The following is a 60948-nucleotide window of genomic DNA, read 5'->3' as shown; positions in this document are numbered from 1 at the left end:
CTTATCGTCTTTTTTAAAAAAGTAATGTTATTGAGCAAGTCAAGGCAATCAGAAATAAGCTGTTCTTCATTGATCTGACCTATAGTACTGTGAGCAGGTAACTTTGGTTCATAGATCATTTAAATTTTCTCTAACGGAACAATTTTTCCTATTAGAAGAAAATAATGTAGTCTTTCAGTATGAGGCTAAGCGATAGACTGCGGTTCGCTCGCTCGCTTATAGAACGCCTCTTTGATTACAAAAGCCCGCCAAGTTCCAAAACAAAGATGGTGAATCAAGACGTCAATGAGAAACACCTTACGGCAGTAGCCACAGTGAACTAGCGATTCCAACGGCAGACGATCAGTTGCCCAACGAAAAAATGGCCGCCTTCCCTATTCGGAGATAGGACTGTAGCCCACAGTGAAAATGGCCATTATACCTCACCGGCTAAACATTCGCGAGGTGCTCGACCCGATTCTAAGATGGCGGAGGGCCGTTGGCGTGAGGTGAGAGTTCCCTGCATCACGTGACAGGCAAGACGGGGGGTGTGTGTATCCCCGTCTTGTGTCCCGGCGGAAGAGTGGAGGGAGTCGTCTGAACGGCAACATCTTACAGCGAAGGGAAAATAAGACGGCGCGACTAGCGCTGGAGAACCGGAGACACGCCAGTCACCACGGATTCATCCGTAGCCAACGCGGCGGCCGGGGCGCAGCCACCTTCGCTGCCGCCGCCGCCGCCGCCCCCATCGAGGATGTCGCGCAGAAAGGTGAGCAAGTGCAAACCGAACCAACCTTTTTATCCTCTCTTTCCTTTTAATCTATTTAAGACCGTCGGGCTGGAAAACCAGTTAAAAACGTAGGCCTTCAAGCCCATGTTTCATCTCGCGATACGATTGGCTAGTCCTGCCTCCCGCCGCAACCTCAATGGCCACCTTCGCCATCAGTCAAGCGCAGTCCCTTCCCTCAACGGTTATTTGTTTCCCTCCACCCGTTCGTTGACTGTTGTAGCCCTCCTCCTTTCGTTCCTAATTGGCTCGCATCTGAACCATCATTGGTTGAACTCCTTATCATTTTCTACTGGCGCGGTTTTCCCCCCCCTCCCCCTCCGGCTCTCCTGTATCCATTCTTGGCTGCGTGCTTTGGGTGTGGATGTTGAGGGTGGCATTGATTGGCTGGGATTCTGAATCGGCATCCGTGAAATCCCACCCCGGTACTATTTCTCAGTTTCTCATTGGGGAAGAGAGTGATACAAAAGTCCAACCCCTGCACTGGTAATACTTGCAGGCGAGGGAACATGGTAGAAATGAATCAAAGCATGGTAGACAAGATTAACTGGGCAGTGGGTTGTTTTTTTGATCATTACAATTATATTTCCATATTTGCTAGAACTCAGTTGAGTGCTCGTAAGTTAAATCTGTTTATAATGGAACTGCATTTTTAACATGCCAAACATTTTTAATGAGCTATAAAACCAGGGTTTTTGTAATAAATTTATTCTTTCTTTTTTACTGAAGAGCATTCAATTAAGAAGGGGTTTTTGGTAGTCATTCATACATGGACGAACGTTATGATACCATAATTTAAGGCTAGCAAATTTACTGTGGCTTAAACTTTTGTAAAAATACTGCTAGCTTTGCCAGGTCTGTGAAGAGTTAATTCATATTTAAAGAGATTTTAGGTATGTGTAGAATCTTCTACCTTTGTAGTGGCCATGTAATATCAAATGAATGAAAAATAATGTACTCTGGTAACTTACTTGTATATATAATTATGTCAAAACTATATTTGGGAGATAACTACTTATAAAAATCATTCAAAAACTCTGATGTAGAACAATTATGGAAGTTTAAAAAAGCAAGTTATTGGATTACCTATTACATCTGCTATAGGTGCATACCTGTAACCCTTTTCCCCCTCTAATATATTCTGATCCTTTCAAAACTCAGCAATAGATACATAGATTCAGCAGGTTTCCTGTAATTATGCTCAGGTATTATAATAAATGCACTGTATAAACATACCTGACTGTTAAATTAACACAGTGCACTGAACCTAATTATGTTGTTTAGTCTTTTATGTTTTGTAGGAACTCAGTCCCTGAGGTTGTAAACCATGAAGTATGGCATTGTGTGATATATAACACTGCTGTTGTTTTTGCTCAGTATACTATGATTAAACTAAGACAGTTTGTGAATATAGGACAGTGTGTCTTGTTGCATCACTACCCTCATCACTGCCCTGGGAATGTTTTATATTATTGCAAAAGAAAAGAATTAGGCCTAGGCCTTTGGAAGAATTGATTACAATACACTCTAAATGGGACTTCCTTTGAAGTACATTGGGATATCCTGCAGCTTGTTTAGAATGTAGCAGCACATGCAGTTTAGACACATTATGGTGCACCCATTCTTGCTATATGGGTTTTCAAGTACAATTCAGAGTACTGATTGATATCTTTAAAGCTCTTGGTGGCATGGGATGGTATGGATCAGATTGCTGGTCTATATCCAGTGGTTTCTGTGTATGTGACAGAATGGGCATACTCTTGGTACCCTCAGAGTATCTTCCTGATGAATCTCAGGAAGCATGCCTTTTCTGTCATGGTGCCTATCAAGTGAAACAGCTTCACATATACTCCTACCACCACAAGGTTTGGACAGCCTCAGCTCTTAGTCTTCTGAAAGGCCATGAAGAGCTGACTTTTCCCCCAGACACTGGCATCAGGATGTTCGTGATGGAAACTTTGCATGGATGTTTGTGATTGGTGATTACAATGATTATATTGAACCTTGACCTGTTTTATTTTCATTTAGTTTTTTAAATACATTATATGGTCTCATAGAGCTTATAATAAACTAAAGTTGTTGTGGGGAAAATAGGAAAGAGGAGGAAGAAGTATTAGGTATGTTAACTCCCTAAGTTAGTTATAAAGTAATAAAGGCAGGATAAAAGAAGTCTTAACAGATAGTAAAATAAATAAATATTTAGAACCATTAATTTTAATAGTTGCCCTTTTCCCATTAATTTCATGTTTTTACTGAGATTTCATTGTAAGAACCTGGGTGACTTTTTTTTTGGAATCATGGGCTTGTTGGTTAAAAAAAAGTACATTGATGTTTCCCTTAATAAGATAGTTTATATGACCTTCCAGTCTAATATAGGAGGAACTAAGTTTTATATATAATGCATATGACAAATTGGCTTAGGACTTTCTTAACGATATATCATTATAGTCTTATATAATTTAATGGATGGTTGAATACAAAGAGGATAAAGAGAAAACTCTGAAATTCACCCAGGCTTTATTCAGAACTAAATGTCTCTTAGGAACATAAGAAATATTTTAAATGGGCTTCCGGTGGCTCCGCGGCGCCGGAGACAGCCTTCCCGGGCTGCCCGCAGCTCAGCTGTGTGATTTTTCGCCCGAAACAGCGCCGATCAGCTGTTCGGGCGAATTTGAAGCCCCCTCCTCGGGAGAAGAGGAGGGGGTGAGCCCCCAGGTGGGGGTTGAGTTCTCCGGGGCCGCCTGAGCTTGGAGCTTGGGCGGCTGAAGGATTGAACTCCCCCGTAGCCTGGGCTGCTCCCAGCTGACTAGCGTCTCTGCTCCGGACTTTATGGAGCAGAGCCAGGCGTCTGCGACCATCCCTGCTTGAAGGAGAGACTATGAAAGGAAAAGAGCAGGCAGAGCAGTACAAGAGGGAAAGATGAAGAGATGAAGAAGATTATTTTATTTTACTCTCAAGCTTGATGGACTTTGCTTAAAACTTAAAGTGAAAGTGCGTCACAATTGTAAGTAAAAGATGGCGGCTAAACCTCCCCCTAGAACTTTTCGGAGTGCTGGAAATTCTCCGGTGCAACAACAATCATTACTGCAGGCGTTGCATTCTCCCGATGTATTGACATTGAAGGATCTTGAAAAACATACCCAGTTAATTCTGGAGTCAATGGGTGCTAAATTTGCACAGATGGAGGAGAAATTGGAGAAATTGGAGCAGAGAATGGAAGAAAGGATGGAACAGAAACTTAGAGAGATGAAGGCAGACATTTTGTCCTCAGTGCATAAAGTTGCTAAATGTGTGGAGGTGCTGGATGACCAAGTGCAAGACTTGACTCAAAAGAATGCTATATTAGAAGCAAAAGTTTTGGAAATTGAAGATTTAAAAGACAAAATGGATAGTGAACAGAGTCTGGCCCAATTTTACCAGATGCAGTTTGCTGTGAGAATTAGAGGCCTAAAAGAGAATATTAAGGAAGATTTAAAGCAGCTGGTTTCTGAGGCTTTTGAGGGGGTATTGAATCATCCAGCATCTGAAATAAAACAAGGCATGGACAAAGTGTTTCGTGTGAATTCGTGGATTGCTAAACAGAGAAAGTTGCCTAGAGATGTGGTGGTTTATTTTGTAAAAAGGGAAATTAGAGATGAAGTTATACAAGCTGCCTATGATACCAAAGTTGTGATTGCTGGTCAAGAAGTTTTGGTTCTAAAAGAAATTCCTCCAAAGATTTTAAAGAGAAGGAAGGATTTTATTTTTCTTGTGCACGAGCTCAAGCAAAGAGATATAAGGTTCAGATGGGAGATCCCAGCTGGGTTGAGCTTCATGTATGATGGCAAAAGGTACTGTTTGGGTAATGTGAAGCAAGCGCATGACTTTTACAACAATGTTTTAAATGTAACCCCATCAACACTTCTGGAAGCTGCAGAGGGATCTGGAGAAGGAGAACATCAAGAGGATGAAGATGGACAGATAGACGAGAAGGGTACAGGAGGAGTTCAAGCTGCAACTCTTTTGGATGATATTAGAGAACAGAGGGTGACGCGTGCTGCCTTAAAACGCTCAAAAAAGACAAAAAAATAAGACCAGCAGAAATCTATGGAACTTCCACAATATACTTATAGACAAGTGGTAGTTGCGTTTTTAAAAGTTTTGGGATGATATGTATGGTAACAGAATCTTTAATTTGGAATTAATGGACAATTTATTACAGAGGAAGAGGAAGAAAGTTTTGTGGGTTAATGCGGGTTAATTTGTGTAAGAACTATCTATTATAGTCTATTTTGGCTAGAGAGGTTAATAGGGATAGGTGTTTGTTATGTGTAAATGAGAATATGTTTAGGTAATAGGGAAATGTGGAAGAACATAGATGGGAATGATGCTAGTTTTCTTTTATTTTAGTTCTTTATATATATTTAGTATTGTTAAGGATTGGTTTACTCTATATAAGCTAGAGAGTGATGGATTTTAGAGTTTATAATTGTTAGTATATGATTGTTTATGATTGCTTTTTAGATATATACCTTGTATTTTGCTCTGGGAAGTCGGAGGGGGGGGAGGGGGGGAGGAGGGGAAGTAGAGGGGGGGAGGCAGGGGAGGGAGGAGGGAGAGGGGGAGGGGGGGAGATAGGGGGGAGGTAGGGAGGGGAGGAGGGAGGGGGAAGGGGGGTTTCTTAAAGGAAAATTGTATTTTTTAAAACTTCAATAAAAAAAAAAAAGAAATATTTTAAATGTATAACGCTGCAGATTAATTTTTGAAGAAGACCCAGTTTTGTATAGTATTTAAGTCATCACATTCCAGATCAGGAGACTGGGAGTTTTGATCCCATTTTAGGCAGAACATAAGCCAGCCTTAGACTAGTCCCTCTCTGTCAAGGCTAGAAAGGAGCCAGTGGCAAACTACTTCTAAAAACCCTTGCCTAGAATACTGCAGAAATTGGTTCAAGGAATCAAAACTGACTCAGAATTATCCCCTCTTGTCAATAAAATTGAGGTATACATTTGCATTAAAGTATCTGTCTTATGTGCTGTTTAATTACTTATTTTAAACATATTTATAGCTGTTCATCTTTCAACCAAATCTGGGTGGCTCTCAATTAAAAACTAAATGTTGGTTTTTCAGAGAAATGCAGGAAGCAGTTCAGATGGAACAGAAGACTCAGATTTCTCTACAGACCCAGAACATACAGACAGTTCAGAAAGTGATGGTACATTACGCCAGTCTGCCCGTGTGACACGATCTTCTGCTAGGCTCAGCCAGAGTTCTCAAGGTATATCTAGATCTTTTAGAATTTTTCATTTTGGGTCTTAAACTTCTGTTTTCGGAGAAAGGATGCTTGCAATGATTAGATCTTTTCTCCTAAGCTTTATCTAAATGGGAGGAGTGGTATCATATGTCAATGAATTTCTGCCTATTCTTCATGGAAATAAAAGTGAGGTTATAATGAACCATATGATGGCTTTGCTCCCACTCATCCTGTGGCAATTTATTTGTGAATTGTTTCAAGGTCTGTTTCTTGGGAAAATACAAAAAAGACAATCTATAACAGAACATCCTCAGAATCATACCATCTTTGCACCATCTTTGATCATTATTTAAACTGAATGTGGGTTGTCAACATTTCAGGAAAAGAAAATCCAAGTAATCAAAACAATGAACATATATAAAGAATATTTAGATAAAGAAATATATGGGCAAACTAGTATAGCACAATAAGGAACAGTATTCCATTTATACTCTGTATTCCAGGCTCCTGTATTCCAATACCATTATGAACTGAAGATTTACATTATGAACTGTTTGGGATTTACATTTTCCTCTAAATTTAATTTAGATATGCAATAATGCAAGGAAATAGATACCATCAGCTGAAAAATGTGCAAATCTTGCCCATTTTATAGATCCTAAAAGAATAGCCATATTAGTCTACTACAGTAAGAACCACAGTGAATATGGTTGACATGTAGGCTCTGCAATGATGTTTCCTAAAATGAGATGCTGTGTTTCTCCTTTAACAATCCCTTCCAATCTTACATAGATTCTAGCCCAGTTCGTAATCCACCATCATTTGCAGTAGAAGAGCCTGTTTATTCTACTCGAAGAATAACCCGCAGTCAGCAGCAGCCTACTCCTGTAACTCCAAAGAAATATCCTCTGCGACAAACGCGTTCATCTGGTTCCGAAACAGAACAAGTGGTTGATTTTTCTGATAGAGGTTTGTACATGTGAATCGTTGTGCTCCTAATAACTGCTATCATGGGGAGATGGAGAATTGATTTATAAGCTAGTATTTGGTCAACTTCCTTTGTAGAATGTTTCAATAGTAATATACCAGATTAAAAGGCAATATCTTTGCTTAGATCATATTTAACATCCTAGGTGTTGCTTGATGTCACATTATGTGTGAAATAGAGACAAAAAACCAACATTGTGAGGGTGTTCATTGTAAGTCACTCTTGATTATAACAATTTTGGTTGACTGATTTTCTTGTTCATCTCCAGATTATCTCAAGGATAATCTCTCTGGCACTGTGTTCCATTTTTAGTGTAGTGCTGACACAGAAATGACTTAGGAAACATTTATTCTTTGTATATTTTCTAAATTGGCAATGTCTTTGTATCCTGTCCTAATTTTCTCTCTTCTCAACAGACACAAAAAATGCAGCTGACCATGATGAGTCCCCACCCCGCACTCCAACTGGGAATGCTCCTTCTTCAGAGTCTGATATCGATATCTCTAGTCCCAACATGTCACATGATGAAAGTATTGCCAAGGATATGTCCATGAAAGATTCAGGGAGTGATTTATCCCATCGTCCCAAAAGACGACGCTTCCATGAAAGCTATAATTTTAACATGAAATGTCCCACCCCTGGCTGCAATTCATTAGGTACAGTGGAATAATTTCTGATCTGAGTTTTAATTATTAGGATTTTCTGTTGTGCAAACTTCCTATGTGTTCTTTCTGGTAAGCAATAAACTATACTTCTTTGGCTTTCAACAGGACACCTGACAGGAAAACATGAGCGACATTTCTCTATATCTGGATGCCCTCTGTATCATAATCTTTCAGCTGATGAATGCAAGGTAACTTATTCTCAGGATGTATGTAATGAAGAAAAGCAGGTGGAAAGTAATAATTGTAATAGGAACAGAGCAAGAATTAATATGCTTTAATACATATTTGCAAATTGCAACTTCTGAAAGATAGTATATTTTATCCATTGTACCATGATATGGGTTGTTTTAACCATAACTTTAGGCTTGGTGGTCCCATGAAAATGGTTCTACCAATTTCTAGATTCAAGGTCCATATTATTCCTTTAAATTACATGATGTAGGAAGGGGATTTATATAATATTTCTCTGGATTTCAAGGTGAGAGCTCAAAGCCGAGACAAACAAGTGGAAGAGCGGATGCTTTCTCATCGACAGGATGACAACAATAGACATGCTACCAGGCATCAGGTAATTTCTACTAATTTTGTATGTATTGTTCAAATCTTAATTTCACTGGAGACATTCAAGTTATTCAGTTTTTATTTTTTAAAATATATTTTGCTCACTTATACATATGTATTTTATACGTTTTTTGCTCAGAAAGAGGGAAAAGAGTTTTGTGTACAGTGAGGGAAAAATTATTTGATCTCCTGCTGATTTTGTACATTTGCCCACTGACAAAGAAATGATCAGTTTATAATTGTAATGGTAGGTTTATTTTACTAGTGAGAGACAGAATAACAGGGGAAAAAAATCCAGAAAAAAATATGTCAAAAATATTACAAATTGATTTGCATTTTAATGGGTGAAATAAGTATTTGACCCCTTTGCAAAAGATGACTTGGTGCTTGGTGGCAAAACCCTTGTTGGCAATCACAGAGGTCAGACCTTTCTTGTAATTGGCCACCAGGAGAGATTTTGTCCCACTCCTCTTTGCAGATCCTCTCCAAGTCATTAACCTTCAGCTCCCTCCACAGATTTTCTATGGGATTTAGGTCTGGAGACTGGCTAGGCCTTAATGTGCTTCTTCTTGAGCCACTCCTTTGTTGCCTTGGCCGTGTGTTGTGGGCCATTGTTATGCTGGTATACCCATCCACGACCCATTGTCAATGCCTTGGCTGAGGGAAGGAGGTTCTCACCCAAGATTTGACGGTACATGGCCCCGTCCAATGGTCCCTTTGAGGTGGTTAAGTGGTCCTGTCCCCTCAGCAGAAAAACATCCCCAAAGCATAATGTTTCCATGGTGGGGATGGTGTTCTTGGGGTCATAGGCAGCATTCCTCCTCCTCTAAACGCAGCGAGTTGAGTTGATGCCAAAGAGCTTGATTTTGGTCTTATCTGACCACAGCACTTTCACCCAGTTCTCCTCTGAATCATTCAGATGTTCATTGGCAAACTTCAGACGGGCCTGTACGTGTGCTTTCTTGAGCAGAGGGACCAAGCAGGTGCTGCAGGATTTCAGTCCAGGGTGTAGTGTGTTACCAATTGTTTTGCTGACTATGGTTCCAGCTGTCTTGAGATCATTGACAAGATCCTCCCGTGTAGTTCTGGGCTGATTTCTCATTATTCTCATGATCATTAGAACTCCATAAGGTGAGATCTTGCATGGAGCCCCAAACCGAGGGACAGTTATTTTGCGTTTCTTTATTTGCACATAATAGCACCAACTGTTGTTACCTTCTCACCAAGCTGCTTGGCAATAATCTTGTAGCCCATTCCAGCCTTGCGTAGGTCTACAATCTTGTCCCTGACATCCTTGGTCAGCACTTTGGTCTTGTCCATGGTGGAGAGTTTGGAATCTGATTGATTGATAGCTTCTGTGGACAGGAATCTTTTATACAGGTAACAAACTGAGATTAGGAGAACTAATCTTGCTGATTGATAGGGGATCAAATACTTATTTCACTCATTAAAATGCAAATCAATTTATAACTTTTTTGGTATGCATTTTTTTGGATTTTTTTTTGTTATGCTGTCTCCCACTGTTAAAATCTACAGTTACATTTATAGACTGATCATTTCTTTGTTAGTGGGCAAACGTACAAACTCAGCAGGGGAATTTTTTCCCCCTCACTGTGTTTATTTTTGAAGAATTTGACATATTGCACATACAAAAGTCATGCTCATATGAATAATCTTTTCAGCTCATAATTTGATGCAGTTGTGCATTATGAAAAGCTGTTCTGATTCTAAACAGAGTGGATGTATAAAACAGGTGCCATAAAGTACTAGGGAACCCATGGAATATTGGCGAAGCCATATACTGATCAATCTGTCTGTTTCCTAATCAAGTATTTTATTTTTTTACTCCCTGCAAGGCACCAACTGAAAGACAATTGAGATACAAGGAGAAAGTTGCAGAGATGAGAAAGAAGAGGAATGCAAGCTTAACTAAGGAGCAAAAGGAAAAATACATGGTACAGAAATCTCATTTCTTTTCCTTAGAGAATAAGCCAAATGTTAAGATATCCTTTTTAGTTTGGTCTCTCCAAATGTGTTTTTATTGTGCTTAACCATTGTATGGTAAGTCAGGAAAATGAGAGTTAAAACATAAGGCATCTGAATCAATACTTTCCATGCCATGGATTCGCAAAGAAGAATTGTTTGAAACAAGTTCTGAGACGGATAACAATGGCTGAAATGGATAATAGTGATCTATTGAACATTGAGCTGTGTTAATCCTATTGTTTGGAATCCATATGTGAATTCCAGCTTTGTGATTATAGCACGTCTTTTTATAGCACAGGAAAAGGAGCGAGAGAGCAATGTGATAGCTATCTTTTTTCAACTAACCATGTCAACATTCCTTGTATTTTTCCCCATTATCCAACCAGCTGAATTTGCTCTAAAGCACATTTTAATTAACATTTTTAGACGTGAATGTTTTCATAAAAGCCTTTCAGTTCTCTAAAATTAACAGGGAAGACAGTGATACCACTGAAAGGAATTTTTAGACTTTTCCTTTGACTGTTTATCCATCCATGCCCACCCCCTAAACAAATAGGAGGTGGCTACCAGGAGTTGCTTCCCCAAACTTCAGGGGACATTTTTTTTCTTTGTGATTATGAGATATTTCTTCTGTTGTTGCTTTAGGAGCACAGACAAACCTATGGCAACACTAGAGAGCCCCTTTTAGAGAATCTGACCAGTGAGTATGACCTAGAACTATTCCGACGAGCGCAAGCAAGAGCTTCTGAAGATCTAGTAAGTAGGGTAGAGCTCATTTAATTTCATGTCCCAGCTGTGAAGTAATAAGCCAGTTATACTGGCAGTGTATGCAAATAAGCCAGTTCACTGCAGTGTATGCAAATTTGCTGTAAATGGATAGAACCAAACCAAGCTGATGGAAGGAAGCAAAGCTAAAAGTTGCACACTTCATAGCAGTGCTCATAGTGTTTTTGAAGGTTAAAGATTGGTCTTGGCCTAATATATATTGGGGATTCACACCAAAAATAGACATGTCCTAAGTAATTGAGAATGTGTTCAAATGTTAATGCATTCAATTCAATTAAATAACTTAATGTTACTCTCGGGGTATTTCATTAATCTCTTTGGCTATTTTTGAAAAAATATAATTTATATGGTTATAGCTAATTTCAAATTAAAAAATGCAATAGAAAACCATTAAGAAAGAATGAATCAATGAATCACTTCATATACCGATGAACTTTTCTGACTCGATGGCTAAAATAAATGATCGGCCTATTTAAATAACATTTTGGCCAGACTTGGTTTTCTGATGTTTGACAATTTTAGATTAATATATAGACATATTAACTAAAAGCATATACTATACCAGGGGTAGGCAACCTCGGCTCTTTTATGACTCATGGACTTCAACTCCCAGAATTCCTGAGCCAGCTATGCTGGCTCAGGAATTCTGGGAATTGAAGTCCATGAGTCATAAAAGAGCCGAGGTTGCCTATCCCTGTACTATACTGTATATATGCATATATACTATAGATATAATAGGTATAATAAGTTAAAAGCGTAGTCAGTAAACAAAGCAAACAAAGGATTACAAAGCAGTAAGGGAGATAATAAAATGTTGGGACAGTTACCTTAGCGAAACAGAACAACTCTTCCAGCCATTCATCTTTGTATTGTTTTATTCTTCAGTGAGAGCATTTTATGAATTGCTCCATATCCAATTTATGGATCAAATTCACTGATTGTTTTTAAAAAAGTGCTTAGCCTTATTCAGTTCAAAATTGCTCTCCTTGATGATCACAAATTGTATTTGCTACTGATTTTTTTTTTTAAAAAAACCCCTCTAGATTTCTGAAATATAAATTGATTCATCTTTCTTACGTAGATTAAGAAACCAGCTGGGAAAGACAACTCTGAGCTGAAATAAACCCATCAGTTTGGGTTTATTTTCAGATGTGGCTTTTTTTACCTTGAAGATTGTTTAAAAAGGTTTTGTGGATTCCCCCCCCCCCTTTTTTCATTTGCTGCTTACCCGTATGTAATCTTTAGATACCAAAGAAGCATCTTATTTTTTTTAAAAAAAATTACCCTGGTTCCAGCAAAAGCATCTCTGGTGTACAGTATTCTGAAGAGAATTGTCTCCAAATTCAGAATACTAAATTTTGTATTTGATGGAAGGATTAACCCCCAATCCACTTGGAAACAAAGGCTTTGTGTTGAGAGATGTGCAGAGTAGTTTCATATCTCTGTTGATCAGAAAAATAGAATCCTCCTCATAACCCGTCTTCTTTCTTTAGGCCTTGAGCAAGGTTTTTGACCTTCTAGATTTCCTATCTCCAATGGCTAATTGCAAACAGAGCTGCACAGTTGTTCAGGTTAACTATTATTATTCTACATAAACCATAATTAACTAATTCTTTTCTTTCCTACTTTTTGGAGAAAAGGAGAAAGAATAGATGTATGCCATTTTGCCAACCAGAGGCACTGTCTTCCTATTTTTTCAATATTATCTGGAAGTACATTGGGAACATATTTTCTTCATAAGGAAAGAGGAATTGTGACAGGTTTGACACAAAAACTTGTGCAGTATCTCCTGTTTTTGTTTGTCAGTTTTATAGTACCTGTATATGATGAACCTGCAACTACTGAGTGTCAGGACCTGGATATCTCCTAAAACTAATGGATTGTATATAGTCATCTGAAGTGCAAAGGTCCCTGAGAGAGTTTGAACTCCTTAGAATAACATTAGGCTACCTGCATCTAATGAGTCCCAAATAGGGCAAAGCCGGTCACATAGAATCTACTTCTTAAATTTAACTGCATAGGATCAGTGAAGCCTAGGAATAAAAACTATGCTTTCATTGTGTTTTAATAGTGCCAAAAACTAGGCATCATTTCATTATATCCACAGAGGGGTTGCACAAATATGCATGTATGGTATAGAACATCAAAGTAAAACTGAATTGGGATTGTGGTTTTCCCCTTTCAAAATAAACAATTACTTGAAGCTATTAAGGTGTTTTTTTCAAATAGAGAAATCATTTAAAAACTTTGCTGCTCTGTTTTTTAATTACTATGGCTGTTTGTGTAATGGTTATTTTCTTTGGTTAACATACACTGTGCTAATCTTGCACACCGCGTTTAACTTAAAGCGGTTTTTAGCTTAAAAAATAACCTGGTTTGCATGTAACTTTGAGCCAAAATGTATTTCTTGTTTTGGGTTTGCAAATATTTGAATCTAGGTATTGGGAGTTGTAAATGAAGATTTAAGACTTAGTATGCTTTGTGAAACCAGCAAGTTATGATTAATTCAGTAAATAGTTTATGCAGCATACCAGTTGATTCAGGGGCAAAGCTCTCCATGGGATGGGGAAGGAAAACAAAGGTTATAATTCTGTCAGCAGACATTTTAATACAAATTTTGCAAATATTGGTTTTGGAGGGAGTCTGATTTTGGCTATAGTCTTGTTCCTATTTTCTTAGAAATAATTATCAGTGAATTTGATGGGACTTGAAGAACAATTTTGTTTTCGTTTGATAGGAATGTATGTTAATTATTAGTTTATTAGTTATTACCTCAATCCTCTTTCAATTAGATGAAACTTTACTGGAGCAAGTTCTGCATTGATTAAAGACATACTTTACCAGATGGAGAATCCTGTTGAGTTTGTATATCTATTGACAGTGTAAAATAAGCTGTGACGTAGAAAATATCTTACTTTTGCTTTTCTGAGGTTGGATTCAATGTGAATTGGAAAAAAAATCTTTTCTAGCAATAATTATAAGATTTTACAGTGGCTTAAATAATTTTATCCATTTTCCTCTTCAATAAATGAGTCATTGTTTCTGTGAATAGGAAAAGCTGCGACTTCAGGGCCAAATCACTGAAGGTAGTAACATGATCAAAACAATTGCTTTTGGCCGCTATGAACTGGATACCTGGTACCATTCTCCCTACCCAGAGGAGTATGCCCGGCTTGGGCGACTCTATATGTGTGAATTCTGCCTCAAGTATATGAAGAGTCAGACAATACTTCGCAGGCACATGGTAAGTTTTTGACTTAGAGGTGTACAATGGAAAATTATTTCTTTATTCAAATTTGTTATAGGCAGCCAAATCCAATACAGACTGGACAATGTACAAAGTAAAAAAAATCTAAAAACAGGTAAAACAGAAAAGCACGCGAACAGCCAAGATTAAAACAATGTTAAAAGCAACACAGGTTTTAAAATTATTAATATATTTTGCACTGCATTATTTGTATTAATGTGTAACACAAATATGTATATTAATATACATTATATTATTTTTATACTTGAAACAAACAACAATAGCAGCTCTGATCTCTGATGTCATCTCCTGGTGATCCTGATTTTTGCATCCTAAATCTGATAGCTTCAACCCTCGCTCCTCTTATATTTACAGCTACGTTTTTGCTATGATGATATACTCTAATTTCAGAAAGGGATTATTTTAATCATGTTTTATTATGGATTTCTTCTGAATCTGTGTTTTCTATGTCTAAATATAATTTTGCATGTGGTAAGGAATATGCTATTGCCTTCTACTGCTTTGGAAATTTAATCTTGTAAAAAAGGCAGTTTGTATTTCCCTGTGAATTTTCTGGGAGAAGATGGGAAATGCTGCAGATAAATCAGTTCTGAAGAATGCTGCCATGACCCCATCTTAAATAACCATTTCCAGCAGCAGAGAATCCAATTTGTGCATTCTACCACTTTCTTCTAGTGCTTAATTGTGACTACCTTAATTGCTTTAGAGAAGAACACCTTTGTCCTTCCAAGCAGCTTCACATTCGACTTCCAATATAGATACAGTGGTTGCGCTGGCTGTCAGTCATAGCTGGGACTGAAATTGTAATGGTTATGACAGAGGGGAGGGAGGCCAAATCACATGTTGAGTTTTACAAGCTTGGAAGCACTATCTGTTTACCATTATCTTAAATTCAACTGAACTTAGAGCCGTCACAAACATATTATGTGCAATAAAATTGGTGTTGACAATCTGTCTCTAACTTGGTCTTTCAAAATCGGTTATTAGAATCCAATTATTAGAGGTCTCTGTAATTTCTTTTTTCAAATTCTTCTCATTCTGAGCCAGGACCTAAAAGCATAGCAATTCATATAATTTAATTCTTGTTGAGCACAGACAGTATTCTCTGTCTGTAAATGTATATATGAACATTGTTAAAATGATCTGCTCCTATTAAAATGAGTTTTATTGTGATAGAAAAACTTTAGCAGACCTGTTTTGTCTCATTAAAAGGAAGGGAGAAAACACTTTTCAAAAGGCCCATGTAATATAAATTAGAAGCCTTCTATTGAATGAACAGAACCTGGAAGATTTGAATTTACACTTTGCTATTGGTATTAGAGATATTTAATGTAGATATACCTTTTGTATTTTGTCTTATTATTACGTGTCATGTAATATTACTTACATAGTTATAGCTACCCATGCTTTCTTTTAATTAGTTTCATATGATGAAATACTTTAAAACAGTTCACCTATTCTTAATCATAGCTCACTGGTTAGTAGCCTATAGCCAATACCAGGTTCACTCTATCTTCTGAATAGAATAGACCTCGTTGCTTCTGAATCCAAAGTAATTATTTTTCCTCTTCAGTAGTATATTTGAAAACCAATTATGACAGTAATGCTTGTTTATCACTCTCCATAGGCAAAATGTGTCTGGAAGCATCCTCCAGGGGATGAAATTTACCGTAAAGGTTCAGTCTCAGTATTTGAAGTAGATGGGAAAAAGAACAAGGTAACTGTGTAAAGTGGAGTGGATTTCAGGAAGAAAGAGAACTTGGACATTTTGTGAACCATCTGTAGGCCATACAAGTGGCTTTGCTAGAGATTTTTCATCGCTGTTGCTAATCCTGAAACATCTCACTCCATGCTGGTCCCAAAGGTGCTTTTTCAAGAGGCAAGGATTTATGTTTCTTTCAGGCAGAGACTCATTGAGGCTACTTGGAGGTTTACCTATTTGTCCTCAGAGTCACCTGGGTAGTGCAAACAGGTGTGGAACCTCCTTGGAATTGTTGATAGGATTATGTTGTAGACTGGAGATAGATTATGTCGTATTCCCCTCCCCCAGCCCTTGAGAGAGGACTGTTCAGTTTTAACATAGATGGCCTCTTTGACCAGCTGTCTGCAAAGAACATAAATCCTTCCATTCCCCACCATCCAGTCAGAGCTGAAGAAGCTTCTTGGATGAAAAGTGAAAAACAAAAAAGTCCAGTTGCCTCTTGAAAAAGCACTTTTGGGATATCCATGACCTGGATGACTGAGAATCTCCATAGTCATTCCATACAGCTGCTTATAAAGGTTTGGAGCAGAATTAGATAGGTAGGTAAGGTAGTGGCAGTCCTGGGTTGTACCAATTCATTGCAGATATAGGTTCATGTTTTTGTTTATTGTTTCAAAGCTAAAAAGGAACTTCTGGGCCTTTGGGGACACTCACATAACATCTGTGCAAATCCTTAAATCACCTACATCTTTCAGAGCTATGCAGCTGCTTTCTACCATTACAGCACAATCCTAGGACAATAGATATTTGAAACTGCTACTCACCAAGTATTAAATAAATGCAGGGGGCAGGGAGTTGGGATTTTGGCTCACTATTGTTTGGTCTGCAACAGTCTTCTTTAGAATACTAAGAAAGCTCTACCTATTGGTTATGCATAGATTTTTTTTTTGTTCAGCTTGTATGGACTCGTATCGTGTGATAAGTATTGGGAGGGTAGATCAGCTCCTGTTAATCTTTCATGGTACTAATATCTTGATTCTCTTTCTGATTTTTTTCCAGATATATTGCCAAAATTTGTGCCTCCTGGCAAAACTCTTCTTGGACCATAAGACTTTGTATTATGATGTTGAACCGTTTCTTTTCTATGTCATGACAGAAGCTGATAACACAGGATGCCACCTAATAGGCTATTTTTCCAAGGTCAGTAATAATTACATAGGATCTATTCCACTAGTAGGGCTTTGTGCATCAAAACAGTGTGATGATGCTTACATTGCCCTAGCTCAACATTTGGAAACATGGACGCTTAGAGGTAAAAGAAAAAATTGCTTACTCTAGGATTGAAATTTCCAGGCTATTGACACAATTGAGGGGGAGGGAGATATATAATGTTTCAAATGTAGAGTCACTTTTATTATATCATAAAATTTACTGCAGGTAGTCCTTGACTTATGATCACAATTGGGGCCAGAATTTCGATTGCTTGGCATGTGCTTAGTGAATTATCATATCACCAGACCTGATTTTATGACCATTTCATAGGGTCGTTAAGTAAGTCCAGTTTTACCCAATTGACTTTGCTTGTTGGAAGCTGGCTGGGAAAGTTGCATATCACAATCATGTGACTGTTGTAAATGTTGTTGTTAGTTGCGAAGTTGTGTCTGACCCATCGCAACCCCCTGGACAACGTTCTTCCAGGCCTTCCTGTCCTCTACCATCTTCTGGAGTCCTTTTAAGCTCACGCCTATTGCATCAGTGACTCCATCCAGCCACCTCATTCTCTGTCGTCCCCTGCTTCTATTGCCCTCAATCTTTCCCAGCGTTAGGCTCTTCTCCAGTGAGTCCTTTCTTATTAGGTGAGAGGGCCGGATGCCATGATCTTGGTTTTCTTAATGTTAAGTTAAGTTTCAACCCAACTTTTGCACTCTCCTTCTTCACTTGCAACAAGAGGCTCTTTAGTTCCTCTTCACTTTCTGCCATTAGAGTGGTATCATCTGCATATCTTAGGTTGTTGATATTTCTCCCGGCAATCTTAATTCCAACTTTTGATTCATCTAGCCCTGCCTTTCTCATGATGTGCTCTGCATAGAAGTTAAATAGACAGGGCGACAGTATACAGCCTTGCCGGACTCCTTTCCCAATTTTGAACCAATCAGTGGTTCCTTGATCAGTTCTCACTGTTGCTTCTTGATCCGCATATAGGTTTCTCAAGAGACAAATAAGATAGTCTGTTACTCCCATCTCTTTAAGAACTTGCCACAGTTTGTTGTGAACCACACAATCAAATGCTTTAGCATAGTCAATGAAGCAGAAGTAGATGTTTTTCTGGAGCTCTCTAACTTTCTCCATGATCCAGCGTATGTTGGCAATTTGATCTCTAGCTCCTCTGCCTCTTCGAAATCCTGCATGTACTTCTGGTAGTTCTTGATCCACATACTGCTGGAGTCTAGTTTGTAGGATTTTAAGCATAACTTTATTAGCATGTGAAATGAGTGCAATGGTGCGATAGTTTGAACATTCTTTGGCTCTGCCTTTCTTTGGAATTGGAATGTAGTTGTAAATGTTAGCCAGTTGCTAAATACTCAAATTCCAGTCACATGACTGTGGGGGATAGTGTGAAAGTTGTAACTTTGAGAAAGGGTCATAAATCACTTTTTTGAAGCCTATGTAGCTTTGAATGTAACTAGTTAAAAGGTGGTAAATCCAGGGCTATCTATTAGTGTAACTTGCTTTACTTATGAATGTGTATTTATTTAAAATGGAAACATAATTTATTTTTGACAACAATAAATATATTGATTAATTTTTCTTGAAAATGTTTTTAATGTTTATTGCAAATGGTATGAAAAACTGCTAAATTATAAAGGATGTAGTTTCTCTTTATTTGTATCTATTGTTTTGCCTGCCTACTACTACTAATCATGAAAACAGAAAGTAACAATAATGTAAAACAAAACAAAATCTTCCACTGTCTCAAATAGAAAATGTGGAGCAAAATCCAAATCTTAACACACATATTTTTACTATGTAAAGTTATCCACTCAATATTATCAATAGTTTTTTCTTCTTTTGATCCTTTGATTCATGAAAACTAATCAAACTTCTCTATGCCTTTACATGTTAATTGCTTGATTTTTACCTTTTTCTAAAATGACTAGTTTGTTCTCTGTCTGAACATTTTAACGTATCAATGAAGATGTACAGCTATTAGGCAATACTTCAGAAATTCCAGATTTGGAAACAAATTAAAAGCCTATTAATAACAATTAGGGGGGAAAATGCTAGGTTTTCACATTCTAGTTTAGGCAAACATGGTATCCCCCCAAAAAATCCAGCTTTAATCACAGAGTTCAATTATTTCTTTAATGCACATGTTGCTCTCAATTCCATATACAATCACACCTACAAATTCTTCTTTTCTACAAATGTCAGTTTTGGCTTACATTAATTCTTAACTAATCAAATATACTCTTGTTTGTGATTGTTTACAAGAAGAAACCCTAGTAAGGCTACTTCCTAAACTAATAGTGTCTGGCTACTTTCTGAGCTTTCTTAAACAATCTGCAACTTCACCAACCTATGAATCCATTAGATTAATTGAATTATCAGTAACAATCATATAAGCATCAGGAGAACCAGATTGGGACAAACTGGTCTGACAAAGAATTGATTTATTCAGTTTGTTTATCTAGAGCTGATTTATCATAAATTTCATACGTCTGTGAAGATTCTCAATCATCCAGGTCATGATTGTCCCAAAGATGCTTTTCAAAAGACAACAGGACTTTTTTCCTTGTATATGTTTTGCTTCTCCAAGAAGCTTCTTCAGTCATGAACTGAAGAAGCTTCAGAATGGAAGAAGTTTCTTGGATGAGAAGTGAAACATATTCAAGGAAAAAAGTCCAATTGCCTTTGAAAGGTGCTTTGAGAACATAAGTTTCATATATTTTGTTCTAATCTTTTACATAACAGATACCTACCGTGTTTCCCAGAAAATAAGACCTGGTATTATTATTATTATTTTGCCTCCAAAAGAGGTACCAGTCTTATTTTCAGGGGGTGTCTTTTCCACTCACCTTATGGCGGTGGCACCAGCAGCCCCGCCCAGCCGGCCCACTTCTGCAGCTGAAGGAGCAGCTTCATTCTGCAGCTCAGAATGGAGCTCAGACCTGCATTTCGCAGTCAGAGATGTTTCTGGAAGGCCTCTGCAGCCGAGAACCGAGATACGGATTGAATCCATAACTTGGTTTTTAGCTGCAGAGGCCTTCTGGAAAGGCCTATGACTACAAAATGCAGGCCGAGGGATGCCGCAAAAGAAGTGGAGAGGCAGTTGTAGATTCATGGGAGGCCTGGTAAGTGGGTGCGGGACTTGTGGGGCAGCTCCACCCCCCACCCCCACCTTAGCTTGATTTTTAGGCGTGTGCCTTGCCCCCAATTTAGGGCTTAGTTTTGGGGTAAGGCTTTTTATTAGGTCCAAACCCCCCCCCAAAATCAAGGTAGGGCTTATTTTCGGGGTAGGACTTACTTTTGGGGGAACAAGGTAGCAGGCTGCCTTTAAAGGAGTTTGATAATCTAGTCTAACAAATATACCAGCTAAGTCTTCATCCCTGGATGGTTGATTGAAAAGTACTGGGGAACAAATAAAATAATTGTGTGAAATGGAAAGGCACACTAGTATGTGCTGAATATCTTTATCAATCATTATTTGTTTGAATTGATGAATGCAATCTAAGCAGGCCAGTTTGGATTTTCTTGTTTGGAAATGGGAAGTCATTTTTCAGAATGTTCAGGATTTGGATTTTATATAAGACAAAAATTATGCAAGTTGACTGTTAAGATTCTAAAACTTTTAAATTTTGCTTTGCATATGATGGTTACCTTAAATTAGTTTTCAGTTTTAAACACACACACACACACACACACACACACACACACACACCTGTGAATGTGTGCTTTTGGTTCTGTTTCTATGTTTTTTGGAAGCCTCATATTAGTTTAAATTGTTGGGGCAACCTATTGCTCTCCTGAGTTGTATCTCCCTATATCTGCTGTTTAGATCAGAGGCTACAGGTGTGGTTCCTAGAGACTTGGCCCAGTGATAAAATAGGAAGAAGGTATTGCCACCCAGCCCGTTAGTGAAAGTACTGATGCTAAACAGGTGGGGCCAAGGGATCACTGGTAAAGTAAGGACATAATAATTGATTAAGAAACTGGATACTCAGAACTTCAGAATCTTCTGAAACTAAAGGACAGGGTATTTTGGAGAGGAGTTATTTAAACCAAACAAAGAAAAGTGTGATTTGTCTCACTATAAGCTGAGGTTCCAGAAAACATTATTTGGCATACCAAGATGTGAGTATCTCATAATCATAGGCTTAATGGCCTATGCTTCACTGGGAATATCTTCATTTATTTGTTTATTGTTTTACTCAGATTTGAGCCAGACTGTTATTAACTATATTTTTACATAATTACATAATTCTTATGAAATACTAGCTACTTTGTTCAATTTTAGGAGAAGAACTCATTCCTCAACTATAACGTTTCTTGCATCCTGACAATGCCTCAGTACATGAGGCAGGGTTACGGCAAAATGCTTATTGATTTCAGTAAGTATGTTTACTTATATATGTGTTGACAGTAGATAATAATATTAGCCAGTAATAACGAATAATAAACATAGAGGTAGTCCTTGACCTACAACCATTTAAAGTTATACTACAACTAACCATTTGAAGTTATAACAATGCTGAATGAATGGTAGCTATGACTGGTCCTTGGAGTTCCAGCCATCCCAGCATCCCCGTGATCATGTAATCATAATCTGTACCCTTTCAGCCCGTTCACGCTTAAGTTTGCAATCTTCCCAGTTGGCATTCCAGAAAGTCAACAGGGGAGGCTGCAAGTTGCTGGGTTAAGTCTCCCCTGCCTGCACACCCTCCCCCAGCTTCTCTGCACTCACATCGTCCACTTGTGCACCCACCCCACACAGCATGACGCCTCTAGTGCATCTTTCCTAACCTACCTGGTGCTTCTCTAGTGGACTCTCCCTTTTTGTTTCAAACTCAGAATAAAAGTTCCCCATTTTAAAATACTCTGTTTTAAACCTCTCATGTTGGTTGCACGAACTCAAAAAGGCTTGAGGATTTTGGCCACAAGTTCCTTGTTCCCTTGTTTTTTCCACTTTCGACACAAGAAGAATAAGTGGTGGCAGCCCATGCTACTTGCTACTAGGAAGCCAGTGAGATTTTAGACATTTTTGAAACTTTTTTTTTAAAAAAACAAACCTGTAAGATGAAATGGAAATAATGTCAGATTGAATCAGATCTCAGCAGAGAAACTTGATCTTTGATTACATAAATAACAGCCCTGAGTTACTGAGCCAAAATAGAAGATATAAGTATCTAGTTGCTCACATTAGACATTGCGGCAGGATGTTGTGTTACTCTTTGGTAGCTAAAAATTAGGAGGAGTGTGGTAGCACTTTTTCTAATTAACCAATATTCATTGAAAGGCATAAGCTTTTACGAACTATCGCTATGTTGGTTGCCTACTTATTCCTATTAATACAGCTTGTTGGTCTGAAAGGTGCTACTAGATTCCCCCGATTTTTATTGTTCATACTTTTTTTCCCATTAGCACCAATGGGAATTAATAGGTATTTAATACTTTCTCCTGCCATTTTGAACTCAGAACACTCTACGCTCAAATGTTTTGCACATCCCTGGTAAGTACCAGAAAATATGACAGCACCCTCCCAAATAATTGCTAGTGACTATTATTTGCTGTAACAACAAATCAGGACAGCTCTCAGCTGAAGAGTTCTCTAGAAATACAATAGAATCTAAACTTTGTAAAGCAATAAATAAATAACCCAGAAAGAATTTACCTAATAGAAAGTTATACAATGACACCTGTAATGGAGGTCTAAAGCAACTGCTTAGAAATGTTAGTAGCGGTACGTTTAGTACTTAGTACATTTAGAACCTATGAGAAGTATGGTTTAAAACATCTAGTCAAGGAAGGTTGCATCAATCCCAAATCATATCAGAGATTGAGAGCCGTTTGAGGTATAATATTCTGATGTGTCAAAAGATTTAGAAAGAATTCTTATCTTTTTTAGTAGGGATATACCACTGCAGGTTCTTCGTTAGAGTTCTAATTTGCTGCCTTCTTGCATCTGATTTCTGCAAATCTAATATTCTAATACAGTCTTCCATATTTACTCCTAACCTAATACATTGTATAGCGATTTCTTCCATATTTACTCCCATCATGATAGTTTTTTGGATAGCAATTTCAGTACTGTCTGGTGTACTTTCAGACAGGAAGATTACTAACTTGTCCCAGACCAATGTTACCTTTTGAACTAGATTTAAGATTTGCCTTGTGACACTTGCATTTTATTTCATACGTGCTCTAAATTCAAGACATTTGAATTTTGGAGAGGTTTGTCCGCCACAAAGTATTTGAGCTCGCCAATAATGGGCTTACAAGATCCATCTGTGGAAGTGTGGTGGAAATAGTCTAAAAATTCCTCTTAAGACCAAATTGCAAAAGTTTATGTGTGCTCCCTAAACAGGCTATTTACTCTCCAAAGTGGAAGAGAAAGTTGGCTCTCCAGAAAGGCCCCTCTCAGACCTGGGACTTATCAGTTACCGTAGTTACTGGAAGGAGGTTCTTCTCCGTTACCTGCATAATTTCCAAGGCAAAGAAATCTCCATCAAAGGTGGGTTCTTTTCTCCACTCTCTTTCCTTAAGTTCTAATTCTCACTTTACTGTGGCCACACGGAGCAGTTTTTCTTAATTTATTTTTGCCACGAATGTCTTTCTTACTACGTTGCAAAAAAGGGAGGTATTTTAAAATGAATAAAACCTAAGAACCTATTGAGGAATAAGTCAAGGTGTCCAGAGATTTAAAAAAAATCTGATAATCTCTCATTTGTCTTTCATTGCTGCCTAGATGCTTTCTCCCCCATTCCTAATCCTTACTTTTTGTGCCTGTCCAATGAATTCCAAAATAACCTGGAATCTAAATGGAGAATAAATAAATGCATGCTAATACATGCTAATGTGTTGAAACAGTTCCAGCCCAGTTACTTCAATCTATTTTTCTTCCTATAGAGGGAGAAAATGTGAAATACCTCCAAACAATAGCAGCTTAAAATTCCTCTCTCTGTTTTGTCTTCTAGTACCACAACTCGTTTGCTTCTGCTTCTGTGGCTCATCTGGATGAGCAAAAGAGTTATGTGAAGCAGCTAATCCTTGACTGGAGAAAATCACATTCAGTCTTTTGCCCTCCCTTCTGAAGGGCATGCTTTGAGATTATAAATTCTGAAAATGGTATATTCTGTTCTTTTACAAAGCTACAGGAACTTGTCCTCTGGCTTCCAGTCTTTATGTGACTGCAGGAAACAGCATCAGTAGATCATCCCGTATATTTATTTCAGTAATAATAGACCCTTGTATCTCTTTATTCCAGAGATTAGCCAAGAGACAGCTGTCAATCCTGTTGACATTGTTAGCACTCTGCAAGCCCTTCAGATGCTCAAATACTGGAAAGGCAAACACCTGGTCCTAAAAAGACAAGTAAGAGTTTGCCTTGCAATTTTGCATCTTTATTTGGGATGTTTGTGGGTACTGACTGTTCTGAATATTTTTTTTGGTGGGGGGGGAATTGCTCTCCTTGCCCTAGATATGCTGCATCAGAAATCAGGAGTCTGTATGCATTATCTGAGCACAGAAGTCTCTTGCAGGACTCTCTGAATTCCTGGGAACCATAGCTGTCTGAATATTGTTGGAGATCTAAAGAGCTTTCCATTCCATGTAAACATAAAGCAAAGTAAACAATGGCTTATAGAATTTTGGGATAGCTGAAGAAAACAATATTATTATTATTTATTTATTAATTTAATTTATATACCGCCCTTCTCCCGAAGGACTCAGGTCGGTGAACAGGGCAATACATAAAAACTAGATACAAAAATTAAAAATTATTAAAACGTGATTAAACAATGCCCATAATAAATTAATACAGATTAAAAATTGAAATCCATTTATAAAAATCCCACCCCGTCCCATCAGGCCAGGCCAGCTTGTTTAAAGAGATGGGTTTTAAGATCGCGCCGGAAGGAGCGGAGATCGGGCGCCATCCGGAGCTCGACCAGAAGATGGTTCCATAAATCCGGTGCACCCACAGAGAACGCCCTCCCCCTGGGGGCCACCAGTCGGCATTCTTTGACCGGTGGCATTTACATAGTGTCCTGTTTCCTGTTTCTCTTTTGATACCTTAAACTGTTCACTCCCTATGGTTGGGATTGGTACTAGTTCCATTTATTGTGTTTGCCCTAAAGAAACAAGACATATACATGTTAGGAAACAAGATTATAAAACAATGAATAGGATAGGCATGATGTCAACTCTGCTAACATCGAATGTTCTTGCTTGACAAGAGATGAAGAAGCAGCTACTTTATATGATAAACTTGTGTATTGCTTTAAGAGCTAGGATTGTGGCTGGGAGAAGGAAGGAGGAAGACTCTACCTCAAGGCCCTCTGAAATAAAATAAGATAATAACTTGGGGTTGTCTAACAGAAGGGAAACTGATTCTTTAAATTAATTGGAGAATATGACAAGATTAGAAAGGTGGAGAATTGTGTTTAATATATTGTGCAAGGGGGCGGAGATTTCAGATTCCAGCTTCCTTCGAGCAAGCATTTGATGGTGTATTTGGCTAATAAAGGACTTTTAAGGTAAACAATGCCTCAGAGTCACTTGAAAAACTCATACGTCGGAAACTTGAGACATGACATTACAAATGGAGAAAATGAAATATAGATGGTACCAACTAAAACTGGGATGTTTCATTTAGGACAATGTGTATTCTTTCTTAAGCTGAGAATTGCCCTTGACTTTTGAGTTTACATATTTGGGGACCAAATTCCAAGCTAAATTGGAAGAGCTGTGAGATCTGTTCAGTTTTGTTGCTCAGAACAAATTCTTGAAAAACTATATATAATTTTTATACAAGTGTCCTGGTGATAGATGTTTAGGTTCTGATAAAACAAAGCTGTTATCATTCTGGTCTAAGGCATTCTGACTTACGAACAAAATGGCCATTTCATCAAATCTGTGGTGACCTTGGGAACAGAAAATACAAATTGTGACAAAATCAGTACAGGTGAACACATTGTTTTCTAAAGCTTTCCTTTAATGTATTTTCTTCTTTTTTATGCAACTAGGTTATAGCTTCACTCTCTAAAATAGTATGTCTGAAATAATGTGGTATCATTTTTCTACCTGTAGCAAAAATACAGGAAAATAGGATTCTTTCAAAATTAATCAGAGAATTTTTTTTTTGGATTTACACACAGAGGTTCTTACTTAAGAAAGCAGCAGTATTAAACTGTTCTTGTGAGATAAAACCATGCATGTGTTTATACATATAGGCCACTTGACTAAGCAGCATTTACTTCTTCAGAGCTTTCCTAAACACCAGCAGGGTTGGTGCTGATCTGACCTCAGGTGGAGCACTGTGCCAAAGGAGAGAGGCAATAACAGAACTGTTTTAGTTTTCTTAGCTTGAAATTCCTGCCAATATTAATTATAGTGTTAATAATAATAATAATAATAATAATAATAATAATAATAATAATAATAATAAAAAATAAATAAATAAATAAAAAAAAATAGTTATGTCTTCTGTAGATACATTTCCCCAAGCTTTTAACCTGCCTTTCTTTTTCTCCTGCTCTTCTCAGGATCTTATTGATGAATGGATAGCCAAAGAGGCCAAAAGATCCAACAGCAATAAAATCATGGATCCCAGCTGTTTGAAATGGACCCCTCCCAAAGGCACTTAATTAATCAGTCTTTCCAAGAGGTGTGAATATCCCATTTATGTGCTGCCATCATCACCACTGTGGGTACTTTTTCTTTTCCCAGCACTAGAAACATCCTTCCAGATCTTGGACGTGTGATTGCTCGTTACCAGCTCTTCCCTTTCAGATATTTCTGCAGTGTTTTACTTTTTATAGAACATTTTTAACCAGAAACCTTGTCCCGTGAGGCAAGATTGAAAATATGAGAGTTCTGGACAATATTAACATGGCCTCAAGAAAGTGCAGTCAGATATAGTTGCTCCTCCATCAGTTATTTGCTCCTAGCACAAAAACCTGGGTTGGTTCTCACATTTATAACTTCTGTTTAGCCCTCTTGAGATGTAGTCCACCTATGCAATATAGTGGAATTGCAAATGTGATGGAAAGGATCATATTTACTGATGGGGTAGTAGAAGGGCAGTAGAAAGATCAATTTTAAATTTCTCTTAAAGTAAAGCTAGTGGGGCTAGGGACAGATATTCTCATTAGTCCCATTTCTATACTAGTTTTCATCTGCACGTTTTTAATAGATAAAAGAGCACTAAAAAAAACAACAGCAATCCTGTGCCTGTGTTCTGAAATGCTCCAATCTATTCTATTCATCCTACATTTCCCTGCCATTCTGCTGCATGTGTATATACAGTCTAAATGTATTAACCACATGACAAGGTACAAGTAATAAGTCATCCAGCGCTTCCTGGAATCCTGAATTGCTTTTGGATGTGCAAATTTCTCACATTTATTTGCAGAACCTAAAACCTTTTTGATTTTGACACCTGTGTATTCCAACATTTTCATTAAAATATTTTTCCCACTTCAGTCCACCAAAAGAGTTGAGGGGCAAGGAAGCTTCAAACTGGCTTTGATTTCTGAGAATAGTAATGGTTTTATAATTCTGGATGCAGGGTATCAAAAGCAATGAGTCAGTCCTCTGTGAATTGGATTTTGTAGCTGGGATAGTCAGGTCTCTTGAGGGGGAGATGTCAGGCAGGAAAGATGCCACATTACCTGGTCTTGATAGCGTGCCTAAATGGAAAGACAAGATGCCATCACTCAATCTGTTATAATTTTGGAGAAGTGACCCTTATGGCAGACTGACTTCCAATACACTTCAAGTGTCAATTAAAGTAATTTGGTCAGAAAAAAATTGCAAGATCAACATTTGAACCTTGGCATAGCATCGTTTTACTAATTTGGCAGAGCTCATCATTTTGGATTAGCTGTTTTAAGGCTCCTGTGCTTGAAGCCCAAGGAATATGCATAGAAACAGATTTCATTAGCTGGTGAGGAGCACTGCTCTTTTTGCCAAATTATTCCTTTGCAATACATCGTTATATACATTTGGCAGTTTTGTTATTTATTATTCAGTTTGTGAAGCTGCTGGATATGCTGGTGCCAGGCCTTTAAATTCGTTGTGGCTCACTGAATGTAGTCTTTATGATGGCTTGTATTTTTTGGCCCTACATTGGCAATTTGCAGATTTTCCCTGCCAATGAGACTGTCTTGGTCTGATAATTTTCTTATTCTTTTTTCAAGCAGTCTGTAAGGAGATTGACAGTTTCAGCTGAGCTGCTCCATAAATGAATGTTGAGAGATGACTTAGAAGCCACTGAGGGCAGGTGGATAGTTATGGGCAATTTTAAAATAATTTTTATTGTTTTACAAATGAAAAATAAAGTTATTATACAAGGTTACCCAAAGATAAATTTTAATCTCATTTAATCTTATTTTAAGATTTGATAAGATGTTTATCATAAGATGACTCCAGTATTTTAAAATTGTAACAAATTGAAAATAAAACTTCAAAAGCAATTATAATAGACCTCCAGCATCAATTCCATAGTAAGCAAGCCCATTTCAAATGAGAATGTGTTCATCTTTTAAATACAGTCTTTGATTCAAGTGAATCCTCAAGCAGTAATAGATAATACTTATAACGCCTGGGAATAATGGAAGAGAGGAGTCAGAGCATTTTGTCCAATGGAAGGAAATTTGTAAATTGTTTAGAGTAAAACTCTTGTCCGTTGTAAGTCAGGTGCTACAAGTATTTTAGTTTGCCTATTTCTAAAACCTCAATCTTCCTCTATTACAAAAAGGAAAACTGGCTAGTCTGCTACACTATTATCTGCCATTTTCAGTTTTGTATAGGTGGCAACGTATACATAAAGAATTGGACTACCAATAGTCTTTGTAAGGCTTCTTTCCCTTTTGCATGTATTATTGGTGTGGAATTACATCTCAGCTGCTGGCCTGTGTCTCTGCAGTCTCTGCTGCATTGGGTAGCTCTACTGGCCAATCATTTGACCACAGATGTACATGATATTATACAATAATATCCCAGTATTTGAGATGGGAACCTTTTTCCAAATGAGACACAGAATAACCTGGCACTGGGAGTACACTTACATGCAGCAGATCAAAGTAGCCACAATGGAGATTAATGGATGATTGTGTGCACCCCAGCTTGAAGTATGGACATTTACATCCTGGGTTTGATCTTGAGAATGCTTCCTGTGCTTAGGCAGTGATTTGTTTTAATTCCTGACGTGGATTATGCAAAGACATGGTATATTTTATTTGTTTGGGGGCTGCAGAAAAATGGGCTTGTGTGTTCTGCACTCTAATTGCAGTTTCCACAAAAGGAGGAGTGTGGGTTTTAATGGTAATGTTTGGTGACATATATGAGAAATCCTGAAGATAGTTATCCATACAACTATGCCTTTCACTCCTGCCTAGCATGCAATTGTCAATAGTAGACACCTGCATGACATACAACTTCTTTTCAACTGAATATTTCTTTAAAAAATGTCCTTTTGTCTCCCATCTTGAGAAAAACAGACTTGTTCAGTCTCCACAAGGATTTTTAGATAACAGTTCCTATCTATTTGTTCCTGTGTTTAGTTCTGCCTTTTTATTGCCATCCTCAGTCTGCAGGATTTCTATTTCTGAATATTGTCTGGCAATTGTTCTCAGCTTCTAGATTATTGCAAAAATGGGGTAATGCTCTTGTGACAAAGGGAGGCTGGTTGTTCTTGTACAGAAGCAAAACTGTTTTCCTGGATATTTTAGAATATGCTATCAATGTATCAACTTCTCAATAAAGCATGTTCTCTGCTCTCACTTTCTTCTTAAGTATTATTCTGAAAGGATTACTTGGGGGGAAAACCTCTAAGCGACATTTTCTAGGCACTACTTGCCCTTTGAATCAATGTAAGGGATAGTTTAAATCACTTATTTCATTTGTTCAGTTTCGGTTGTATATACTACATTGCACATTCAAGGGACCAATAGGAAAACCAGTTGGGAAGGTTCATTGCTGGTTTTCAAGCACAGAGTTTGCATATGAAGTCTTGGCATGCAAGCTCCTTGAAACTTCAGTTGGAAAGTTGAGGAAATAAGCCAGAACGTCCATACTAGTAGTTTGCTGAATGGATCAGTTGTTGACTACTAAACAATGCAATTTGCTTTGATCCTCTATTCTCTTCTGAGGCTATTGATGGCCAAGGATAACTATGTTGAGAGACTGATGGCAGGTGTCTCCGCCCCTTTTTAGATCAAAGAACGTGAATTGCCTTTTGATGAATCAGGAATGGGTTCCAGATGAAAACCAGACTAAATTGTTTTTGATTATATACTGCTCAAAGTCAGTTAGATTGGTTCACCAACATTATAAATAAACAGATTTTATTATTTATTTATTAATTTTATTTGTATACCGCCCTTCTCCCGAAGGACTCAGGGCGGTGAACAGGGCAATACATATTAAAAAACAAGATACAAAAATTAAAAACGATTAAACAAAATGCCCATGAATAAGTTAAAACACATTAAAAAGTAGGTTAAAACATTAATAAAACCCAACCCCATCCCATCAGGCCAGGCCAGCTTGTTCGAAAAGGTAGGTTTTGAGATCGCGCCGGAAGGAGCGGAGGTCAGGCGCCATCCGGAGCTCGACCGGAAGATGGTTCCATAAATCCGGCACGCCCACAGAGAACGCCCTCCCCCTGGGGGCCACCAGTTGACATTCTTTGACCGGTGGCACCCTGAGGAGGCCCTCTCTGTGGGAGTGTACTGGGTGGAGGGAAGTTGACGCCGGCCGCAGGTGCTCCCCAAGGTATTCCGGACCCATGCCATGTAGGGCTTTGTAGGTCATTACCAACACCTTGAATCTCACCCGGAAGACAACTGGAAGCCAATGCAGCTCGCGGAGCAGAGGTGTAACATGGGAGTGTCGGGAAACTCCCAACACAATCTCGTGGCTGCATTCTGTACCAGCTGGAGCCTCCGAGTGGTCTTCAAGGGTAGCCCCATGTAGAGAGCGTTGCAGTAGTCCAGGCGAGAGGTCACGAGGGCGTGAGTGACCCTACGTAAGGCATCCCGGTCTAGATAGGGCCGCAACTGGCGCACCAGGCGAACCTGGGCGAAGGCCCCCCTAGTCACAGCTACTATATGGTCTTCTAGAGAAAGCTGTGAATCTAGGAGGACTCCCAAGTTGCGAGCCCTATCTACGGGGGGTAATAACTCACCCCCCGTAGAGAGAGATTGGATATCCTATATATCCCGAGATGCCGGTACGCACAGCCACTTGGTCTTGTCAGGGTTGAGTCGAAGCCTGTTCGTCCCCATCCAGACCCGAACCGCCTCCAGGCAGCGGGACATCACGAGGGCATCATTGGGGTGGTTTGGGGTCGAAATGAAAAGCTGGGTATCATCAGCATACTGATGATACCCAACTCCAAAACCATGAATGATCTCACCCAGCGGTTTCATGTAGATGTTGAACAGGAGAGGTGAGAGGACTGAGACCCCTGGGGGACTCCACAAGCGAGAGGCCTCGAGGTCGACCTCTGCCCCCCTGCCAACACCGACTGCGAGCGTCCCAGGAGATAGGAGGAGAACCACTGAAGGACCGTGCCTCCCACTCCCAGTCCCCTGAGACGCTGCAGCAAGATACCATGGTCGATGGTATAGAAAGCCGCTGAGAGGTCTAATAGGACTAGGACAGAGGAATATCCCCTGTCCCGAGCCCTCCAGAGATCATTCACCAGAGCGACCAATGCCGTCTCCGTGCTGTACCCGGGCCTGAAGCTCGATTGGTACGGGTCTAGATAATCTGCTTCATCCAGAACCAGAGGAAGCTGATGCGCCACCACACTCTCAACAACCTTCGCAAGAAAGCGAAGGTTGGAGACCGGATGAAAGTTATTTAACACAGCTGGGTCCAAGGCAGGCTTCTTGAGGAGAGGTCTCACCACCGCCTCCTTCAAGGCGGCGGGGAAACTACCCTCACTCAAAGAGGCAGATATAACCACCTGGAACCAGCCTCGTGTCCCCTCCCGGGCTGCATAAACCAGCCAGGAAGGGCACGGGTCCAATAAACGTGTGGTGGAGCTCAGCCTCCCCATAATCCTGTCCACTTCCTCCGGAGTTACAGGATCGAACTCCTCCCAGATCACAATGACAAGATCACCCGTGTCCTGATCGTCCGACTGCCCAGTCGGAGTCCAAATCGGTCCGAATCCGAGCGATTTTATCCAACAGATGTTGACTAAACTCCTCGGCATGCCCCTGCAAGGGTTCCTCACTCACCTCCTGATTAAGGAGGGAGCGAGTCACCCTAAACAGGGCGGCCGGGCGATTATCTGCGGACGCGATAAGGGTAGCGAAGTAATTAGACCTCGTCACCCTTATCGCTGTGAGATAAGACCTAATATGGGTTCTTAGTCGCAATCGGTCGGATTCAGATCGGCTGGACTTCCAACCGCTCTCTAGGCCCCATCTCTGACGCTTCATCTCCCGGAGCTCTGCGGAGAACCATTGAGCCCACTGGGATCTGCGCCGGGTCAGGGGCCGCAAGGGTACATCTCGGTCAAGTGCCTCCGTGGCCGTCCTTTCCCAGGCTTCCACTAAGGCATCCGCCGAGCTGTGAGCAGAGGAGGCAGGTGGGGACCCCAGCGCTGCCTGGAACCTTTCAGGGTCCATTAAGCGCCTGGGGCGGAATCATCTAGTTGGCTCAACACACCCACGGTGGGGAGTGGCAAAACGGAAGACCAGCCGCAGGAGATGATGATCGGTCCATGACAGGGGCATAACAATTGGGGAGCCCCCACCAAGATCATCTAACCACCGTCCAGATAGAAAAAACAAATCCAGGGTGTGACCTCCCACATGAGTCGGTCCATGAATTACTTGCGTCAGGTCCATGGCCGTCATGGAAGCCATGAACTCCCGAGCTAACAGATGATCCTCCCAGGGATGGTAGATTGAAGTCACCCAAAACCATGAGTTTGGGGAACTCAATCACCAGCCCCGAGAGGATATCGAGAAGCTCAGGCAGGGCTGCTGCTGCGCGGCTAGGCGAAAGGTACACCAGCAGCAAGCCCAGCTGCGCCCTAGGACCACACCTCAATAAGAGAGATTCACACCCGACTCTGAAGAACGGTGGCCTGCGGACATAAGGTCTCCCTCATAACCACAGCCACTTCCCCACCCCTACCCTGAGTCCGAGGCCGGTGTAGCACCCGGAAGCCTGGTGGGCAAAGATCAACCAGGGGGATACCACCCTCTGGGCCCAACCAGGTCTCTGTGATGCAAGCCAGGTCCGCATGCTCACCCTCGACCAGATCCCGGACGAGAGGAGCCTTATTAACGATGGACCTGGCGTTCAAGTAAACCAGCCGGAACTCAGGTGGCTGCACATCCTCGCTCCCGGGGCCTTGGGGTGAAGACAGAGCGTCGGAGTGCCTCACCGCTTGTAGATAGCGGGGATGCCCTCCCGGGTATTGATACGGCCCTCTGTTCATACACCTGCTGCCATTCCCTAACGCCGTGGGAATAGGAAGTCCCACGACCCGTTCCCGAGATCCGGAGGCAGCAGACCCCAGCTCCTCCCCCCGCGATCTGTCCCAGGCCTGGCCTGAACAACGGTTGGTGGATTACCCCCCATTTCCAGCCAACCACGATCCTTCCCCCTCCCTAACCCCACAAAAAATTTGACTAAAGGTAATCAGGGGCCTCTTATTAAATTTATACCGGAGGCCCCTGCCCGGTATCTCTCAGGGTCCCAGCCATCGGGCCCTTCATCAAGAGGAAATGTAAAGAGTGAGGCGGGTCGCACCCAGGATGGGGGGGCCCCCCTGAGGGCGAACAAAACCGTGCTCGGATAAGTCAGACGCATGGTGGTTGTTAGACCAATCCGGCAGAAAAAGGCAGACCCAGATCGAAACGGGAGGATCTCAAGATAGAAGGAGAATGTCCAGAGTGCAAACCCAGCTCCACTGCCACTAGTGCTAGGTAACCCCGGGACAGGTCGATTCCCGCCCTCTCACGACGGTTAGAACCGGGGAGCAGCCTGGAACATACAACCGGGGAAGGCAATACCACCTAGAGCTCTCACCTCATGTAAAGTCTCAACCACCCTCCCACAGTGGTTGTAACTTCCAAAACCATGGGGGAGAGGAGAAAAGAGGGGGGAGTTAGAGCAAAAGAGTCAGCGAGATAAATCAAGGCTAAAAAGCCTGTAGAGTCACAGAATGGTAGGAGAGCTCCGGTTACACAATTCATTTTCATATTGTAGAGGACCAGACGATGGTCAGCCAGGAAGGGAAACCAAGACCATGATATTTCAGCAGAACCACAAAACATGGTCTAGTCAATTTCTGGCGGTGCAGAAGTTAGGTTGTGCCTCACAAACGTCCAAGACATCAGCGTCCGCATTCCACCACCAGGCCGAGGTCACCATACCAGAGAGGCTGCGGTACTCCAACTCCCCTCGCCGCCAGCCTTCTCACGCCAAACAGAGAACATCACCACTCCAGCACTTCAACGCTGACGCTGCTCCAAGCCGCGATTCATAGTGTCGACCATCAATCAGCCAGCACGCGGCTCCTCCAAGCAGCTGGAAGGCTCTCCCAAACGTTGCCAAGCTCCCCAAAGTTGTCCCGGGCTCCGCAAGTTCCGGAGGCGCCGCCAGGCTCCTCAGGCTCCACCAGGCCCCCCGCAACACCATAACAGCACCGACAGCTGGTCAGCGGAACGCAGGCCTCCAAGATTTTCCGCCCAGTTCTAACGGGCTCTTCACCAAGCTCTCAAGGCTCCCGCGGCACCGACGATCAGCTGATCGGCGCCGCGTAGAGCAGAGCTCCACCGAGTTCATCCAGGTCTTTTGAGTATTCCAGCAGCCTCTATTGGAGTTTGTCGAGCCCCCTGTGGCCCCGACAAACAGCTGGTCGGTGCCGCACAGCACAGGGCTCTGCCCAGCTCCTCCGAGTCCAGCAGCCTCCGTCAGAATCCCCTGGGCATTCCAGCAGCCTCTACTGGGGTTCGCCGAGCCCCTGCGGCACTGACAAAACAGCTGGTCGGCGCCGCACAGCACGGGGCTCTGCTCGATTCTTCCGCGTCCTCCAAGCCCTCCAAAAAACTCCGGGCTCAGCTGAAAGACCTCGGAGAGTCCACGGAGCCAAAGGTAACAATACAGGCGTTCCAAACAGCCACAGAGGCTCACCTCATCCTCGTCCTCGTCCCAAATCCTTCACAGAAAAAAATATTCCTGTGAGGCTCCCAAGGGTCGTCGAATTGCCGGAGCTCCGCACGGAGCTCAGCCGAGCACGTCCGCCATCTTGGGCATGCTCCAATATAAGCATGGAGGAGTCTTGCTATCCTTGACTTATAACCATAAATGAGTCCAAAATTTCTGTTGCTAAAGCAAGAGAGTTAATTGAGTTTTGCCCCATTTGTAATCTTTCTTGCTGAATTTGTTAAGTAAATCAGTGCAGTTGTTAAATTAGTAACAGAGTTGCTAAGTAAATCTGACTTCCCCATTGACTTTGCTTGTCAGAAGGTCGCAAAAAGTGATCACATGACTCCAGGGTACTCCACCTATCATAAATATGAAACAGTTGCCAACCAATTTTTGATTATGTGACCCACGGGTTCTACAGTGGTAAGTGTGAAAAAGATAAAGTCACTTTTTTTCTCTGCCATTGTAACTTTGATCACTAAACAAATGGCTGTAAGTTGAGGGCTACCTGTACTGCAAATAATTTTAGTATCATTTTCCCAGTTGCCTTTTTTCTTTTTGTTATTTGCTGAAGAAAAAAATGAAGACAGGCCCATTTATTGGCAAATATGTTTTATCCTAAGTTGTTGCTTTACAAAGGAAGGGAAAGCACATGACTGTAGGGCATCCAATATCCCAGGGGTGTCAATCTGGTGCCGTTGGGCTTGATGTGTCATGCACAGGCCCCGCCCACCCTGGCTCCACAAAGGCAAAAAACATCACAATATGTCATGTTACGTGATCGAGTTTGACACCTGTGCAATATACTATTTAGCAAATAGTCAATAAGAAGAAACAGGGACCAAAATATATGTCAAGAATGTGAAGGTGAGAAAGACATGTATAAAGCAGAGGATCCTTAAAAAAGATAGTCATAACAGAAGTTGCTGGTAACTGGGCTTGGGTTAGCGAGGGGATGGGAGGGGAAGGATAAAACCAGGGGTCAGAATTAACTTAGTGTTGGCCAAGTGATTTCTTGCACAAATAAAGAAAAAAAACACCTTCAGCTTCATGCAATAATTATAAAAAAGGTTAATTGAATGTCCAATGAATGATGTAGTCTAATAATACATACCAATTATATTTGTAATAGACAGACATACTAATGATATATAAGCAAACAGCACAAATATTTACATGTGAAAATAATGACCGTTAACCATATTTTTATGATTAAAGCATTACACAGGCATCACCTGCAAATTAAAAGCTAATAAACTGAAATCAAAGATTTATTATAGATCAGAGGCCTATTTTAAAAAAAAATCATTCTTGGTGTTCTCTTAATAAGTGGATAAGCCAATGAAAAGGTGTGCTTTATAGGCCATTGGAATAATCAGTGGTTTATGTTCACCTCATCTCCACATAGACCACAAACTTCCACATAAAACATAGCCAGTATTAAGATTGTTGGGAATTTTACTTCTGGTGGGCTGTGAGGATCACCATTTTCACTGAATATCTAGGTAACTTGCAGTTGAGACCACATATGGCTTCCAAGTCCTTTTCTTCATCCTTGGGGCCAAGCCTATCTACATGCTTTTGTCAATACAAGATAATGGATGCAATGATGGATTTTTTTTAAAAAATCCCATTTATATCCCGCCCTTCTCCGAAGACTCAGGACGGCTTACAATCTAAGCACAAGTCAATGTGCTTCACTGTGCTTGAGACTCGACATGTTACTTTTTTTACCTGCAACCCACATAATGTTGGCAGTTCCTGCTTGTACTATCTGTCCATAATTGCTGAAAATTGACCACATGCTTCCTGCTATATTGAGTTATGATGCCCATGAAAATTGAACTATAACCCCTGAAATAAGCATCAGGGCTGTGCAGATTTGAAAGGGATAAGAATATGCTTTCAAGCATACAGGGATGCTTAAGTGACATCTATTACCAACTCCTCAAAGCAAACACAAGGTATATTTAAGCAATTTGTGTAGACAACTATTCCATAAATTCATTTATTTTCTCTCTCTCTCTTTCTCCCTCCCTCCCTCCCTCCCTCCCTCCCTCCCTTCCTTATTATTTTTACAAATAACTCAAGGCAATGAACATATCCAGCACACATTTCTTCTATTTTAGGGGGTAAGCACAGTTAGGTTTCATGTGATGGGTGAATAATTTGAAAAGGAATACATATTTCTTTCATGCATTCTTCTATATCATAATTTGATTTGTTTAGCTTTGGCTTGTGTGCTATGTAAATTCAACCACCATGATTGGTAAATCATGATATGTTGCATCAGTAACAGGATGCATGTACCATAAGTCATGGTTTATTTATAATTTATTGAATTTAGTGTACTCAATATTTACAATACACTATAACAACTATACAAGCTACAGAGTTGACATATCATGTATCAAAAATTGAAAAGGAATCCCATTATGGTTTAGTCTAATGTGTACATTCAGTAATGGTTTTTCAGCAAACCATCTTAGTTTATCATAATAAGTGAACTCATCTGTTGGTTTGTTTGTTTGCTTCCCTGTGTGTGTATGTAATATCTCTGTGTAGGAGGTAAAAAGCATGAGCTTTGAACAGCTTTTGGTTTGGGAAGTTGCCTCCAAGAAGGTTAAAAATAGCTTCTGCAGGGAGCAGTTATTCTGGAAGAACATTTTGTTTTTTATTACTTTTTTAAATGTTAGGGTTTTTTTCTTCCTGTTTTCTTAACCTCTTGCTCAAAATTAACAACCCATCAATCTATTTGCATTGCTGCTAAATCTGGTACATTAGACGTTTGCCAGGATGCACCTGGTTTTAAAATTTTTGTTCACAAATAAACATTTTCTTTAAGTATTTCTATTAAACAAAAGTTTATTGCAACTATGCCATATAATGTTTCCTAGTGGCCCTGGTTCATAATGGAAAAAAAACAGTTAATTTGAATATTTTTTTTAAAAAAACCCTCAAATGTCTTGGAGTCTAATCTTTCCCTTTTATTCTGTCTAGGGATTTTGGAGGGCTGTGAAATAATAGGATTCATTACCTTTCTTCTGCAGCTGACTGGATTCTCTTCCTTTCATATGTTGCAGAGATGTGCTGCAAGGTGATACTATTAGAAAATGCTGCATACAACGGGCCAGTCCGGTGGATTCTGCATTTACCCATATGAAATATAGAATTCCAGGAAAGTCCATTCCATTCTTCTTTTACCAAATGTCCCCAAAACTGTTTTGTGGCCGCTGAACGAGCTTAGTCCTCCCTGTGTTTGGTGTAGTGGTCTTGCTGATGATAGTTTCTTTTGGTGACTGGCAAAATCTAGGGTTTTAAAAATGGAGCATGTCAGAGGAAAGCAATCAAGTTGATAAGCAACCAGGAAGGAAAAAGGTTGCAATGACTGGTTAGAGAAATTATATAAGAGTATGCTTAGTTCAGAGAAGATAAGATCATGAGGAGAGATGATAAGTATCTGGAGGGCTATCATGCACAAGTTGGGGTAAATGAGATCAATATTGTTCTGGAAGACAAAACAAGAAACAATGGGTTTATATTGTAAGGAAGCATGTTATGATTGGACATCAAGAAAAATTTCCTAATAATAAAGGATGTTCAACAATATAACAGGAGGTCTCAGGAGGTGTTTTAAATCTCTGCTTTCCTGCATTTAAACAGAATAAAAGTCAGACCTCACACCAAATTAAATTTTCTAGATGTGGAGGATAGGAGTACCTTCCAGGGAGGGAAGTTCTGACAAGTGATTGCATAAGCAAGTTCCCTCACTGTTTCCAGGATGGCTTCATGGGCCACATGAAACCACTTCACGGGCTGGATCCGGCCCCGGGCCTTGTGTTTGACATGTCTGATCTAGTGGTTGCTCTAGTCATAACCTGAGGATTTCTACTGCACTACTCTGCAGCCCCACTTCTACCAATTGTTCTGCCCCTTTGTACTGCCCCAGATAAATGGCTAGGTTGCTCCATGGGCACATTGGCCCTGCAGCAGACCATTTACTAATTTGAATTTCTTAAAAAGATCAAAGATCCACTGATGTGCTAGATTTGAAGGATTCTGGCAAAATCCACCAGTGATTTACAACATATTGCAATGTTATCTAATCAAACTACATGTGTGTTTTATCATTAAGGATGAAATTCCAAAGCAGTTATGGTCTTTCTCTCATTCATAAGAGGATTGTGACTTATTACTCCAATAGCAGGTGGATCAGAAGGAAATTGGTTGCACACCAGTTTGCACTTGAGGAGGATGAAATTCCAGCTTTGATTCAGAAAATATCTGTTTAATTAAAGATAGTATATCATTGGGGGAAAGGATGTGAAAAACTAACTAAGGCAACTGGAAGCCTCCAAAGGAATTAAGGAAATGAGATTTTGGAAAACATAGGCTACAGAACAAGAGTTAATATTTTAAAAATAAAATATTTAAAAATTATTTAATATTTTATAATAAATACTAGATTTGTAATTTAAGTATATCTTGACATGCCCAGTGTGCTTAAAAGAATGAGGAGACTTAAAGAGACAGCCCCCTTCACTATTCAGAAAAATCCCTTAGAATGGAGATCTGGAGCTTCTGAGGAATATTTTTTCTTGGGGTCACCAAGATGATGCTGAGTCTTCAAGCAAGATATCCTCAGAGCTAGATTCTTGGAGAATCTCCTCCAAGGGATGTCAAGTGTTAGTACTGCTTTATAAGGCCTTAGTAAGACCTCACTTCAAATACTGCATCCAGTTTTGGTCACCATAATATAAAAAAGATATTGAGAGTGGAAAAAGTGCAGAGAAGAGCAACAAAGACGATTAGGAAGCTGGAGTACATATGAAGAACTAGCAGGAATTGGGTCTAGTTAGTGAAAGGAAGGGCTAGGGGTGACATGATAACACTGTTCCAATATTTGAGGGGCTGCTACAAAGAAGAGGGGGTCAATTTATTTTCCAAAACATCAGAAAACAAGGCAAGAAGCAATGGATGGAAACTAATCAAGGAGAGAAGCAACCTAGAATGAAGGAGAAATTTCCTGACAGAACAATCAACCAGTGGAGTTGATTGCCTTGCCTTCAGAGATGGTGGGTGCTCCATCTGGAGGCTTTTAAGAAGAGAGTGGACAGCTACTTGTCTGGAATGGTACGGTTTCCTGCTTGAGAAGGGAGTTGGACTAGAAGACCTCCAAAGTCCTTTCCAACTCTGATGATGCTCTTTTCTGTTCTGAGCTCTTCAGGATTATCATAAGTTTTAGAAAGTCCTCTCACATCAACATAGTTTAGTACTTCCCAATCTTTTTCCTTCATTACTCAAAACTGCTTATCAGAAAGTCTTTAGCCATTTATACGTAAAACACTAAGTCAACTTAAATGTCCCTCTTGTGAAGGTGTAACGAGTTTCTGTGTTGTCACCCAAAGAAAAACTACTTTTGCCCAATTTACCTAGCTTTGGGAATCACTAGCTTAGTCGAATCCAAGCATAGAAAGACTTATGTAAAGAACCATTAGCTTGGTAAAACGCCCTCACACCATTCCACTGCAGTGTATCATGTATAAGTTATTCTTAAAAAACTGATTGGGAAGTTCATTTACTGTAAAATACTAAATCTAAAATACCTGGACCGAGATGCCCTACGCACAGTCACTCATGCGCTCGTGACCTCCCATTTAGACTACTGCAACGCTCTCTACATGGGGCTGCCCTTGAGGACCACTCGGAGGCTTCAGCTGGTGCAGAATGCAGCCGCGCGAGTTGTCATGGGGGTTTCCCGATACTCCCATGTAACACCTATACTCTGCGAGCTGCATTGGCTTCCGGTTGCCCTCCGGGTGAGATTCAAGGTGCTGGTAATGACCTATAAAGCCCTAAATGGCTTGTGTCCGGGATATCTGAGGGAACACCTTCTGCCAGCATCAAGTTCCCTTCGTCCAGTGCGCTCCCACAGGGAGGGTCTTCTCAGGGTGCCGGCGGTAAAAGATTGCCGGTGGGTAACACCCAGGGGGAGGGCCTTCTCAGTGGGTGCGCCTGCCCTCTGGAACCAGCTGCCCGTGGAGCTGAGGACTGCCCCTGACCACCGTTCATTCCGCCGGGACCTGAAGACCTGGCTCTTCGAGCTCTCTGGCCCAGGCTGAGAATTTTAATTCTAATTTTAATTGGGTTTTTTTTACTTTTTCAGGGACTGTTATAATCTTTTTAATTGTTTCTAATTTTTGTATTTCTTGTTTTAATTACCCTGTTAACCGCCCTGAGTCCTTTGGGAAAGGGTGGTATACAAATCCAATTAAATAAATAAATAAATCACAGCTGAATCATTAAGACTGCTCTTTGTAATTGACATTGGTTACTGATCCCAATTCAAGCATAGTTCACTGTCTCAAGTTTTAAAATGCTAAAATTCTGCAAGTTTTCTCAACATTTATATTGTGCTTATAGGAATTTCCCCCATGCCTCAAGCCTGCTATCTTCTGGTGTGAAGTAGTTTTGAAGATATGTCTTAGGAAAATGTGCCTTGAATTGACTCTTAAGACCCTTTCAATGTCCAGAAACGGATTTTATTTCCTTGCCTTTTCATTCTAGATTTTCTAAAAATAAACATTTTTTTAAAAATTCCTGAAGTGTTACTCTTGCTGCTGTTATTTTTTATTTTAATTATGCTATTTTTGCTTTTAATCTGCAATCAACTCAAAATTATGTATATTACAAAAGAGACTGCCATAGTAAAAAAAATGTTGGCACTGAGGGATGAGAGGGAACTGGTATTTGAAGTTTCTAAAAATAATATTTTTTTTTAAAAAAGGAAAAGTGTATGAATGAACTGAGTCAGCTGAAGAATCAGCTGAGTAATAGGAGACACTATCATAACTGGAAACAGAAAATGCAATGAGAGGTTGATCTTCCTTGGTGGACCCAGCTGCCAAACTGGTTTGGTGTATTACACTTGGGTAAAAATTGTTATCAAACAAGAGAAGGCAAGATAGAAATTATGCACAGATATAAATAATATATACGGTACTAAGACTAACAAAGCTTGAGAGAGGCCTTGAAACAAGGTACATATAGGATTGTGTGGGTTCTGTCTTGAAGAACTAAAGGAATTCTACCAAGCAGTGTTTCTCAGCTTCAGCAACTTTAAGAGAAGAGAACTTCAACTCCCAGAATTCCTCAGCCTGCATCTCCCCACCACTGTATTCTGTCTGCAACAGCACTGGCCATTGTGGCAAAAGGCTTCTTGAGATAGCTGCTTTTGTGTATTCAACAACTTTTTGTTTGAGGAAATTGTTCTGGTTCTTCAATTTGAAAGCCAGATCAAGTGAAAGACCAAGCACCATTAAACAATTAGGACTGCTGAGATGCCAACTGATATCACTGTCTTGTACATCTAAGTTTCTCCTCCCAAGATATTCCAATTCTATCCCAGCTGTAGTAAAAAAAAGGTGACAAATCTAAGTGTATACACATTTTAGGAAAAAAAATATGTTTTGTGGAAGTACTGTAAGAAATTTTCAGACAAGCCCCCGGTTAAATTTATGACAGGAAGTAACAGTAGGTGGCAGTAGATACCCACTATTTGGAGTGCCCTTTTTTTTTTTTAAAGTAGTCTAGCAAAGGTTCATCACATATGTCAACCTTTCCTAACTTGGTTCTTGCACAGCTGGAAGAGTTTGAGATAATTCTGTTCAATTTGTTTTTACTTCTCTTCCATTCCTTTTGAAAGGGAAATGCAGCCTGGCATTCAGGTTTAAATGCTATTATTGTTCAGAAAGTTAAAAAAATAGTATGATAAGAGAGACTTGGAAGATACAGACTAGAAATGGAGGGGTTGGGGGGGGGAGACCAACAGAAATAGGATACATCTCTGATCTTTTTTTCCCATTTTGCTCCTGCCCTGTTTAGTTTTATTTCCTGGTACAAATCTGAGTAGCACCAAGCAGACAGATCGGTCAGTGACATAATGGGCATTATGGGAAAGGAATGTGGTAGGGCATTGTAGAAAATAAAAATAATGGTTAGTCCCAGAATGCCAAAGCACACTTCTATTATCATCTGGCATTAATAGATAACTCTTGTTATCTATCTTGTTATCTTCACTAGCAAGAACTAGAGTCTTATCAGGGTCTCCTCAAATAGCCACCACATTATTTCAGTAGGTTTGCTGCAATATTGAGATTGGCTGAGTATTTTCAGAAAACAAAGCAAAGCTTTTTTAAACCAGTCTAGAACAATTCAGACTATTTTATTTGCCATTTTTCAAAATAAAAAATAATGCAAGTTTTAATCCTTAAGCAAGTCCTTCTGGACTTGAAGATCAGTGGTACTGTCAAGTCATTTTAACTGTTGGGTTTGGTGACTTTATGGAAGGGTGGGGTGATGCTTTTTTTGAAAGGTGGATTATGAAAATTAGTTATGTTAGCCTTGATGAGTTTGGGGTCCTCCTGCTGATTGAAATTATACTGGCCCCTCTGGCTTCACTTGTTCAGAAGATGCTACTCAGGTGGAAACAATACTTCTCTTCCAAGACTGGAATGGGAGAAGATAATTTCTTTAAAGTCTTCCTAGCAGAAGCATGGAAACTGCAAAAACTTTCATTTCTTTAGCATTAGGGTCCCAAATGCTCTAAGTTTACAAAAGTTGATTGAGAAATGTTTCCATTCACACAATCCTTTCTCCCAATGTAATCCCAGTTCAGAATTAAATGGTAAGAACATTTGAAATGGATAGGGATAGGGGCCCCATTAATCCATCTATAGGCCATATAGTGGCAACCAATAAGCATGGAAAGATCAATCAGAGTGTTGATAGCATAATTGCCCTCTGTATTTCCTAGCACTTAGTATTTAAGATATCTTGCCTGTCATTTAGGAATCAAGAATAATTGCCATTACCCCGCTTGATTCTCTCTCTATAATTTATTACCTGTCCATCAGGGGCCATGGAAAATAGAAGAAACCAAATGGGGAATCTAAAAGAAAGAGGAAAATAACAGGAAAATAACACCTTTTTGACAGGTGTAGTCAAAAAGTTCCAATGGTGTGATCAAATAATTGCTGCCTGGAAGCTTGAACTGATAGAATAGATGGATATGTGGTTCATTCTTTTCCAACCTGGCTGCCCCCCAGATGTGTACACTTCCACATGTCTCCATAGTCAGTATAGCTTTTGCTGAGCATTTTGGGTACAAGACCTACAGATCAGAAGAATGCCCAGGTTGAGGAAAGCAGACTGGTTAGTTTGGCCCAGATTCTTCTTTTATTTCACAAACTCCACCAGTTTGCACAACTGCCTGTCAGTGTTATTTACTTCTATCCCCATACTACCCATAAAACTTTTGTTGTTGTTAGTTGCAAAGTCATGTCTGACCCATCGTGACCCCATGGACAAAGTTCCTCCAGGCCTTCCTGTCCTCTACCATCTTGGAGTCCATTTAGGCTCACGCCTACTGCTTCAGTGACTCCATCCAGCCTCCTCATTCTCTGTCGTCCCCTTCTTCTATTGCCCTCAATCTTTCCCAGCATCAGGCTCTTCTCCAGTGAGTCCTTCCTTCTCATTAGTTGGCCAAAGTATTTTAGTTTTAGCTTCAGAATCTGGCCTTCTAAAGAGCAGTCAGGGTTGATCTCCTCTAGGACTGACTGGTTTGAATGCCTTGCAGTCCAAGGGACTCACATGAGTCTTCTCCAGCACCATAAATCATCCTAAAAATTAACGTATTTGCTATGGTATGAATTTTAGTTAACTGCATTCTTTAAGTGCATACTATAGATTGCTGCTAACATGCTAGAAATTCTTCCAAATGTTTTATGTCATCTAAAAACAGCCTTCCCTAACTAAAACCTTCCATATTTTTTGAATGATAACTCCCATAATTTCCAGTTACAATTGCCTAAGCTGGGATGGAAACTTTCTGGGATGCTAGAGAAGAAATTTAAAATCCCAGTAACCTCAGCTGAGAGATTTTGGAAACTGTGGATCAGAAACATTTGGAGGGGAACAGCTGTTGCCTGACCTATATATTCATTGGTTTTAGTAACAGGATATACAGAAATGGATCGCAATGATCCAAAGAACTATCAAAAGCACAGCTTTTATTTAGCCTGCATTTTTTTCTGCACAGAACAATTTAAAAGATAACAAACAACAGAAATGTTAAAACATAACTAACAACCAGACCAGATTGCACAGCCATCAGACCAAGTGGATCAATTTTAAAGCTGCTAGATAGAAAATGTTGAAAAACAAGACTGCTGCAAAGTGTTTTGAAGATGAGTAAAAATATGAATGAAAAGAAGCAACCCAATTAACAGCAGTAGTCTAGGCTAAGCACTAGTTGCCATGAGTTTAAAGTGAGATTTTGAATTCTCACAATTCAAAAAAGCAAACACAATTATTTCCTGAGTCCTGAAAATCATTTATAAAGTTGAAAAAGTGCACTTATTCAAAGCTCTTTCATATTGTTCCACTCATTAGTGATTGATGACTGGAATTTAAAACAATAACAATCCCATTCATGCAGCTCCAGCTGTTGGACTAGAGAGGGAGACTGTAGACCATCTTTCACATTGGTGATCCTGTTAACAGATGACACCCCCTATATTTTTTTTGCTTTGCAAATCAGTGGGGCTACACATCCTCTGTCTCCCAGCTAGAAAAGCATTAAACATCCTGGCTGGAGATAATGAGGGTTGTAGTTCGACATGTCTGGAGAGTGCCAGGTTGCAGGAAGTTGCTCTAAACACTAATTTAACTTAATCTGTCTTCCATGAAACAGAAAGACCACCTTGGGAAAACAAGCTAGCTTCTTGTAAAACAGGGCTGGTTATTCTAGAGGAAAGGTTTTTATATGAGGATAAAAGATTAATAAGTAGACTTATTGTCAACCGTCCCATTGGCATATGCGGCAAAAGAAACTTCTGGGATATTATTTTACCAAGGGTATAACTTTAATGATACATCCATAGAGGCACAGATGAAGCAATGCTAGCTCTGGGGTTTTGCATGAAAAAAAGCATAGTTCATTTCCCCTTTTCTCTATTTGGGCCTCCAATGTCCATTGTCCACCAATCCAACATGTTCTTTTTATTTTGGGGAAACAGTCTGTGTCTTCAGAAGGTTCCCATCTCACGGCCTTGAAGTATCTGGATCTTCTCAGGCTGCAAATGGCTCACATAAATTCCTCACCTCCCTCCCAGCTCCCAATACATTCCAAACATTCCCCTCCATTTGTTTCTGTTTTCAAGTTGTGAGTAGAGATGCCTGACAAGTCAGTCTTGATGTGCAGATTTTCCAGAAGATAGATAAGCCTGGAAAAGGCAGAACAAGTGTACAAAATATTACACAACACAGAATTCTCTTCCATAACACTAAATACTGCAACTTCCCTTTACATTTCCTGGAGTCAAGGATCTCCTTGATTTCAAAGTCCTCTTCTCCTCTCACTACGATTGGGGGAGGGGGTGGTTCAGAAGCAGGTCCTAATGCTGAGCTATGGAAAGACTTCAAGAGGCTGCAATGAAACACTGGGTGAATGCATCTGAGGTTTTTTGGCAGTTTTACTCCTACTGTCACTGGATTGAGGGTCTGGAAAATTGGGAAAGGCCCTATGTACTTAGGTCGTAGGTTTTTTACAAGATTGCCTCAGGTTCAAAAACGTTGTAGATAGATACACCCTGTCTCTTACTCTAGATTCTCTCTGAGATACCCTTGTTAGCTTGCCTCTTTTGTGCTTCTCTCGTCTTCTCTAATACCTTATGTGCTGTGACCCAGATGGCTTTTAAGGTATCCATCCATTCAACCAATGATGCTGATTATGGTTTTTCTTGAGTGAGCTCTGGCATAGGTACAAACTCTATTCCAGTAGCCACTTGGAAAGAGTAGACCCTGTGTATGGAGTTATTATATGCCACCTCTGCACAAGGCAGAAGCTTGGCCCAATTGGTTTGCTGGTAATTTACATAACATCGTAGAGATACAGCTCTAGGACCAAATTAGTACATTCACAGGCTCCATTAGTGTAAGGGTGATGGGTGAAGCTAAGTCCTTGGGAGGAGCCTATCAGCTTTAGGAACTCCCACCAAAACACTGACAAGATGTATTCCCTGATCTGAGATAATGCGCTTTGGGATTCTGTGCAGCCGATATAAATGTTGCACAAATAGCCTAGCCAGGACTAAGGCTGAGGGAATCCTGGGACATGCCACAAAATGTGCCTGCTTGGAAAACAAGTCAGTGATAGTCCAGATTACAGTATTTCCAGTGCTCTCTGGGAGCTCGACGATGAAGTCCATAGAGATTTCCTTTCAAGGGCTAGTGGGGTTAGCCACTGGCTGTAGCAGTCCTGGGGGCTTCCTTGGTAAGTGCTACTTCAAGGCACAAACAGGGCAGTTGTATGCTTTTATGTCCATCTTCATTTTTTGCCCTCAAAACTGCCTTTTCACTAGATGAAGAGTCTTTATAAATCCAAAATGTCCTGCTGCCCTCATGTCATGATTCTGCTGTGGGAGCCTCTGGCTGGCTGGAATGGACACCTTATTCCCTTTCCACACCAGCCCATCCTTTAGGGACAGGTCAGTTCTGTGCCACTGAAACCATCTCCTATCAAGGCATCCCTCAATGGCTGCACTAGGTCTTTGGTTAATTGCAAGGAAAACTTCCTCTGCTGCCTCGTGAGGACTGGTGCCGCAAACTGCTGGGATGGGATGATAGAGTTAACAACTTTCTCTTCGGCACTGTTCTACTGTGGCATCTGTGAGAGAGCATCTGCCAAAAGGTTTTCTCCTGGTAGGTAATGGAGGTTAAAGCTGAAGTGGTTGAAGTATGGTGCCCACTGAACCTGCTTAGGAGATAATTTCCAAGTGGTCTTCAATGCTTCCAAGTTCTCGTAGTATGTCCACACTTCAAATGGGTTTTTACTGCCTTCTAGGAATTGCCTCCAGGTGAAGAGAACCCATTGCACAGTGTAAGCTTCTGTGTCCCAAATAGCCCAGTGCCTCTCAGTGTCAGAAAGCTTGCAGAACATATAGGTGCAAGGCTGCAGTTCCCCCTTAGCATTTTTCTGGAGCAGAACTGCACCCACAGCCACGTCACTAACATCTGCCTGTATCACAACCGGCTCATCCAGGTTGGAGTGCTTTAAAACCAGCTCCACTGCAAAGAAATGCTTTAGTTCTTGAAGGCAGCTTGGCACTTGATGGATCAATTCAGAGGCTGGCCAGACTTGGGCTTTGCTCCCCCTCCCATTTTCAACAAGTTGGTAATCAGCATAAAACCGAGGAAAATTCTGCAAATTCTGTCTCCTGGCTCAAGGGTGCTCCCACTCTAATATTCCTTCACTTTGCAGGGGTCCATTTCCACTCCCTTTCTTGTGATTCAATACCCTACATAGTCTAGGCTGATTTTGTCTTTGGTTGGTAGCAGGCTGGTTTTGTAGAAATCGCACTTAGACAATTTTGCATAGAGCTGACCTTTTTGTAATTTTTTGAGCACCACTTTCACCAATTTCACATGCTCTTCAGGATTCCTGGTGTATATCAATATATTGCCCAGGTACATGTCCTTTATACAGGTGCTCATGCAGGACTTCATTTATTAGTTGCATGAATATGGCAGGTGCTCCCCACAGACCAAACGGCATCACCCAAAACTGTAACAGCCCAGGGAGCAATTAAATGCTATTTTCCACTCATCCCCCTCCTTTATCCTCACTCAGTAGTATGCCCTTTGCAGGTCCAGGTTTAGGGAAGATACTTCCTTTGGCCAGATAATTTAACATGTCCCTCATAAGAAGAAGGGAGTACATATTTTCCACACAAATACAATTTAGGCCTCTATAGTCCACGTACAACCTAAGGGACCCATCCTTCTTATCCTTGAAGAGCACAGGGGCAAAAGACAACAACGGGAAAGATTAGAAGAGGAATATAAGAGCTTAGAAGTTACACTCCAACAAGATCCACAAAAAGAGAATATCAAGCAATCTATGGATCTGATTAAACACAAACTTAACATTCTAGACAAAGAGAAATTGGCACAACAATTGAGAAACACGAAACAAAATTTTTTTGAAAATGCAAATAAACCGGGCCGGTGGCTCGCATACAAATTGGGAAAACAAAAGGGGAAAAACTGGATTCACGAACTACGAGATGAGGAAGGGAGAATATTCCACCAGGAGGAAAAAAAAAAAATTATAGCCCAGGAATTTTATGAACGTTTATATAAAGAAGATAGCCAGGCAAGTGTGGAGAAAATGGAGGAATATTTTCAAAGAGCCAAACTACCTAAGGTCACAGAAGATACCAGAAATATGTTAAACGAGGAAATTCGACTATCTGAGGTGATAAAAGCTATTAATGCACAAAAGAATAATAAAGCATCGGGACCCGACGGTCTTCCATCAGAGATTTATAAAGAATTACAAAATATCCTAGCTCAACCCCTAGTGGAGGTATTTAACGCAGTATTAGAAGGCGCAAGGACGCCTAAATCTTGGCTAGAGGCAAACATAACCCTTATTCCGAAAGATAACACAGACCATACATTAATCCAAAATTACAGACCCATATCACTTCTTAACTCGGACTACAAGATATTTACATCAATTATAGCGGAACGATTGAAACGATTTCTGAATGATTTCATACACGCAGATCAAAATGGTTTTCTCGCTAAGAGACACACTAAGCACAACATTAGAATAATATTAGATACATTGGAGTACTATGAATTACATAGCGAACAACAGATGGCATTACTTTTCTTAGACGCCCAAAAGGCATTTGACAATGTTAAATGGTCTTTTTTGTGCCAACAGCTTAGCTTTATGAATATGGGTGAAAAATTTATAAATATAATTAGGGCAATTTATGACAATCAGGAAGCAAAAATAATTATTAATGGGGAAGCATCTAGCAAGTTTCAAATTCAAAAGGGAACACGGCAAGGCTGCCCCTTATCACCGTTGCTGTTTATATTGACTCTTGAAGTATTAACGAGAACTATAAGAAACGACCCAAAGATAAAAGGATTAACCATTAAAAAGGAAACCTTTAAATTGCAAGCTTTCGCGGACGATCTAGTTTTTATTATGGAGGATCCATGTCAGACGGGACCAAAGCTATTGGAAGAATTATCTAAATATGGTGAGGTTGCCGGACTGCGAATAAATAGAAATAAGACCAAGATGATTGTTAAAAATATGACCAATAAACAAAAAGGTAATCTGGCCGAAATCACGGATATAGAAATAGTCAAGAAAATAAAATATTTAGGGATTAACATTACGGCTAGATGCACTTCACTCAAAAAGGATAATTATGATAGTGTAGTGAATCAAATAAAAGGTGACCTGGAAAGATGGGGAAACCTAAAACTCTCATTATTGGGAAGAATCGCTGTCATTAAGATGAATATTCTGCCTAAAATCCTGTTTCTGTTTCAGAATATCCCAATTCAACTCGACTCTAAATTTTTTCGAAATTTGGATAAATTATCACTAAATTTTATTTGGCAGGGGAAAAAACCAAGAATTAAATTGAAATATTTACAAGACACGAAGGAAAATGGGGGTTTTGGATTGCCAGACTGGGAATTATATTACCACGCCGCGGCCCTGAGCTGGATTAGAGAATGGGTAATCTTGAGAAATAGAAGACTATTAACTTTAGAGGGTCACGATTTGCAATATGGCTGGCATGCTTTCCTATGGACGGAGAAACAAGGTCTTTTCTCGCATTTTCAAAGACACCGGATCAGGCAAGCGCTACTCAATACTTGGAAAAAAATTAGATCTCACAATTACATCAAAATACCGGTCTGGCTATCCACCCTTGAAGCGATAGTTTACCCAAATCTGTTTGATTTGGGTAACATAATCTCATACAAGGATATTCTGAATGAGGAGGGGGAATTGAAACTTAGGAATGAACTAGAATTACAAGGTATAAAACTCGATTGGTGGGCCTACTTACAAATCCAATCGAGATTTAGGAAGGATAAAAATGAATGGGGGATATACACCTCTGAAACAGCATTGGACAAAATATTATTGGGACCGGACTCTAAACAAATAAGGAATTTTTATAAATTACTTTTGGGATATAAGCTGTTTGAAGAGCAAGTGAAAGACCCCATGTTGATCTGGGCTAACAATTTAGGACATAACATCGACCTAGATACTTGGCAAACAATTTGGGATAGGAATAAAAGGATAACACTGGCCTCATCGTATAAAGAAAATTTATTTAAAATGTTTTACCGATGGCATCTTCCCCCAGCCCGCTTAGCAAAAATGTACACAACAGTATCTCCCAAATGTTGGAAGTGTTCTGAAGAGATAGGCACATACTTCCACACGTGGTGGTCTTGCAGTAAAACACAAAAATTTTGGAGAATGATTTGGATTTGGCTGAAAGAAATATTGAAACAAGATCTGGAGTTTAGTCCAGAACTTTTCTTGTTGGGAATCACGAAAGAGAAATATCCTAAAGATGTGCTATACTTAACGATCCATATTATCACAGCAGCTAGAATATCATTTGCGCAAAAATGGAAAAAGAATGAGATCCCAGGACAAAAAGAGGTTATTAGGAAAATTTGGGATTGCGCTGAAATGGACAGATTAACTTTGGAATTAAAGAATAAAGATCAATCAGACTATTATAGAATTTGGAACAAATTGTATCTTTGGATGGATAAAAAGAAAGGTCTCTATTAGGTTTTACAGACTAGCTCACTGTTTTAAATATTGTGGTATTTCACCGATTTGTAATCTAAGTGTATTTAAGTGTATTTTTGATGTACATATATACATGTATATATATATATATTTAAACATTGTAGACAAAAAGGTTTGTCAGCTCGCTGGTACTGTGTCCAATGTTTTTAAATAATAAATTTAATAAAATTTAAAAAAAAAAAAAAAAAGAGCACAGGGGCAGCCATCCTCAACTTTGCTAGCTGAATGAACCCCCTAACCAAGTTCTTGTCTGTAAATGCCTGAGCTCTTCCATCTCTCTGGGTGTCATCAAGTACATTTTTGGTTTAGGTAACTTGGCCCCTGCCATGATTTCAATTTTACACTGTGCGTCTGTGGTGTGGGAGCGCATCTGATTCCTTTTAGCTAAAAACCTCCACTAGGTCATGGTACTCTTGTGGAATCAATGGTTCTAGCTCACTGCCTGCCTTCAGTATATTAGCCATTTTTGCTTTCACTTTCCTGACTGCAGGCATGTGGCTGTCTGGCTCTTAACGCTTTCACTAGTCCCTGCTCGTTGGGCACTTCCCTTTGCACCCACCACTTGTCTCTGTCCCAGTTCACAGCCAGGTTTACTAAGTTCACTAAGGGATCCATACAGGCACAGAAGAAATAACACTAGCTTCATTCAATAGGAAATACATATGATGGTTTCAATTACTAGAACGGAGGAAGGTATATCTATTTTCATAATTATAGAAATTATTCTAAAGATTGTCTTCAGACTTAAAAATACAGTGACTTATATAGTTTGATTGAAGATACTGGCGATTACCTATAGCCTTGGTATTTGAAAGGCTGCCCATCTCAAGTTATTTTTGCCCATCCGGTGAGATTAGGCAGAGTGGGGGACCTTCTGTGTCCCCTCAATTATGGAGCATCATCTAGTGGAGATCTAGAAGTGGACCTTTTCTGTCATGGTGCCTGTTCCCTGGAATGGCATTATTTCCCAGACTTTGGATGTGCACTGCTGGATGGGATTTTTGGTTATATGCTGTCTGTCTGGCCACTTATGATTTCTTTGTGTCTTTAGTCATTTTCCTTTACTTATTAATGGTGAGCTGCCCAGAGAGGTGGAGAGTTGACTAGCGTATAAATGTATGCATATATAAACAACAAAGACTTGAACTTCTGAAACTCCAATATGCAGGGGAGACAGTGTGTTTTTGTTATTCAATGGAAAGGGAGCATTCTGGCTAAAAACTAAAATCAGTTAACCAAACATAATGCTGTGTTCCCATAACATAGATTCCCAAACAATTACAGCTTAATACAATGGCCTAGGTCACTCAACATGCTAAGAAAATGGCTGGGTTCACACAACATTTTGAATATCAAGTACTCATTTTACCCTAGTCTGGCCAATTACGCAAACCCAGCCTGTACATCTTCACAGAGATTCATGTTTCTTACCCTGCCACAAGTCTCTGGGCTGAATGTTCTCAAGGGTCAAAATTTGGTGAGTCCTGGCTTACTTTAGCAGCCTGCCATTGGAGGAACTGGCCACCACAGGCGCCGTGTTGCACAAACTGTCCAAGGGAGGAAGTGTGGTTTTACTGTTGCTGTGTGTCCGTGGGAGCTATTTGGAGACATGGTCCCACCCCAAAGGCCATGATAGATGACCAGCCTCCAGGATAAAAGACTTTCCTCTGAAACCAACACTGCTAAATATAAACCAATGCTTTCTTTCATGTGTCTTAAGGCTTAACTAAAACCAGCTGTTGGGGCACGGGCAGCTTTTTCTGCTGCTGCCTTGCCTGCAGGCCAGAGTGCTTCAGACCTAGTAGAAAGGAAAAAAACTAATATTGAATGGGTGGACATATTTAGATCTGGTGGCAGTCATATGAAAACATACCCGGTAAAAGATATTTCTTTGGATTAACCCTAAAACCTACCCAAAGACTTAGGTTTCTTCTGTCATTCAGTCAAGTTGGCCCTAAATATTTTGAATTTTGAGATGAAGGAAAATACACAAATCCACCAACATTAGCATTTCATCTACATGACCCAGAGATGGACAATGACGAACCCTAACTCCTCTCATCTTTAGCCATTAGAATATGGGAGTCATAATCATATAATAAATGTTGGGTTTTAGATCTTCTGCACTGATATAACCAAGAAAGACTTCAACACAGATAAAAGAACAATGTTGTTTGCAATTTGTGAAGTTATCAGGCTAGATTAGAGCTCCAGAACTGGCCATTTGGCATACAATTCTCTATCTGTTGATAAAGTGAAGGATGATTGCCATTTCTGCCACTGATACCTCCTATTATTAGACAATCTCATAGTACAAATAGTTGACCTGATCCTTTGAGAAGTCCACATGAAAGTTCCAGGCACAAAAGCGTTCTCATAAGAGCACCTTCATATGTATGATCTTCCAAAAATAGTACTGCAGAGCATGTTGGTGGTACTAGTTAAAGCCAACATGCTTTGCAGCCTTTTGTAACTTTATTGAAACCATCTAAGTTGATGACAACCACCACACTGCAGGACTTAATTGTATTGTTTAATTAGACGCCACATGAAGAAATCTTTCTTGTCCTCTCTTCTGAATCTTACACTGTTTAGCTACATTGATGACTTTGGATTGGATCCAATATTATAAGAGAGGATAAAAAAACAGATTTAAGATTTTACTTACACCAAGCAAAACTTTATACTATGTTATAATATCCTACCCTTTTAACAGCATCTAGGAGTGATTTCCCCTACAGCAGACATGTCAAACACAAGGCCCGGGGGCCAGATCCGGCCCGCAAAGTGGTTTCATACGGCCCGCAAAGCCATCCTGGAAACAGTGAGGGAACGGCCCCCACTGCCTTGGCCCTGGCCCAGAGACCCTCCTTCTGCCAGAGACCCTCAGATCTGTCCCATTCCTGCCCAGGCCCCAATAGGCACCCTTGATGCGAACGATGTAGAGCTGGCCATGCCCACCCAGTAGGCCATACGCACTTTAGCCACACCCACCCAGTAGGCCACACCCACCCAGGCCACACCCACCCAGCCCCCTGAGGGCAACCGCAATGCTGATGCGGCCCTCAGTGAAATTGAGTTTGACACCCCTGCCCTACAGTGTAGAAGGCTATTAAGGCATCATTGCCTCTCCCCTCTCTCCTTCCAGGAAAGGAAAGCAGCACAATACCTTTGATTTCTCTGCTAGTGAGGCTGCTTTTGGCCATTGGAATTGCCTTCACGTAGGAAGTGAAAGTGAAACCATTGGTTTTCCTGGAACTATTGTATCATTTAATTCTTGTAAATGTGAAAGAAAATTACTGAAACTCCATCATAAACTGTGAAAACTGATTCATGTTACGGGTTCAATGGAAATAAAATCCAAAGCACTGGTAGACTTGTCCTAGTTGAATTTTTCTCTGCCTCAGGGATATTATTGTTCTTCCTTTCATTTTAATAATTTTATCCCTGAATCCAAATTGCAAATTGCTTATGATTGATCCTTGATTTACAGGGAAGTTGATCTTTATATATCAAGCTCACGTGTATTTTTCAAGGCACTATTATTGAAATTAGTCTATTATTGAAATTAGTCTTAACATTAAATTTGTTCTGTAAACATAGATCCTTGCAGAATACAAAATAGTATGATCTATGTACACAGAATCAAAATTTAATGAAATTCTGAGTTGTTTTTGTTAAACAAAAACACTGGGGAAAATGAACTAGTAAATACAGTTTGTAAAGAATAGGCAGTCTTTTGGAAATAGGAAAAAACATACACCATATTTCCTCACTAGTAAGTTTATGGGTTGGAAAACAAACAGTGATATTTTGAATTTATGTACAGGCAATCCTCAACTAATAATCAACAAGTACAGGTAATCAACAACTTTTATTGATTAGCCCTTGGGCCATATCAAAGTACAAAGTTCCAGCAACAAACCGTCACCAAAACTAGATAAAAGCAATCCGAAATGGAATTTAATAAAATACAATTTAAAATGGAATTAAAATACAATTTAAGTTAAAATAGTAATAAAATGCAAATTTAAGATATAGATAAAATATGGAAACATTATATTTCGGAGTCGCCCTTGCAATCTACCCCAATCAGTCCCACATATGCAGATCTTAACTGGATCATTTTGTTCAAATACTGTGCTACATTGGATGTTATTTTCAAGTTCTGGCCGGACATAAGGTAAGTTATTTTGATATGAGGATCCCAGTGGGTCATTCGTTTGGTATATAGACCAAGATACCTGTCTCTCACCCTCTTATACAAACAACAGTCAAATAGGATGTGAGCCAGGTCCTCTACCTCTGCTGCTCCGCAAATGCAGAGACGCTCATTGTAACTAATAATAATTTGTTTAATGACCATTCAAAATTACAATGGCACTGAAAGAAGTGACTTAAGTCCATTTTTCACACAACCATTGCAGTATCCCCATGGTCACATGATCAAAATCTGGATGCTTGGCAACCAGCATGTATTTATGGGGTTATGTGATCAACCTTTGCGATGAGCAAAGTCAATGGAGAAGGTAGATTCATTTAATAACCATGTTACTAAGTTAACAATTGCAGTGATTCACTTAACAACTATGGCAAAAAATGTAGCAAAATGAGCAAAGCTCCTTAACCGCTGTCTTGCTTAGCAATGGAAATTTTGGGCTCAATTGTTGTTATATGTGGAGGACCATCTGTATCTGGTTTGCCAATTTCTCCTTGGAACTGCGGAGTCTGTAGAGATATGGTTCCAAAACTCACTGTTCCGATTATGTGTCAATAACTACATGCTTAACATTTGGACAATGCCTTGGCAATGATCTAACTGGCATGGACTGACCTTCCCCCAAATGTTGTTGCCACAGGGTTGTTGGTGGCCTGAAAACATGGGATGCCAGAGTTCTGCAACTTCACTTTTGCCTCACATGCTTAGGACAGACAGGAAGTCTGTTATGACTTCCAAACTATTTCTACAGGTGAATTTGCTGGGCTCTAAATTTTTGGGATTTGGTAAGCTGCCACACACATGCCTGACCCCCTGGTGACCTTTACATATACATTTCTGCCCGGTGAACACCCTGGGATCCAACCAGATCCAGGACTGAGAGCTCTTTTTCATTTGTCCTCAAATGGGTTGAAAGGAGCCTTTCATCCAGATGGATGGCTTTTACTTGGGTTCCCATATTTGATCTGAACAATGAAGTGGAAGTTATCAGACTCACATTTGCTCTGTCTTTCATAAAATGGAGGATACTTATGAACAAGACAACTGCAAATTACTTTGTTGAAGAGAAAAATCTCTTCTGGAGCAAATTCTAGCAGTTTCCAGATTCACTCCCATCAGATTTGTGCAACATGGTGCTGCGTATGATGATGGGAGATGTAATCCCAAAAAGTATGGAGAGCAATAGTTGTCAAAATAACTTCAAAAGCTGTGTCATTTAAAAACAGGAGCTATTATAATTAAATAATAATAACAATTAAACCTATATTCACTACTGAGTTGCCAGTGAAATTTACTCGAATGCAGGTCACTTTTAAGGTATGTAAAATTGAAAATCCATGTTGGACAAAAAAGGAAAAATTCCAGTGTTTTTTCCCAGCCTGATACACTTTCAAGTAGCCTATAATTCCCTTCTTTTGACAGCTAAGAAATAATAGAGAAAACTCCCTTTGCAGAGTCCTATCCAGGTCTGTCACCAGTGACTGACACAGATTAGACCCTGGAATATTATCCTGGGATACATCGTATATTCACCTTCATTCATGAAAACTCCCATTCTTGATTTGTCCAAGTTAAAGTTTTCCAGGTAATAGAAACTGAAATTTCTCCTACCAATATCACTAAATACAGAAGGTTTAAAATGTATTGTACTTGGCAATGCAAAGTCATGGATCTAAAAAAGGCTACAGGTACTCTTTGATTTATGACCACAATTGGGACCATAATTTCCATTGCTAAGTAAGGTAGTTGTCAAGTGAGTTATGTCCAATTTTATTACCTTTTTTGCTATGGTTGTTAAGCAAATCACTGCAGTTGTTAAGCAACCCTGGTTTCCCCCATTGACTTTGCTTGTCAGAAGCTGGCAAGGAAGATTGCAAATGGTGATCCCATGACCCTGGGATGCTGCCATCCTCGTAAATACATGCTAGATGCCAAGTGCCTGAATTCTGATCACATAATGGTGAGGAGGCTGCAACAGTCCTAAGGGCGAGGAGGATCATGCATCACTTTTTTCATTGCCATTATAATTTTGCAAGTCCGCTAAACAAATGGTTGTAAGTTGAGGACTACTTGCAGTGCTATTTGTGTAAAGTAGCAACAGGAAGATGGGCCACAGTCTGTTATATGTTTTATGAATGATATGGTCATCCTATAATATTCTTTGGGCATGAGTGTTGACAGCCTAATCCTTTCTGACTGAGTCTAACCCATATTTAAAATTGTTTGAACTAGGGACTCTGACTTCCTCTTGTATCAGAGGATTTTCTTCCTTAAATATGCAGAGTAGGCATATGTCCTGAGCCTTCTGCTAAACAGTTTCACTAGGTGGTTCTCAAGGTGAAGCAACTATATTATTTAGAGTTAAAGTTAACCATTGCTATTTTCAAAGGTAGGGGTGCTAGAGGAACTGTGCTGGACCAGTATATAGTCATCTGGTCCATTATATAACTAGCTTAGGAATTAAGAACTGTGTTACAGCATTTAGCATTTAAAGGGTTAAAAGCTGTATCCTTAAAAGAACTGTATGTTGGAACATTTAGCATTTAAAGGGTTAAATGCTGTTTCCTTAAGAGATGGCCTCTGGGAAATGTAGTCTAGTTGTTGGTCAGTCCTATATCTTATCTAGTCAGTAGGAGGAGCTTCAAAGTTTATTACAGGATGTCCTGGCTACGTGCCAGCGTTGCAAAAACCTTTGTGTATCAAGCATCATGCACGCATCGATTGGCATCCATAACCATGCCTAGCTGAGATGGGGAATTATTCCTTTTTACCTGCGGGAATGGACAAATATGAGCATGAACATGTAAACATGACCAGAGGTATCTACTGCAAACATAAGTCTCTGCTTAGGATTCATGGACAATAAATATTTGTTTAAAACCATTTCATGGAGTTTATGCTATCTGGATCGGGGCTATAATGCATCTCAGTTCACGTTTCCAAAATAGAAACTATAACATGGGTTTCCTTCAGATGGATTTGGTTTGTGCAACATGCTAGCTTGTGATTGGGTGGTATCTTATGGTTCAGCATGATATAGGAACTCAGCCATTAGGTAAACATGTTTTGTGTACCAGGTCATCATATAAAGCACCACATAACATGGTGATACTAGCAATTATTTTGGAGCTAGCAAATTATATAAATAAAAAAATTCTGTTCTATTCACCCAGGTTTATATTTAGCATCTTTAACAACATATACTTGGGGGAGAGAGGGGCTGCAAATTTCTTCTCCTTTTCTGGCTAATGTAGATATTCGCTGCAGAGAGAAATAAACTTTTTTTTAAAAAAAACTATCTATCATCTATCTATCTATCTATCTATCTATCTATCTATCTATCTATCTATCTATCTCTATCTATCTATCTATCTATCTATCTATCTATCTATCTATCTATCTATCTATTTATTTGCCAAATTTATTTGCTGCCCATCTGCAATTCAGCTGATTCTGAGCAATGTACATAAAGAAAAAACAAACACTCAACAATTATAAATATAACATGGATTAAAATTACAAAAATTAAAAACAGCTAATAAACAAGGGTTTGGAGGGGTGAGGTGGGGTGCCTTCTCCATAAGCGTATCAACTATTTAAAGTGAACAACTAAGCCTGATGCAGAAAAGGAGGACCTCAGTCCAGATTAAAGCTTTTCTGTCTCTTCAAACCAGTAGTGCATAGTTTAAGGCTGGCTGAAAAATTCTGGGAGTTGAAGTCTACACATTTTAAAGCTGCCTAGATTGAACAATACTGGTCTTAGTAAAGCATTCCGTTAACTTCTTCCATATCATATATCACTGTCACATCTAGGTCACTACCTTGTCTTTTCTAGCCTGTTCCTGAAATGATCTCTGATAACATCCCCTGTTATTTTGAAAGCTCAATGTCATGGTTTTCTATTGTAAAAACCTGTTTTTTTAAAAAAAATAATCCAATATTTTGCTGATATGTTTGAACAGAGCTGTGCTACAGTCTGATATTTCTTGAATGCTGAATGCCCAAAATAATTCACAGTTTTGACAGCAAAACAGAAAATTTAATTGGAAAATAGTGTTGCATTAGAATAATACACTCCTGCTGCAGGAGTGTAGCAGGATCAAAACAGCAGGACCAGAAAGAGAGCTGGTGATTATATGTAGGCGGAATCCATTCAAGCAGTCAGATCGGCAAGAGGGGAAGAGAATCCTGTGTCCCTTTCCTCCGGCTCTTCTGAGCACTTTGAACCCCTGTCACCCTCTTCCTCTGTAATTAAACTTTATTTTTAGGCATCTCTTCCCTTTTCTATTTAAAGCCCTGCAGCCTCTTCGGTATAAGGCCGAAGAAGCTCGGAGCTGAACCTGCGGTGGAAAGGAAAGGCAGTACAACAGAGCGTCTCCAAGCATGAAGTGGGAGGCCTCCAACTGCTGGCATGCAGCCTGACCCACAAGTTTGGCCTTGATGGAGCTTCAGGGGAGCAGCTGCCAAAGTAGGCTGTGGAGGGGGTGGGAGGAAGTGGCTGCTATGGCCCTTTTCATCAAGCAAGTAGGCACTGGATGGAGACATGTCTTCTGTTATCTTGCAGCACGATCAAGTCAATTACAGAGTTGCCTCCTTTTCTTTAGGGCCCAGCCCCAGTGCCATTTCAAATAGCAATTTGACATTCCCCCTCCCCAAATC

The 60948-nt window shown here is 39.9% G+C and overlaps 1 protein-coding gene across 3 annotated transcripts; it reads left to right on the top strand.

Moving 5' to 3' along the window:
• Window positions 1–231: 231 nt before the first annotated feature.
• KAT7 (lysine acetyltransferase 7) lies at window positions 232–29955 on the top strand. Of its 3 annotated transcripts, XR_014494268.1 has the most exons (16): window positions 232–748; window positions 5876–6023; window positions 6792–6968; window positions 7404–7643; window positions 7758–7840; window positions 8131–8220; window positions 10070–10168; window positions 10845–10955; window positions 14038–14229; window positions 15881–15970; window positions 17015–17155; window positions 21471–21564; window positions 22595–22682; window positions 23538–23684; window positions 24438–24544; window positions 26716–26842. XR_014494268.1 is itself a non-coding variant. In XM_083378212.1 (15 exons), the coding sequence occupies exons 1-15, from the start codon at window positions 734–736 to the stop codon at window positions 26815–26817; spliced, it is 1836 nt and encodes a 611-aa protein (XP_083234338.1). In that variant the 5' UTR covers window positions 504–733; the 3' UTR covers window positions 26818–29955. The 3 variants fall into 3 exon arrangements, 2 of the variants coding, with proteins under 2 accessions (XP_083234338.1, XP_083234339.1); XM_083378212.1 differs by lacking the exon at window positions 22595–22682 and having other exon boundaries at window positions 504–748; window positions 26716–29955; XM_083378213.1 differs by lacking the exons at window positions 10845–10955; window positions 22595–22682 and having other exon boundaries at window positions 504–748; window positions 26716–29955.
• The last annotated feature ends 30993 nt before the right edge of the window (window positions 29956–60948 follow it).

Source organism: Vipera ursinii, assembly GCF_947247035.1.
Source record: "Vipera ursinii genome assembly, chromosome: Z".
Lineage (NCBI taxonomy): Eukaryota > Metazoa > Chordata > Lepidosauria > Squamata > Viperidae > Vipera > Vipera ursinii.
Note: the sequence above shows the minus strand (reverse complement) of the source record. Positions and strands in the feature narration are given on the sequence as shown.

Coding starts and splice junctions, on each gene's coding strand:
- KAT7 (XM_083378212.1), top strand. Junction 6,024..6,791: donor GCTCAGCCAGAGTTCTCAAG/GTATATCTAGAT, acceptor AATCTTACATAG/ATTCTAGCCCAGTTCGTAAT. Junction 7,841..8,130: donor TTTCAGCTGATGAATGCAAG/GTAACTTATTCT, acceptor CTGGATTTCAAG/GTGAGAGCTCAAAGCCGAGA.